This window comes from Tripterygium wilfordii, chromosome 19 (genome assembly GCF_013401445.1).
Source record: "Tripterygium wilfordii isolate XIE 37 chromosome 19, ASM1340144v1, whole genome shotgun sequence".
In the NCBI taxonomy this organism is placed as follows: domain Eukaryota; kingdom Viridiplantae; phylum Streptophyta; class Magnoliopsida; order Celastrales; family Celastraceae; genus Tripterygium; species Tripterygium wilfordii.
The window spans coordinates 4,230,508-4,289,059 of NC_052250.1; the positions used below are offsets into that span (position 1 = coordinate 4,230,508).

At 36.8% G+C, this 58,552-nt stretch overlaps 3 protein-coding genes across 7 annotated transcripts; 1 reads left to right on the forward strand and 2 right to left on the reverse strand.

The window, feature by feature from the left end:
• Positions 1-18,220: 18,220 nt before the first annotated feature.
• On the reverse strand, positions 18,221-22,387 carry LOC119986239 (protein TRANSPORT INHIBITOR RESPONSE 1-like). Of its 4 annotated transcripts, none has more exons than XM_038830812.1 (4): positions 21,514-22,387; positions 20,672-21,161; positions 19,348-20,120; positions 18,221-18,582 (listed from the first exon to the last, which is right to left on the reverse strand). In XM_038830812.1, exons 1-3 carry the CDS (start codon positions 22,014-22,016, stop codon positions 19,365-19,367), a joined length of 1,749 nt encoding a protein of 582 aa, XP_038686740.1. In that variant the 5' UTR covers positions 22,017-22,387; the 3' UTR covers positions 18,221-18,582; positions 19,348-19,364. The 4 variants fall into 4 exon arrangements, with proteins under 4 accessions (XP_038686740.1, XP_038686739.1, XP_038686738.1 ...); XM_038830811.1 differs by having other exon boundaries at positions 18,221-18,592; XM_038830810.1 differs by having other exon boundaries at positions 18,221-18,659.
• A 14,567-nt stretch (positions 22,388-36,954) lies between these two features.
• On the forward strand, positions 36,955-41,424 carry LOC119985240 (cyclin-B1-2-like). Its single transcript, XM_038829472.1, has 4 exons — positions 36,955-37,162; positions 37,404-37,504; positions 40,378-40,475; positions 41,087-41,424. The coding sequence occupies exons 1-4, from the start codon at positions 37,037-37,039 to the stop codon at positions 41,185-41,187; spliced, it is 426 nt and encodes a 141-aa protein (XP_038685400.1). The 5' UTR covers positions 36,955-37,036; the 3' UTR covers positions 41,188-41,424.
• Positions 41,425-44,826: 3,402 nt separating this feature from the next.
• On the reverse strand, positions 44,827-48,023 carry LOC119985932 (NADH kinase). Of its 2 annotated transcripts, none has more exons than XM_038830412.1 (5): positions 47,851-48,023; positions 46,526-46,771; positions 46,311-46,391; positions 45,494-45,645; positions 44,827-45,331 (listed from the first exon to the last, which is right to left on the reverse strand). In XM_038830412.1, exons 1-5 carry the CDS (start codon positions 47,941-47,943, stop codon positions 44,971-44,973), a joined length of 933 nt encoding a protein of 310 aa, XP_038686340.1. In that variant the 5' UTR covers positions 47,944-48,023; the 3' UTR covers positions 44,827-44,970. The 2 variants fall into 2 exon arrangements, with proteins under 2 accessions (XP_038686340.1, XP_038686339.1); XM_038830411.1 differs by having other exon boundaries at positions 44,827-45,337.
• Between the last annotated feature and the right edge of the window lie 10,529 nt (positions 48,024-58,552).

The following is a 58,552-nucleotide window of genomic DNA, read 5'->3' on the forward strand; positions in this document are numbered from 1 at the left end:
GATCGACTCGGGACTGTAGTAGCATATGCAATAGATCGACATGTGATAGATGAATACCATTGCATGTAGGCATCGAGACCTGTATAAGGGAACCGCTCCTGCACTACTTTATTCTCTCGATCATCCCACTGGTGGACCCACTCCGCGTTCTTGTCAGCCCAATAAACATCCCCGCGTCCCCTTATGGTCGTATCATGTAACTTTTCACTAGTATCCACTGCATCAAGGATATGCTAAGATAGCCCGAATTGTCGCATAACACGATCAGGGCAATGAAGCTTTACCATCTCGAAACAGACTAGGGGAATGACTGATCTCCATACTCGAGCACCTTCAACACAAATAACTGGCGCCATAGTCAATCGCTCTGGTGTATAAGGCATCCCCACTCAACCTGTGATTAAAAGAATGGCATATTATTATGACTACTTAAGTATAATGATATTTTCCACGAATTCAATAACAATTATAATTGCACGTACCTGGTGATGGGATTGTCGATCTAGCTCATCTCATGCGAACAAGAGGACTTTCTTTCAACATTGCCCGCATATACCATCTACAATTTGGCTCATTCTCACATCTTAACTGAACTACACCTCTCTTCGAGCATTCTGTCTTGTACTGGTAGTTGTTTTGTATGTGTCATTCTTAACCGCATGGAGTAATTCTTTTTTATTCTCATATACTTGGTTGACTACAATATCACCATACTCCACTGGACGATTGTAATCCAAATCTTTACACATTGCATCTTCGGGTGCGCCAACGTCTCCAAATTTGGCGATTGGATATGCCATATCAGATTGGTCCACTGCATTTTCTTCATTGATTAACCCCGAATCATCATTGTCACTATCATTGGAATCAACATCATATTCATCTTGTTCACCCTCCGAATTGTTGTTTGCAACTGCTTGATCAAAAATATTGTCGTCTTCTCCATAACACATCTCCGAGATAAATGTCAAATTCACAGACAATGACGGTGGCTCGTCGAGGAACGTACGTGGAGTCGCCGGAGGCACTTAGGTTGTGTAGTCAGTGGAGGAGTGAGCAGTGAGGACGGGTGTATGTGTGGACGGCGAAGGAGGCCGTTTAGATTTAGGGCTTCTGTCCAATTTTGCGAAAATGATGTGAGACCCATCTCTTATTCTTCTACTAATGACGTTGTTCCAAACAGCGTCATCATGTAAACTAAAATGACGCTGTTTTAAATGGCGTTATTTTACATTATCTTAAATGACACTCGTCATAACAGCATCAACAGTATAAAACATTTAATTTTACTTAAGATGCTATTTATAACTGCATCATTAATGGATTGATTTTTAAAACCTTATGACGCTATTCAAGACAGCGTCAATAGTGTAAAAAAATTTTGAAGACGCTGTTGATAACAGCGTCAAAAGCCATTTCGATAAAGAAAAACATGAGAAGGTCATTGTGCTATTTAAAATCTAGTAAAAGCCCTGTACGGAAAAAAACTCCGTGTCATTAAAAAAATTATGGTAAAATGAGTTGATGAGTAGTTTAGTATTTCAATGAACAAAACTGTGGTGAAATAAGAATTTCTGAAATTTATCATAATTTGATTATAAATTCTTATAAATTATTTTGTGAAATTAATTTACTTAATGAATCATTTTTTTCTAAATCAATTGGTTGTAGACCCAAAACGCTTTTTATTGCATCTTAAAATACATATATATTTAACATAATTAAAATATAAATTTCTAAATTCATTGAATAAGGCCATCCGTGGATAATCCAAAACGCTGGTCAAGCTTTGGCACCTAAAAGAGTCTGGCCACGAGCTATCACAAGGAGTGATTGAATCGACGTCACAGTCGAATGGAGCTCGTAGAGTAACAGAGATCAATATGTTAAAGAGCAATTCATCCGTGACCCTTTCCACAAAATAGAGCTCTCAAATTTGCTTGATCCATTGCATCTTCACCATTGGCCTTGGTTGAAGAAGATGGAGGATGATGCCAACTCAGTGGGGCATCCAAGAATACCTCTAACACTACAGATGTGAGCCAACAATCTCCATGCAATATCAAAGGAGTTTCAAAGACAATAAACAACATTCATCAAACATCTTTTAATCATTCAAAGATAACACTATTTAGTAGAGATCAACTAATCCACGGTTGGGAAAATAAACTACAACTACAACAACTAACAAGACAAACCAAACCTACCCAAAAGATTAAGAACTTCAAGGCTCCAAGACTCTTCTTTCAAAAGAAAATCAACACAGAGTCTTAACTTTCACAAGAACATGAACTCTCTACACTAAAGAAACTAAAGAAGTCTCAGGGACTCAAAATATATTCTTCAAAAGCTAACCAAATAAATCTAGAAAGAGATCCATATAAAAACTCTTGCACAAGACCAGCAACCCACCAAGGATTAAATTAGATGTGGCCTTATGGACCCTTTGTCGAATTTTTGAACAACCAAGCATAGATGATCACCAATACATATGAAGAGCGAGCACAACCAAGTTTCATGTTGCAATATTCAACAATAAAATTTGGAATTTCTGGATCAAAGGTTGGTGGTATAAATTTTCCATCTCGCACCCATTATGACAAGCTCAAGCATGTGAATCTGAAAAAATCAGTATCACCAATCATGGAGTAGGAGGAAACTTCCTCGTTAGTATGATCATATGTTGCCTTAGTTTGTTATGGAAGAGTGGCACCAAGCATTTTATGATGACAGCTCGTGTCAACAGCAATGCAAGCGAGGCAAGCAGGCTCACCAGTATGATCAGCTGTCAAGGTGATAGGTATGATAATACCTATTGTTTTTGGTAGAAATATCCCCTCTTAAGCTTTCTTTTGATAAATAATGAGTGTATTTATGTGTTGATTTGTATTTTGATAGGTTGATTGCGGTTTGGATGAAAAGCGACGGAAAAAGGGCTGAATTGAAGAAAATGTCCACCGACCTTCGTGTGTTCAAATAGTCATAAATTTCTGTCACGTTATTGGAATTGAGCGCAACAAAAGGCATTGGAAAGTAGACATCTCAAGCTTTCCGTAGAATCTAAAATCATGCAAATCGGAGGTCATATGGAGAAGTTATGGTCATTTGAATAATGTGCCTAGGGGTAACGCGCCTAGGCGCGCGCCTAGGCGTGGCGCGCCTAGGCGCAAAAATTGTGCACGCCCAGGATCACTTCTGCACGCCCAGTCCAGAGAGTTGGACTTGAATTTTAAGTTGTGCACGCCTAGGATCACGCCTAGGCGTGCGCCTAGGCGTGTGTCTAGGCGTGGTGCGCCTAGGCGTGAAAACAACGCGCCTAGGCGTGAAAAACAATTTTCTGAGGTGTTTTAAGTCGCGATTTGTCCGAGCTACGGGAGTTTTTAGACCTAGAACTGATTTTCTGGGGGGCGAAACCAGAGGGGGAAGGCGATTCTTGGAGCTAGGAGGAGAGATTCTTCAGCTCAACTTGGATTTACTCAACTAATTGGGTTTATTCATGATTTTCTCATCTCTCCTTTTGTGTTTTTCTCTCATTATGTGTAACTAAATCTCTTGTGCCAAGGCTAGGTTGAAGCCTTGGGTTTGATGACTTTGTTTATGACTTGATTTACATACATATGAGTTGATTTGGGTATAAATCTTGTGTTTCTATGTTTGACTGCAATTTATTCATGCTTGTGGTGTTTGGCCAACACTTTAGGTTTTTGGATGAAATTGTTTGGAGAATTTGCTTAGACAATAATATGTCAAGTAGATTATGCTTCTTGAAACACTTGATTATGAATGTGTCTCCCTTTAATTAGGTGACAATTTGTATGAATCCTAATCTCCATAGAACTCCATGAATTCCTATGCATGTTTAGACCAATAAGATGGCTAGAATGTATTTAGGAATATCCGACCTAGACCAATAAGATGGCTAGTAATCGATTTTAGGGAGATTTGGCTTAGGTGCGCTAAAACCGACTTAGGTACGGATTCGTTATGCCCGAATTAGCAAATATGTGTGTAAATTTGTGTCATCGCAAGTTATTTCCCAAGGGGGATTCCGAAGCCTTGGTGTTCATCTCATATTTGTTAAATCATCTCATTTGCATTAGTTGCATCCTAATTCTAAGAAAATACCAAAAACACTTTGCTCTTTGCTTGTTTTAGTTGAATTACCAAACCAAACAATCTTGAGTTGAATTTTACTTTTGATTGCATTGTCCATATATACATGCAAATATACATTTGGATTAAACATAACACCGTCCCTGTGGATTCGACCCTTGCTTATCATTGTGCTGTAGTCGCCGACTAGTACACTTGCTAGTAAGGTTAATTTAGACCCAACAAGTTTATGGCGCCGTTGCCGGGGATGGTAGCTTACGTTTGATCCATTTTTATTATTTGTCCATAATTTTTTTTTTCTTTTCCTTTGTTTGTACATAATACTTGTACATAATATTTGTTAACTAATTTCGCTTTTGTTGGCATATGCTTCGAGATGGAATATCCTCCACCATGTGATTATCAGGGAGCAGGTTTTTATGGTTCGAGCTTATATTTGCAAGGATATAATGCAAGGACAACTCCTCCAAACCATGCCCCATATCCACCATGCAACTCCTTCTCCAACACTTATAACTCTGGATGGTGTGAACGACCTCAATTCCTATGGAACAACTACCAGCATCAATTTGTTCCTACACAAGCAACACCACCACCATTGCTTGAGCAAGCACAAGACTCATCTCTACAAGACATACTAAATGCATTGGTTACGAGTACCCAAAAGTTGCAAGCAAATACTCAAGCTTGTAGAGAGGAGATGTGTCAATGGGCTTCACCACCACCGCTTGAGCAAAGACATGAGTCATCTTTGGATGACATAATTGATTCCTTAAATGCAAGTACCCAAACTTTAGCAGAGGCAACGCATAGGATGGTATCAAACAAAAATCAGCTTTGCCAACCTATGATGAAAACAAGTGAGGGGAAAGATATATGTGAGACAACTCAAGCAGTTACATTAAGCAATGACAAAGAGTTGGAGCTTAGAGGAAAAATTGAGTATAATTATGTGGATGAAGAGGAGTATGAGATAATGCTTCTCACTTCACTTTCGGAGATGGATCCACCAATGAAGGAGGGCATGGATTTAGAAGAATCAGAGAAGTCTCCATCAGCTGCAGAATGTGAGATAGTTTCAATCGAACAAGAAATTAGTGGACCTACATGGGTTGAGCAAGATATAGAAGAGAAAGCTCTTGTCGATTCTGAAAAAAATTTGAAAGCTGAAGATTTGGAGAACAAGTATGATGATAAGGTGGAGGAAGAATGTGATAACTTTGTAGAGAGGCATGAGGATAACACACTCCACAATAAGGTGCTATCACCATTTGAAGCACTATTCATTGACTTTATTGGAGTTGAGGAGCCTAATGTAAATCTCAGTGCTTCCATAATGCAAATCCTGGAGGAAATTTTGCCAACAAAGAAAAAATGGAAGCTTCAACAAAGCATGGAGAGCTACATTGCAAGATCATTGAAGAAGCTTCCCCTCTACTCAAAATATCTCTTCCATTGGCATGGAAAACTACAATTTCAACCAAGAGGGCCAAAGGAATTTAGAGATAGAATGTTTTTGATGGGCACATCAAAGAAGGATGTTTGTGCCCTATTTATTGAGCCACTGCAAAGTGGTGGATCTCGTCTAGCTGAAGACAAGAGGAGGGTGCATATAGACATTGAAGAATTGTGGCCAGGCCAGCACCCCAATCCACTCGATGCATGACTCCAACCCCAGGTTGTATTGTTTCAACTTGTCCTCTTTTTAGTGCATTATTACATTGTTATGTTTTGCATTGAGGACAATGCATTCTTTAAAGTGTGGGGTGGTGGACTGCATATGGATTATCTTGTGCAAAATTTCACATGATTTTGTAGTAGCTGAATTTAAAAAAAAAAAAAAAAAAAATTTTCAGTGCTTGAATCTTGCATATTTATGGGAATTTTGTGTTGAATTGAGTGCTATATTGAAATGCAGCTAATCTTGGTTTGTGGAACCCATCATATCCTTCTATATGCTTGACGTCTACTCTATTGCACAATCACTGTAATTCACCTGCACGAGAATGTGTGCTTGTGGGGTATGACTTGGGTGAATAGATGTTGGATGTGGACTTTCTCTAAGATGATCTAGAACACCGTGTTAGTTATATTCTTGGCACTAGTTAATTACATGCATGTTAAAAAAAATAAATAAATAAATAAATAAATTTGATGATGATTAAAAGCATGTTCCGCTCTTGTGATCTTGCTGAGTAACCGGGGCTCTTGTCTAACCAACTCGAGTTTCGCGTAAAAAGGTAAGACAATCTTGATGAACATACTAGGCTAGCTTAACTTCGAAGCCTTTTCAACTCGAGTGATTGATCCGAGGTGTGCTTTATCACATAATGCCCTAAACCAACTGGTTGGGAGTCATTGGTTGAGAACTCGTTACATGGGTTGACTAGAAAGCTTAAAGGAGTGAGCATTGCACGGGCCTAGTAAGATGAAAATAAAAAAATAAAAAAAAAAAAGAGAAGAAGAAAAAGAAGAGAAGTATGTATATAAATAAAAGTGCCTTGGTATTACTACTTGACTGTTCTTGGAATTCTTGGAATGTGACTATGTTTGGCGCCTATGAACTCTTGGAAGCCAAATAATTATACATTTCTTCTTTGCACGCACTTAATGTAGACGAAGTGATTGAGTAGACGGATAATCTTCATTGAGTATATGTTTGGATGAAGTGTGGGGTCTCCACATCTTTTTGATTGCATGGCATTGATGTATATTGTTTCGATTCTAGTGATTTCCCTCCCATATGTTTGATTTGAGTTATCTTGAAACGTTTGTGGGTGTCGTTCTTGTAAGCCCTCAGGAGACAAAACTCCTCCACTAGGGACACCTAGGGGTTTAACGGCTTGTTGCATATGCTAAATGCAATCGCGATTCCTGCGTTAGTGAGTTAGGATGTTAGTTGGTAGATGTACTTTGTTTAGTTTTACTTGAGGACAAGTAAGGTTTAAGTGTGGGGTGTTTGATAGGTATGATAATACCTATTGTTTTTGGTAGAAATATCCCCTCTTAAGCTTTCTTTTGATAAATAATGAGTGTATTTATGTGTTGATTTGTATTTTGATAGGTTGATTGCGGTTTGGATGAAAAGCGACGGAAAAAGGGCTGAATTGAAGAAAATGTCCACCGACCTTCGTGTGTTCAAATAGTCATAAATTTCTGTCACGTTATTGGAATTGAGCGCAACAAAAGGCATTGGAAAGTAGACATCTCAAGCTTTCCGTAGAATCTAAAATCATGCAAATCGGAGGTCATATGGAGAAGTTATGGTCATTTGAATAATGTGCCTAGGGGTAACGCGCCTAGGCGCGCGCCTAGGCGTGGCGCGCCTAGGCGCAAAAATTGTGCACGCCCAGGATCACTTCTGCACGCCCAGTCCAGAGAGTTGGACTTGAATTTTAAGTTGTGCACGCCTAGGATCACGCCTAGGCGTGCGCCTAGGCGTGTGTCTAGGCGTGGTGCGCCTAGGCGTGAAAACAACGCGCCTAGGCGTGAAAAACAATTTTCTGAGGTGTTTTAAGTCGCGATTTGTCCGAGCTACGGGAGTTTTTAGACCTAGAACTGATTTTCTGGGGGGCGAAACCAGAGGGGGAAGGCGATTCTTGGAGCTAGGAGGAGAGATTCTTCAGCTCAACTTGGATTTACTCAACTAATTGGGTTTATTCATGATTTTCTCATCTCTCCTTTTGTGTTTTTCTCTCATTATGTGTAACTAAATCTCTTGTGCCAAGGCTAGGTTGAAGCCTTGGGTTTGATGACTTTGTTTATGACTTGATTTACATACATATGAGTTGATTTGGGTATAAATCTTGTGTTTCTATGTTTGACTGCAATTTATTCATGCTTGTGGTGTTTGGCCAACACTTTAGGTTTTTGGATGAAATTGTTTGGAGAATTTGCTTAGACAATAATATGTCAAGTAGATTATGCTTCTTGAAACACTTGATTATGAATGTGTCTCCCTTTAATTAGGTGACAATTTGTATGAATCCTAATCTCCATAGAACTCCATGAATTCCTATGCATGTTTAGACCAATAAGATGGCTAGAATGTATTTAGGAATATCCGACCTAGACCAATAAGATGGCTAGTAATCGATTTTAGGGAGATTTGGCTTAGGTGCGCTAAAACCGACTTAGGTACGGATTCGTTATGCCCGAATTAGCAAATATGTGTGTAAATTTATGTCATTCCAAGTCATTTCCCAAGGGGGATTCCGAAGCCTTGGTGTTCATCTCATATTTGTTAAATCATCTCATTTGCATTAGTTGCATCCTAATTCTAAGAAAATACCAAAAACACTTTGCTCTTTGCTTGTTTTAGTTGAATTACCAAACCAAACAATCTTGAGTTGAATTTTACTTTTGATTGCATTGTCCATATATACATGCAAATATACATTTGGATTAAACATAACACCGTCCCTGTGGATTCGACCCTTGCTTATCATTGTGCTGTAGTCGCCGACTAGTACACTTGCTAGTAAGGTTAATTTAGACCCAACACAAGGCCATGAAGGCACAACCTCCAGTAGTGGAGTTCATAATGATAATACCATATTCAGCAATGATCTTGACGAAGTCACAATGCCCCGAGAAGTCAATGGCCAAGTAAGAAGATTTGATTGTCTCACACATCATAAATAGTTTCATCCCTTTAAACACAGCACTCCCACTCAAAAATCTAGTAATATAGGCAAGTTTGCCCATCCAGTAATGATCATATGCATTGCACCTAATCAATAGATTCATGCATGGCTTGGAATTAAGCGGGAAGCAGAGCATATGCTTACTAAAATTCCAACAATCACTTCCATTCGAGTATATTTCGCACATGAAACATCTTTGAGAAGGCTCTCTTGGGACTTCTAGACTGATGCGCATCTTAGAGAACTCAAATACAAAGAACATCTTTTCTTTAACCCCCATATCATAGAAAGTTGTATATGAGGTTGTAAGCTTAAAGGAGCAAGTCCATGTGAGATAAAAATTCCAACAAGATGGAAATAAACAAGGGAATGATACCTCAAAAGAATTGCTTGCTGAATTCATAATATCATTTTCCATTAAAGTGCTCTCAAGAGGGTCAATTGACATCGGTGGCATTAATTTTTCAGCAGCATACTTTAGGATAGAAGATATCATCTTCATTGGCAGATCATTCTCCGGGGATTGAACATGAAATCCTAAGTTGCCAACGTGTATATTAGATTGCTCACAAATAACTTTTGTTCCTTAGTGCGTGTAAAGACTAGGGTTGCACAAATGTTTTGTATATTCTCATTCGTATAAGAGTATAAGAGTACAAATATATAGGGTTTTGGATAAAGACCCATAATGACTAAACTATCCTTATTTACACTAACACTCCCTCTCAAGTTGGAGCATAGATGTTAATCATGCCCAGCTTGTTACAAAGCAGCTTTAGTAAATACATCAGCTACTTGATCACCCGTTCTAACATGGTTAAGAGAAATTAATCCCTGCTCTAGTTTCACACGAATGAAATAGCAATCAACTTCTATATGTTTCGTCCTCTCATAGAACATAGGATTATAGGCAATATGGATGGCAGCTTGATTATCACACCATAAATGCATTATAATGGACTCATTAAGCATCATTTCCTTGAGTAGATGATTGATCCACATAAGCTCACATGTGGACTGAGCCATCGCTCGATATTCAGATTTTGCACTGGACCTTGCCATGACATTTTGTTTCTTGCTCTTCCATGACACCAAATTTCCTCCAACAAACACACAATACCCTATAGTAGATAATCATTTTATAAGAGACCCGACCCAATCTACATCACAAAATCCCTCTATTATACTATGGTCATGATCCCTGTAGACAAGACCACGACCTGCTGCACTCTTCAGATATCTCAGAATATGAACAACAACATCCCAACGAGGCATCCTATGAGAAGACATGAACTGACTAACCATATTGACTGAGAAAGCAATGTCAGGACGTGTCGTGATAAAATACTTCAGTTTGCCAACTAACCGCATATACCACTCAAGGTCAGTAAATAAATCTCCTTCTTCAGCTCTAAGTTTCACGTTAGGTATCATAGGTGTATCGGATGATTGTGCTCCAAAAATACATGTCTCATCAAGTAAATCAAGAACATATATCCTTTGAGATAAAAAGATACATTTTCTACTTCGAGAGACCTCGATTCCCAATAAATACTTGAGAGGTCCAAGATCTTTTGTCTGAAACTTGGTTTGAAGAAAGGATTCAAGATCAGTAATCCCCACACCATCACTCCCTATAATTACTATGTCATCCACATACACCACAAGAAGTATACACCCCATTTCTGATTGCCAATAGAATATCGAATGATCATAAGAACTCCGACGCAACCCAAATTTTATCACCACCTCACTAAGTTGGCCAAACCAAGCATGAGGAGACTGCTTCAAACCATACAATGATTTTCTTAGATAACAGACTTTCCCAGACTCCCCTTAAGCAACAAACCCTGGTGGTTGCTCCATATACACCTCTTCATACAGATCACTATGAAGAAATGCATTCTTAATATCCAACTGGTGAAGAGGCCAGCGATGCGTGGCAACAAGGGAAATAAACAAGCGAACACAAGCAAGTTTAGCAACAGGAGAAAAAGTTTCAGAATAGTCTACACCATATGTATGAGCAAAACCCTTAGCACCCAGCCAAGCTTTCAATCGAATCACTAAACCATCAAGATTCACTTTGATAGTGAAAACCCATTTGCAACCTATAGCACGCCTACCAACTAGAGGTGGGACTAAATGCCAAGTACCATTCTCTTCAAGAGTGACATTTCATCTTCCATAGCTCGTTGCCACCCCGGATGAGAGAGAGCTTCTAAAACTGAGTTAGGAATAGACACAAAATCGAGAGAGGATATGACAGACTTGGAAGCAAGAGATAAGCCATGGTAAGAAATAAAGGAGGAAATAGAATAGGTACAAGAACGTTTACCTTTATGAAGAGTAATAGAAAAGTCTAAATGATAAGATGGTGGACTTGGATCCTGAGATGAAGAAGCCGGTGGAGGTAGAGAGTCCAGGTCTACAGGCTGAGCTGTAGAAGGTGCCACAGTAGGTTGTCGATCATGACGAGAGTACACATAGGTAATAGGGGGTCGAGACTCATCAAGAAGAGCAGGAGGCAAAGACACTCGATAGACAAGAAAGTCATCCGTAGTCTCGAAAGAGGAAGAAGACTTACCAAAGAACGGGGTGGATTCAAAAAATGTAACATTAGTAGAGATCAAATATCAACCCAACTCAGGAGAAAAGCAACAATACCCCTTTTGTTGATGGGAATATCCCAAGAAGACACATTTGAGAGAACGAGGGTCAAGTTTAGTGAGGTGTGGTCTCACATCCTGTACAAAGCACAATCAGCCAAATATACGAGGAGAAAGAGAGAATAAAGGCTGAGAAGGAAACAAAATAGAATAAGGGATACTACCATCAAGAATTGAGAAGGGCATACAATTAATCAAATAACAAGCTGTAGTGACATCATCTGTCAAAAACTCCTTAGACACATTTATATGAAAAAGCAAAGCCCATGCGACTTCCATTAAGTGACAATTTTTTCTTTCAACCACCCCATTTTGTTAGGGGGTAACAATACGGGAAGATTGGTGCAACACACCAATTTGGCTAAGAAAGGAAGAAACAAAAACTGGAGAAATATTTTTTGGCATTATCACTGAGCAAGATGTGAATAGAAACATTGTGTGGGGTCTTAATCTCAACATAGAAAGCACAGAAGATAGAATATAATTCAGCATGACTTTTCATTAAATATAACCATGTTACTTTTGAGAAATCATCAACAAATAACAAAATAATCAAAGCCACTATTAGACATAGTATGGCAAGGACCCCAGACATCATAATGTATTAACTCAAAAAGGGACGTAGCCTACCTATTGACTCTCGGAAGATAAGACACACGTTGGTGTTTGGCAAATTGACAAGCCTCACACTCTAACTTAGACAAAGACCTAAGACTCGGACAAAGTCTTTTCAACACATTTAAAGAAGGGTGACCAAAATGATAATGCAACTGATAGGAGGAAAGATTACTAGTGCAGGCAATCGACTGAGGCACGAATTCTGGAACAGCATTAAGAACGTACAGGTCAACGAATGTATGACATCTATCAATAATCTTCTTCGTCACAAGATTCTGAAACAAACAACGATCAGGAAAGAAGTGAACACTACAATTAAGAGCATGAAGAATTTTACTAACAGAGAGTAAATTAAATGGAAAGTGAGGAAAACACAAAATAGAAGACAAAGATAGGGAGGAAGTGGGAGAGGCCATGCCATGACCAAGAACTGGAATAGTAGGACCATCAGCTAGAGTCACACTAGGTAAGGCAAGGGAGGACTGAAACGAAGAAAGAATACTTGTATTGCTAGTCATGTGATTGGTAGTGCCTAAGTCAATAACCCAGTTATGAGAGGATGAGGTAAGACATGCAGTTGGATTACCTGACTGAACTAGAGTAGCAGTAGTAAGAGATTGTGTCCGTTTGGGAGTGCGATGAGGTGTTGCGAGGTAAAAAGCTGTGATGTTGTGAGGTGAGGTGCGTCTAAATGCAGTGCAAACACACTACCAAACAGGCTCATTGAGTTGCTTGATATTGAACAAAGCGAGCATACTCATCAATAGGAATAAGAATCTGACTAGAAGAAGTAGACATGAATACTGTAGGAGTGGGCAAAAGACCATCCTGAGTGACAACATGAGCAAACTTTTGCGCAATAAGAGGCTTGCCATTCAGCTTCCAGCATGTCCTTTTTACGTGCCTTTTCTCACCGCAATAAAAACAAACCCTCGGTTCTTTATGACCACCACTGCCTCTACCACCACCACGACCACCTCTACTACCGTTCCTTCCTCCTCTAGTACCATCGGAGGGAGGATTCCAGCCTAATAAAGTAATAGTCTCAACAACACCAGTCCCTCCATAAAATTCTTTGCACACCTTGTGCAATTGAAAGAAGGTTTCAGCTAGGGAAGGTAGCTCTAAATCTGTAAGTAACTGAGTACGAGCAACCACACATACTGCGACTCCAACCCAGCAAGAAAGCACTGAACAACAACTTCTTCCTGTTGTGCCTGTATCTTCTTTATATTGGGATACAAGGTCCTCATCTCCTCAAATTTTATCTTGAAGTCCGTGTAATATTCAAGAAATGATAATCCTTTCTGATCAGGACAATAGACTCCAGACAAGAGTTCATGAACATGATGCAAATTCTACTTACTCGAATACAAAGATTCCAAATACTGCCACATTTCCTTGACGATATCACAATGCCCAATCATGTCATCTACTGAAGTCTCCAAAGTATTTTGAATTAAAGTGAAAATCTTATCATCTTCCTTTTACCACTTAACTTTGGCAGTTGACTCCGTATGTACATGCTCAGTTAAATGTTTCTCCATATCAATATTGGAAAGATATCTTCTGATGACGCGTTTCCATTGACCATAATTCGTACCAGTCAATTTCTTGTCCATAATTCGGTAGGACATTGGAATGATCTCAGTAATAGCCTTCTTGTCACTTGTTTCAGTCATGAGTTACAAAGAATCAACCAAATTTAACAAATCAAAAAATTGTAATCAGATTGCCAATTGAGCAACCACCAGAGAACAATACACCAAATTACAGCCTCTGTGGTGATAGAACACCAATAGTAGCCCACACACACTCCAAACACGGTTCGGCTGCTCCACAAACCAGGAAATTGATATTAAAATACTTCGAATCACATAGAACATCAAAGAGAGAGATGTAGCGCCAGAAAGGCAAAGAAGAACCTTCGGTAGATCATAACTAGAGTCGCAATCACCAAAGAAACAAAGAAAAAACCTTCGACAAAAAAGAAAAAAAAATACCTAGAACTTCTGACAGATTCAGATGCCTCTAAAGTCGACGACAACAACAAGGTGACAACAACAGGAATCGTGAATCCAACCAGAATAGAGACCTATCATGAATCAAGGACCAATAGACTTGTCGGCCGTCGCTTTTAACCAAAGCTCTGATACCATGTTACTTAGTACGTGTAAAGACTAGGGCTACACAATTGTTTTGTATATTTTCATTCGTATAAGAGTACAAATATATAGGGTTTTGGATAAAGAACCATAATGACTAAACTACCTTTATTTACACTAAAAGCTTTGTCTTCAACAAGTAAATAAGCTTTATTTTCCTTTGCGATAACTAATGAACTTGGAAGTTCATCAACAAGAATTTTTTGAACTGGCTCAGGTAAGTTGACATCTCATGCATCTAGTGCCTTCCCAAGCATGTCCAATTTTTGATCCATTGTTCTCAACTGCTCACTCATCCCCCTCTCGAGGTCTTTGAATACCCCTATCAGCAATTCTTGAGGATCTTGCCTCTAAAGCTGATTGTTCGCATCACTTGAATTGCCACTATGGGACCGTTGAGACTGATTGGTTCCAAAATCACCATACCAAAGTTCATACTTGCTAGTTCCATAGTCATACTAATTAGTTCGATCGTCTCGAGACCAATTGCCCGTGTCATATATATGGGTCCTGCCATCAATCCGACCAAGGTGATCTTCATGGTGACCACACGAATCTCCTGAATGTGTGTCGATTTGGATAGCCAAACCTGAGTCAGACATTTTCTGAAACACCTGAAAGGGTTCCACCATATATGTTATACTGCTATTTCGAATGAAATCACTGTCATGGAGGGGTTTCTGACACCATTCACATTGCTCATAGTTATACTCGTTAGAGCTCGTTTTGGATGATCTATCACACCAGACATCTTGCTTTTCATTCTGATCAACTCAGTAGGCTATCCAATCCATCGCAGTAAATCTCTCTAATTCAAACTGATGAGGAGAATAGTGTTGTTTGTTTGAATTAGCTCACGCATCAGGTGATAGACCATACCAAAGTTGGTTATGGCGCTGCTCGTACCACTCGGTTCCCTCATCGCGAAAGTGATCGTTCCTAAAGATTCGATGATCTAGTCAATCAGGAACCTCCAGTCCATGCCAATCTCTCGGGTCGTGAGCATGGGTGTCCTACATGCTCATTGCTCTGATACCAAAATGATGTCGACTCAGTGAGGTATTTTATCAAACACCTATTATGCATCCAAGAATACCTCTAACACTACATATGTGACCCAACAATCTCCAAGCAATATCAATGGAGTTTCAAAGACAATAAACAACATTCATCAAACATTTTTAATCATTCAAAGATAACAAAATTTAGTAGAGATCAACTAACCCATGGTTGGGAAAATAAACTACAACTAAAACAACTAACTAGACGAACCAAACCTGCCCAAAAGACTAAGAACTTCAAGGCTCCAAGACTCTTCTTTCAAAAGAAAACCAACACAGAGTCTTAACCTTCACAATAACAGGAACTCTCTACACTAAAGAAACTAAAGAAGTCTCAGGGACTCCAGATATATTCTTCAAAAGCTAACCAAATAAATCTAGAAAGAGGTCTTTATAAAAGCTCTTACACGAGACCAACAACCCACCAAGGCTCAAATTAGATATGGCCTTCATGGACCTACTTGACTGACAGGCCCAAGCCCAACTGCTGCATCAACGGAGGATGGAGATGATATGTAGCCTACTACTTATGCCTTTGGAGTGCACAACTAGGTGGAATTCAATTTATCTGATATTAGAGGCAGCGTTGAAGGTTCAAAGGGCCTTGAGAGATTGGAGGAGGAGTCCACTAATTCTGTGCGTTACTTTGATAGTAATGATAATGATGATGAGAATCAACTTAGTAAGAGAAGAAGGGTTGATGATGTAAGGAGGGAAACACATGCTCTTAATGCCTCAGATTGGTCTTATGCTTGGGCTTTTGTCAAGTTTCTAAAAAAATTCTATGATGTAACTTTGAAACTTAGTTCCTACAAAACGGTGACAGCAAATGTGCCTTTCCATGAGATTTGTATGATGGATGATACATTGAAAAAACTAATGAAAAGTGAAGATGAATTCTTAAAGAATGTAGCAACTTTAATGAAAGCAAAGTTTGACAAGTATTGGGGTAATATCAAAGATGTCAACCAAGTTGTGGTTTTGGTGATAGTCCTTGATCCTCGTTACAAAATGGACCTAGTCCAAAGGAGATTTGAATTCTTGGAAGATGAATCGACAATGGTTGAAGGGTTGGTGTTTAGAGTGAAAACTCTCTTATTCAACATGTTTGAAGATTATAAAAAGAATACTCTACCGGAAGCATTGTAAAATTCTGGAGGTATTTCTACTGCCACTGCCCCTATCTCTGCAAGTTCAAAGTGAGATATAATTTTACATTAAAATTTTATAGTTTTGTTTTGAGCTTATTCGCTGAATTGTTACTAAATTGTCTAATGTTGCTTACAGCTTGAGCCTACTGCCCACTGCTAGACTTTGCTACTGCCCATGCCAACTGCCTACTGCTAAGGCCTGAGTGCCGCTGTGCTACCTAGTGCCTACTGTTGTTTAGTGTTTACTTGTTTTGTTTGATTTGTCACTTTTAGAATATGGTTAACTGTAATGTAATACAATTTGATTGATGGTTTGATACTTAACTTCATGTTTCGATACTTTGATACTTGGGCTTAGTTGGATGATTGTAATAGGATAAATCAATGACATTTGATTATTTTCTATTTACTTTGCCACTACCACTAGTTTGCAAATGCATTACAGGGTTTTGATTTTCCATTTTGGAATTTGGATATTGCATTACTATGTAGTGTGTACATATTGGCTGCACTTTGAATATTACTGTGTACATATTGCATTTGCATATTACAAGGTTTGAACTTTGAAGATACATATCGTGGAATTTGGGCTTGTTGAATACACTATGCAGAATTGGAAATCATATCCGGACCGAAACCGAACTGTTTATTCGGTTAACCGACTGTATCGATTTTGACGGTTTTGGACTAGTGTTGGTTTCAGAAAATGCAAAACCATAATTTCCGGATTGGTCATGGTTTGGCCTTTAACCGGACAAAAGTTGTGAAGTAAAATAATATTTAAATTTATAATAATATATCTTAAATTTTATAATAATTTTTTAAAAAAATAGTCTAATAAGTATAATTTATTATTAAAATTAATTTTATTATTAATTATAAATTAAAAAAATGGAAAAAATGTTTAACCTTCGCATAATTTTTATAAAATACTCATTATAAAATGTAAAAAGCTTTTTTATAAAAAATATTCGATATAAAATGATTTTTTAAAATGATAAGTGTTATAGAGGTGGGCCCACGTTATTTAAAAAAACAAAAAAAAAACATTTATAATAATAAAGTGGGCCCATGTCGTTTTTATTTTTTTTAAAAAGGCAAAAGCCTTAAAACACCCAAAAAGAAAAGCTCCAAGCCAACGGATGCTGGCGGTAGTTTTGGTGCAGCAAAGCCGCTAACAACAGACAGAAGTGTTTGTGTGTGTTTTGTAGAGCGATTACGTTGATTTTCAACGTTAGCTATTAAGCTATGAAAAAAACTGAACTTAAAACTCTGAAATAAGTTGTGAGGTATTTGATAAAGCTGTTAACTGTTGTTAGCAATTAAGTTGTGTAAAATATATTTTGTTTGTATTATTATTAACTTATAAGTATAATTTATCATGTAAAAATTATAACTACTTTAATTTAATATTTAAATAGTAATTTAATAAGAATAATTATTAACTTATTATTAATTTATAAGTATAATTATTAATTTTACGCATAATTATTGATTATTATTAACTTATAAGTATAATTATTCATTTATTATTAACTTATAAGTATAATTACTAATTTATTATTAATTTATAAATATAATTATTAATTTATTATAATTCTATTGTTAATTTGGGTAAAATATAAAATTAATTTATTAATTTTATGTTGTTTGGTGAGGCGGTCCCGCAAAGCGGTACTGCTATGGTAACTGCCTCACCAAACACACTCAATTAATAATGTCTCGCAATATGTCAAATGTCATTTGCATTGTACAGGGAGGAATCTTTAGCCATAGAATGAGAGATTTAGTGGGAAATAATCAAAATTATAGGCTAACGAGTCATTTTTATTCAAATGTCAAAACGTGAAAAGCACATGGACATGTATCTTCAGTGTGACAAGTACAAGTACATGTACTGTAACAACACAAGTACGTACGTAAGTTAGGATAAAGAGAGAAACAAAGGATGGAATTGAATGAGAGAATTCTGAAAAAGTGAAAATGCTCGTAGAATTGTTTTCTTAATACCACACAGATGTGCTCCATTCCTCATGCTTTGGTGGTACGTTCTGCCTCTGGATATGTGATTTTCAAAGGCAATGTCATCAGAATGGCAAGGCTCATAGGTACCTATTTTGGTTTGTCTCTGCCCCCTGCCATGGCTGCTTCATCAACTTCTGCATTAATCTTAAAATCAAGCACTTCAAAATGCTGAACTCAGATGAACAGTTCATTCCATCCTTGGAGACCATAACTGAATAAGCATTAAATCAACAGTAGTTAAAGACACTAAAGCTTTGTCGTTCCTTAGTCTGTTATTTTCAATCAACAATTTCTGAATTTCTGTCGTTCGATATTTATCAGCTGCCATGCCTGCATATGAGTAACCTGTTCTCTCAAAACTTTGCTGAATAAATTGATTTTTTTGTCAAGCACATAAAAAGCATATAGCCAGAGATTTAGCTTATGATGTAGCATTCAGATGAGCTTATAAACTCAAGCAGAAAATATAGAACTCATGTAACTCACAGCATGAAGACAAATAATAGCACAGTTGAACAACAAGAGGCATCTGTAGGCCCGGCAAAGGGTCCATGGTCTAAGTTGTGTAATGTCAGCAAAAAAAACGCAACCTAAACTATGGTTAAGCAGGACTTCAGCCACAATTTTGGGTAGATAGTTCTTTGCCGACAAGACATTATTATCGGGGGTAGGTCAAAACACAAAACAATCCCACCAATTTGTCACTTACTCTCTTAAAGATCACATGAACTATATGGAGATTACACTCCAAATATCCCCTTTGAAGGGAGACCCATCACAACAAAGGTTCTCTCCGCATACATTTTCACAACAACCCACGCTTTGTGTGTGTGTGTGTGTGTGTGTGAGAGAGAGAGAGAGAGAGAGAGAGAGAGAGAGAGAGAGAGAGAGAGTATTACCAAACATTTTATAAACTTTAGAGGGTGAGAACAAAAGGAGGAGCATCCCTTCTTGGACCTGCAACAGATCGATAAATATAAACTTTATCAGCTAGACCTTCATCCCTCTCATCCTCCTTGATTACCTCCACATTAAGCCTTGGCATCTCCCTTGCCAATTTCCTACAGCCATCCATTGTCACATTGCAGGAAGACATCCATAAGGACCTCATAGATTCATACATCTCCACACCAGAGAGAAGTGCGGCATCCCCAAAAGGACAGTCCCTAATCTCAAGTTTCCTCAACTTTGGACATCCTCCCAGGACACACTGCATGCCCCAATCACTGCTGCCAGCAAAAGCCACTGAAAGGATTTCCAGGTTTTTCGCATACTTCCCAATGTATTCAAATGCCAAGTCAGTTAAGAGACCTGAAACTGAAAGCCTCCGTAGCTTTGGACAAGTCTTCACTACCGCACCAAAAGCCTCATCCATAGGTTCATTTGTTATGTAATCTGGCTGGCCTGGAGCAATTATGCAGAGACGGAAGTGGGTGAAATCAGGGCAATTCTTCACGACTGTTGCAACGGCAGCATTAGTCATCTGTCGGCAAAAGTAGAGGACATAGTGAAGTCTTGGGCAGCCATAAGACACAGCTATAAACCCTGCTTCAGTCACCCCATGGATAGCTTTATCATCAAATGGATCTGCAGGAAAAACACGGAGTTCCTCGAGCAAAGGACAGCTGGAGCCAACAGCCTCTAGCCCTTCATCTTCTACTGTGTCCAGAACCTGTATCAACTCATAAGTCAAACTAGGAAAGTCCAATGCATGCAAGGATATGTTTTTGACAATTATTTGTAAATACTTACCGATAGAATTAACTATCCCTCAAAAAAAAATTCACATGAAGTTCATCTACCCAAATTTATCCAGGATTACAAGTCAATGTTACACTGCTTACCAAAAATCTTACTATGTTAGGTATCTGTGCGAATAGTTCAGCATTAACAACAGAAGAGCATAATAAACCGTTCATATTAGACTATTACAGTTAGCAAGTAAGAAATCAGATTAGCCAAATCTCCCAAGTAATATTCATCAACTGAAAGTGCTATTTGATTGCTGCATCATAATGCTTCCATTATTGACTAAAATATTAAATATAACTGTCTCCTCATGTATATATCCAAAACTGCTATTACTTATGGCACATGAAAATCAAATATAAAAAAGAATAATAATTTATCTTCCACTCTACCTTATTATATTAACCACCAGAGACTAATCAGCTTCCATGAAAAGAAATTAACAAAACGATATTGGAGGTAATGGTTTCTTACCCAAAGACGCCGAAGATGTGGACACTGAGCAAGAAGCTCAGCAATGTCACCACCTTGTAAAGCTGCATAGCTCAAATTTAGGAAAGTCAAATTTGCACAGGCAGGGAACATAACTGGGAGATTCAGTGCAGTTGCTTCCCATAAACCAGAGAGGCTATGCAGATTTTCACAATTGCCAAATGCTGTTTCAATATCAGTGTACTGGACTGTTATCTCTTGTGAGAATGAACCAGTGCCAAGCTCCGTCAATTGGGGAGCACAAACTAGCAGCTCTTCTAATTGTTCCAATGAAATACTTCCATTAACCTTCAAAACCTTCAATGATTTGCACCGACCAACAAGTCTCTGGAGTGCATCAAAATCAACTTCCCTATTCAGATTAGCAAAGTTCAGGACTTCCAATGATGTTAAGTTTTCAGGAAAGCAGCTCAACCAATCTCCACTTCTGTCATCAATAATGTTCTCCTGTATGTCGAGCTCAATCAAATTCCTGTTAAAAGAGCATAATCAGAAATTCTTTCCAAAGAGCTATACAATGGATGGGAAACAAGCAACTCTAAATTCAACAGTCAGTTAGATTTAATTCGCAAAATCCCTAGATAGTTCTACTGAACAAGAAACTTTATGCTTGAATAAAAAAGAGAAAAAGGACGGATAAGAGGATATTGAGGCCTCATGGTTAGTTCTGAAACAAATATCACTCTTTCAGACAAAAACCGCTTAATCAAAACCCAAAAAAAACGACCGTGCCCACAAGTACCCAAAAACAGAATGAAAATGATGCATAAAAGCAAGCAACCAACAATAATCTAACAATTAACAATGACAGAATAAATTCGTACTTGCAATCTGTGGCAATGGCTGCAAGCCCGTCAGTGCTGAACCCATCACAGCTTGAGAGTGAGAGCTTCTTAAAATCAGGAAAGTTGAAAGCCAAAAACTCCAGACTCTCATCACTGATAACCATTCTCTTCAGCCTGAGCTCCTCAAGAAACGGGTACTTGGAAGCAAACATGACAAGCCAAGCGTGGACATCGGCGCCCCAACCTTCCGGCACCAGATTGAAGTCGGAGAATCGAGGCTTCCCCTTTAGAGTCACACTTCGGATATTGGGGAACCTCCTGACAACAATTTCAGGGGAGACTGAGTAACAGTTGCCGATAAACAGACGGGAACGCGACAAGCGCTCGGAATTGTAGCAGTCCTTGCAAACCAGAGAGACAGAGTTACGGTCTTTGTGGGTTTCGATCAGAGGAAGCACTAGCTTCAACACCTTGTCTGGAAACGAAGACGGCCCAGTCGACTCGGGCGAGGCAGACGATTCGGTTTCTCTACTTGTATCCATGAGAAAAGACCCAAATCAACAAAAGGGGACTGAAGTGAAATGTTGAAGATAAGGAAAATGGGTTGGAAGAGCAGATTCTTGTACGGGCTATTAACCATGGATTCATGGTGGGTGTTGCTGGACCAGGGAACAATGCCATGTGAGAGATTTGGTTTCTGCTTCCGATGTGGATGACCAACAGTGAATAGCCATGTGAATTGGGTTGTCGGTGGTTGATGACAAGTGAGTATGTCATGTGGTTCTTAATTTCTTATTCTTGTTCTTTAGCATCTTCCATGGAATTGGATGCTGTGATTGGCACTGATGAGGATGGTGATTGGAAGGGGAATTGGAAGCGTTGCGAGTGGAGGATTGACACGCAACACTCGTCTATTTGTCGTCTCCCAAACATTGCGAGGGAGAATATATTCATCTTTAAATTATTTATTAGGTCTTAAATGTTTTCTAAAGGAGTTGGATTTATTTTGGATTTGCAATAAATGAACTTTGGAATATTTTCATAGAGTTTATGTGTTTGGGACATTTTAGTAATTCCGTGGATCCCCTAGGACGAGTTGTTACATATCTATTGTGACGTAAGCTTCTAATCAAAATTTCATTATTTCAAAATTTTACGGGGCTCATAATCATGTACAGACAATACCAATAAAAGTTCATATTTGTTATGGTCTCACTATTCCATGTGTTCTACCAAGAAGGTCTTGACACAACAACTTAGTGCGATAAAATGTGTGAATTCATCAAAAAATTAGTATTTTGGAGTTAAAAGCATGAAGTATAGAAAATATTGGATATATAGAAAAATGAATTTTACAATGCTCAACCAGATGAGGTGAAAAATGTCTAAAAAGATCAGATATTGTCATGATTGCTAGCTAACAGGGCAATCACATGACAAGAGGAATTGTCCTGCACTTAATAACATTTAGGTACATCATTGGTCATAGTACATTATTGGTCTTGATTAAGTTAGTTAACTAATTTATTTGATTTAGTTTATCTAATAAATCGCACTTGATAATAATGTTTTTTTTTTCATTTTTTGATGCAAGATTGACACAATAGGATGATGTTTATTTTTTACACAATGGAACGACACAATCTATTAATGCTTATTTTTATCATATAATCTGTACACAGAGTTGATGTTGTTGATGGATTATTTGTAATCATATAATTTGTACACAAAGTTGATACTGTTTATAGATTTTTTAATAGGCAAAAGTCATCAACACCTCCTGTGGTTGAGGCCATTCTAAGTGCACCCACTCCAATTTAAATTGAAAAAATTACACTCCATATACTCTGTTTAAGCATCATTGTGGATTCTTCCATGCATTGACCTTTATCAGAGTAACGGAGATCTAAATTTCAACAGACAATCAGCTTATGTGTCATTGATTTAATGACTTAGTAAATGACTTTTACCATTTTTTGATCATGTAATCTGTACACAAAGTTAATAATGTAGATGGATTTTTTTTGTTGGAGCTAATGTTATGCTAATTGATTTTTTTAGTGCTATATTTTCCTTTGATGTTATGATATGGATCATGTTATGACAGTGATGATGTACTATGTAAATCTAGTTGACATGTTGATGTTAAAAACTCCTCACTCGAATTCAATTTTACTCTCTTACTTTCTTTGATGTTGGCTTTTTTTCTCAATCAATCTTGTACATGTTATTAGGGCAATAACATCACAGAGATTATGACTTTAGAGAATACATGTTAAAGGCATAACCTAATGGTCAACAATAGGTATAATGGAATATTACACTACAACTACAATATAAAAAAACTCAACGATCTCGTCTATGTGCAATACAACTACAACAAAGTTAGAACTTTTTACTTCTTTTGAGTTTTAAGTGAAAGGACCCAAACCAAGTTTGGGCCCTTGTACCTTTAATAAATGTTATCCCACTGATATGTAGCCCCACAACTTTAAAATATTAGGTTTTCATCTTATACTAAAAAAAGAGAAGAAGAAAAGAGCGACGTCAAAGATAGTAGGAACGATAGAAGAGTATATGAGGAAGGGACGAGTGCTCTTCATAGGAAGGAAATCGATCTTAGGCATAATCTCATCTCCGTTCAAGTAAGAGTGTAAGTAGACATGCTCCTTTTGTTTTAAAAGTAAAAATAAAGTTAGCTTCAAAATATTTTTGTAAAGAAATTTAGGAAGGCTTTGTTAAATGATTTCAAGAATTTTAGTTATTTCAAAGAATGTTTTGTTGAATGAAATATGAATAGAGTTTTACTATATATTTTTGATATGGACAAAACTTTAATGGTGATTTCGTATCGTTTCGTATGATTTCAAATCATTTCATATTTTGAATCCTTCTTAATAAACTGTCCGAAAGTGTATGTGAATTGACAACAAAATTTAATGCATATTGTTTTAAAGTCTTCTTTCTTTTTGAATTTTCAGGTTTGTCTACTTACGGGCTTGTAGCTCACAATTTTGTTTTCCAAATGTTTTCAAATGAAGAACTTGAGCATAGGATGCATGGGAAGGGATATCGAAGTCATGTTATTTTGTTTTATAAAGAACTTAGTTTATTTTATCTCTTTTTTGTAGGAAGTTTTGAGCTAGACTTCACATGCATGTTATGATTATGCAGTTTTGTGAACGAATCAGGATTCCTGCATGATTGGGGTTTATTTTTCTATGCTTGTGCCATGTAAATGTCTGAGGAAGGATTGGTATTAGGTTTCTTTAATGTGGAACCTTAGAGTCCTTTGTGTTACTATAATTCAATGGGTAAAGATGATTAAATGTCATTATGAACTGTAGACTTGGTAGGTTCACCAGCCATTTTTTTCTTCCCTAGTTGTTCTAGATAGGAGGTGGATTGGTAAGGTGGCTAAGATTTGGGTGCATGCTTTGAAATCATATATTGATGTTTATAAGAGTTCGAATGTTTCTTTTGATTAGAGGACTAAATTGGCCAAAAGAAAGAATTTGTGATTTTTTTTAATAAGGTAAATGGTGTTTGCAATGTCTTGGGTTAATGATAGACCTGCATAAGAGGAGTGATCTTATACAACAAGGTGGGATAGGTGGTTAGCTAAGAGGGTAACACGTTGCTTTTCTATTAGGTAATCATTATAACAGTTTCTGTATTGGTAGTTTAAATGGGGTTGTGGGAGAATAAGGAATAAGGTTTTGTGTAGTGTGAAATATTTGCAAGTTGTTGGCTTCTCTAAAGCCATTGGGAGGCTACTGATTCCTCAAAAAGCAAATTATCATTGTCAATCTTCAGTAGTTTAAGTTCTATTCCATCTTTGTGGTGCTTGTATTTGGGTGTGTTCTTATCAGTAAACTTTTTAAAGATCTTCAAGATGCTTTGTAAGTTTGGAATCTAATTGTTCTATGGTGGTTTTCAAATAGAAGTTAACGGCGTTGTCACGTCAAATAGAAGATCTTCAAGATGTTTTGTAACTTTGTAATCCATTGCTCTTTTGTCAACTGTTTAGTTGCTAGGATGATGGCAAACCTTTCTTCCTCCTATTCTTGTTATTCCTTCTTTTCCACTCATTCCTACTTTTTCATGTCTTGTTACTCTACTTTCTCTTTGCATTTGTCTATCCACTCCATGTGAATTAGCACCATGTGGTTTTAGCTTTTAAGCTTTTTTACTTTAGAGTTTATTTATCATGTTTCTATGTTACATAATTATCTTGATGTTTGAAGTTGGAACTATTGAATTTTGTTATTGTGGTTTATCTTTGTGACATCTATTGTCCCTTATAGGCGGACTATGATGATTGGTTATGAATGTCAAGCATGCTAGAAGTCTGTAGTATTTCAACTATAATAAAAATGAAAATGAGAATGCGTACAAAATCCAACTTGAGAAAGAAGATTGTACAATTGTTAAAGGGTCCTTAATGACAATCTGGATTCAAAAGCTTCCGTCGGTAGCAATAGTTTCAACTAACAATAACTGTTATCAAAGAAAAAAAACATATAAAAATGTACTTGTAACTCATTGAATGTAAAATTTAACAAACTTACAGAAATTTACCATTGACTTCAACGAGTAAACGCCACAAGAAGAATCGAATTGCATTGCTTGAATTGAAAGTTGATAAAGTATTTGATTAAATGATGAATAGAGCTTGACCAAAAGAGAATAAGAAATTGAATTCAATGTAGGCTTGACAAGTTTTGAAATTGGCAAGAATTGAAAAGAATAATACTTAGCAGACAGAGGCTTTGAAAGTAAAATTGAACAATTGGTTGTCTATGAACTGACAAAATTTTAATTTGACACTAAGATTGATTTTGTATTAATGTGCGAGAGCTTCTTCTTCCGTGTCTTTTGCAATTTATTTTTGTTGTCTTGATAACTATCAACAATTATCACAATGTTCACTGTCTCCATCATTCAATGTTAATGTTGAATAACATTGACAGAAGTATAGGCATATTGTTTCACCTAGTAGTATAGCAATATTCTTTTTGTTAGTGACATTAATGAAATAATTTAGGGTCTCTTACCAATTACATATGTCCTCCTTCTTTGGAACTCAAAAGTTGTTAGTCTTGTTCTTCACATTGTTGATGCCTATTTCCTTTTGGTGGTGTTTCTTGCATCTACTTTTTTTTTTCCTTCTTTTTGCAGGTTGTTTACTCCATGGAATGTGTAACAGCTTAGTTAAACCTTGATGTTTTGAGCTCTCATGGTGTTACTCCAAAAGGATAATGGGCGCCTTTAAACTATAGTGATTTTGTACTGTGCATTTGAGTTTTAATGTCTATTAATCTTGACCTTTCATTTTGCATTGGATTTAGTAAAATGGTGTTCGGTGCTTTCTTTCTAGTGGTTGTGATCATCTATGAGGTACTTATTATTAGATATTTTTTATTACTTGCAACAACCAAATTTAACGTGTGTTTATGTTTAGTTTGGATTCAGTTGATATAAGTGTTACATAGTTTTATCATATCAGTTAGCTGAACATCGTTATATAACATTGATTCCAACGCCTCATCATCAATGTAACTAAAGTAATTTAATAGAATTGTAAGATCAGGATCACATAATCTACATTGAACTTCAACTCTTTCTCTATCTCTCTCGATGACTCCCGGCATGTTTTTGTCTATCCTGGGCCACTTGAAGGTTATTCTTAACCATATTTATCTTTTTCAAGGTCCATTCTATAATCTTCTTGTTGGCCTATTATTGAACTCTTTCCTCATCCCAACATACAAGAGTTTGACATTTTCTTGCATACAACGCTTCAAAAGGTGCCATGTCAATGCTTGCTTGATAGTTATTGTTGTAGCCGAATTCAACCAACTGTATATATATATATATCTCATCCTCCTTTAAAATCCAAGACACATACTCATAGCATGTTCTCTATTGTTTGTGTTGTATAATTTGACTAACTGTCTGTTTGAGGATGATGTATCATACTTAAAATTTATTCGTATCCCTAACATCTTCTGAAGTTGTCCTCAAAACTTATATGTGAATCGTGTCCCTATCTGAGATTATTAACCGGGGTACTCCATGTAATTTCCCTCATATATATCTCCGACAGCTGTCCTTTGCCTCTGTGGTGATAACAGGCAAGAAATAACCCGATTTTGTAATGTGTCAACAATTTTCCTTTTTTGATATCTCATTTTATTTGCACTCCTATCCTCTACAATTCGTATTCAAATTTCATCTTTGTTACACCATACCTTCTCTTTCTAGGTTCAGAGTCCACTTTTATACTCAATGCATCTACAACAACACTAACATTTTTGGGATTATATTTTATCGTGAAGTCATAGTCCTTGAAGAGTTTCAACCACCGTCTTTGGCACAAATTCAATTCTCATTGATCGAGTAGATACTTCAAGCTCTTGTGATAAGTGAAGATGCAAATTTTGCTCCATAGAGATAGTGTAAATGTTTTAAACTTTGGAATAATGTAGTATGCATCATGAATTTGATAAGATTTTGTAATGGAATTGTGGATTGAATAAATGATTGACATAATCGGTAACTCATGCCTAACTGAGCTGAGCTCTAGGAATAGTCTAAGGAACCAAAATCGCGAGGGCTTAGGATTGAGCAAAGCTCTCGACTCGGGATTCGTGGGGGTCTAAGATTGAGCAACGCTCTCGACCCAAAATTCTTTAGCAAGAAGTAGGCTATTGGAATTGTATACTCCAATACCTAAGATAAGGCTCTGGATGTCCTGCTAGGCAAACTTATAACCTAGTTAAGTAATAACTAGTGATCGATTTTCAATGAAAGACAGATAGAGAATCATGGTAGGACTAAAGAATAGTTTAAAGTCGATATTTGGGATACTCAGTAATTTGTTTAAATGTATTGAATCATTACATTAGGTTGAGCATACTCTTGATAAATATTATATCATTGTTTGCATGGGCATTATATATGGATCATTATATCCGGTTTATCCTTTTCGTCTTCAATTTATATTTTAGTTTCCTTTTCGACGCAGTTAAATTTCTATTTTATTTTCTTTGTTTATCTCTATTCTCAGGTGAGCAGGAGGATGAGCAGCTGTAGGACGTGTGATGCGGACATAGTCCATGTTGCTCCTTTTTGTTCCATTTGTTCTACTTACACTCTGATTATCTAGTGGAAATGTAGAATTACTTTGTTTATTAGGATATTGGCCTATTTTGTTTTTAAAAATTTTACGATGTTTGACATGTATTTCTTGACATGTCTCGATTATGTTGATGTTATTTGGGTGCTCAGACACCAAATGAGATGTTTCCATATTTGGATGTCCGAATGCGTATTATGTATGGATTATGCAGGTTGCATGGATTGCATTTTAATTATGCTTTTGAGAAAAAATTTCTTGACCACTTTTGGTAATTTTTCATGTTAGGGATTGCTTCAACATGTTGGTGTCATTGTTAAGCAATGTTACGCCACATCGGTCGTTTGATCCCGGGGCATTTTTGTGATTTCCTCACATTGCCTTTCTATATGGAAATCAGGGCGTGACAAGGGCATTGATATTGGCTTAGTTCCTAGTAGCAGGTTTATTGTAAAATCTATTTCACGTACAAGGGGTAGTCTAGATAACTCCTCGGGAAAGTGGGAAACACATCCGGGTGTTCTCTTACTATTGGTATGTTCTCTAACTGTGAACCCTCAATCATATCATTTATGACATAGGTTAAATAAGTCTGGCACCCCCTTTTAATCATCTTATCAGCTACACGTGCAGTAATAATACACTTTGGTAGGATTCTTCTTTCTCCAATAAATGTTATCCACTATGCCCCTTCGATAGGTATATAAACATCCTTACTTAAGAAATCCATCTAATGAACCCAACCTTGAGATGCCTCTCCAACTTATTTTTTATCACCAATGCAACTTCATTTGACATCCTTCTAAGAGGTTGTTTGTGCGATTTGTAACCTTCTTTGATTGGTAGACGATGTTCTACGATCTCTCTGGAAAGGCCTGGAATCTTCTTGTACACCCAAGCAAAATAATCCTAAAATTCTTCAAGGAGCTGAATCATTTCCTCTTTGATGGCTCAAGGCCTTGACCTACTCAACTTATATAAGTGGTCTTGATATTATTGACTTTTTTGTATGATTGAGATAATCAACCTATAAATTCTAGTCATTAGCGAGTCGAAAATCTAAGTGTAGATAGTTTTTACCTCTTCTAAAGAGGAATCATTGTTAAAGGTAATTGATTTAGGTCTATCATGTTTGTTCGGGCCTGTCACTCTAAGATTTCAATGTCTTCATCATATAGCTTAGCTTCTATAAAGTTTGCTAACGCAAAAAATGGATTCTTGTTTGTCTTACTCACTTTTATATCATTTTCATTCTATAACACCACGCGTTGATGTAATGAGAATGGAACTACCATATATCTAGTCTCTCATCAATAAGAGATTATATGTGGAATGTGAGTTGATTACAAAAAACAGAGTGGTTTTATAGTCTTGTTGTCAATAGTAAGATTTACATCAAGGATACCTTGAGTTATAGATCTCTGCTATAAGTCTAATATAGTAGCATTAAAACCAAATTAGACTCTTACCTACAAATTTTGTGCATGGTAGATCAAGGCATCTAGTTTGCTACTGATTTGTTGTCCACTTGGAGCCTACTGACCAACATTCCATCCACATGACCTGAAAGGTAGAGTGATCGTAGATGCTGAATCATGTTGAGTGTTGGCTTCTCAAACATAACACATGATATTGGCTCATCTTCTGTATTTGTAGAAGCTTATTCTTGGATGAACACAATCGATTGATGTCCCCGAGTTGCCTCTTAAGGAGATGTTTAAGCTACGTCTTTGTTTGGTTCCTAAACTTTGTTTCCTAAATAGTTCTTCCAAAATGTCAACAACTGCTGGCTGTTCCATGATAGACACATTTGTGTTTGGGATAGCTTCAATATTCCCTATATCTCTTGGAATGGCTGTTGGGGAAGTTTGGCAGCATCATGCTCTTTTTGTCGCTTCTTTTGTAACCTCCTTTTCTAGGTTTTAGTGGGGATGTGCTTCTTCTTCAGATGCTAGATCTTTATCCAAACTGGAGGCTTGAACATCCTGGATTTGGGTCGTGGGGAATGGTGATGGACTGACCTACGCACTATTCTTCTGAATTTATATACCTTCAAGGCATTGAACTTGCTCCCCGAGCTTGAACTTCAGTTTAAAACTTCTATCTAAAAAAGGAGTCTTTAGTCCCTTCCATAGAGTTGGGATGAATCTTCCTTCTTTAGGTAGCATGTGTTTCTGATTGAGTAGTATGAACCCACATTCTAAACAAACCTTGGTCTTCCAAAAGATTTTACTTGTTGCTTCTTCTAAAAGCTGACGGTCACAATAAAATTCCTTAGGATTTGGTGTCTGTAGATGAGGTCATTGCTCTCTGTTTGGAAGTCTGGATTTCCGAACGTCTTCAAAAATCACCTTCTGTCTTGGTGTGGATCTAGGCATTTGGCCTATGTTAATTGATACCATACGTGTTCCCATCTCTAGCGGGAATATATTGGCATCAACTCCCATTGCTGGTTCAGAAACAATGAAATCCCCTATATCTATCATGGCCTGGATTCCATTTATGAAAGCAACTGATATTCATATTTTATACCACATTTTATGTGTATTTCTATGAGAGTTCTTGATGATTTATGGTGAAATTGAGTTGATCCTATTTGAATTTCGTGTGTGTTAATGTAGGAGAGCCCTAGCAACTTTATGGATCCAAGAAGGGTTAAATCAGCCTTAGAAAGACCCTAAAGGCCGCTGCAGCACTCCCAGGCACTTAAGCTTGCCAAAAAGAGCTTATTGGATCAGGGGTTATCCGGTGCCCAGGATTGCTCCAGTGTGCACAATTGAGCCAGAGAAAATAGGAGCTACCATATGAGTTGCAAGTGGGCCCGACATTGAAAGTGCAGTTTTTGATTTTTTTTCCTAGGTTTCCTAATTGTCTAACCCTAACATATAAATAGGAGAACCATGAAAATTAGATAGACATTCTTTTTTTAGGTTTTTGCAGCAATCCTTCTTCTCTCTAATCTTAGGCAAGGGTTTCAAGAATTCAAGACTTTCCCTAAAGACTCAATTCCATCATTAAATAGTGCTTTCTTCAATCTTCTTTCTATGTATTCTTATTTGAAAGTTGTTTTTATTTCTTGGATGATGGTTTGTAACTAAACCTCTAAGTTATTTAATTTGATGAGTACATGATTATAGTTGAATGATTGCTTCATCACCAAATATGCATATAGAGGCACCTCCTTTTGGCTAAACAAGGTTGGCGCCTACTAACAAATGAGTCTTCTCTTCGCAGCCAGGTTATGAAGGCTAGATACTGTCCTCACACTTCCTTTCTAAAAGCTTCCCGAGGATCTAATCCCTCTTTTGTGTGGTCCAGTCTTCTCTCCGCCAAGAATCTTGTTTCTCGTGGGGTTCGTTGGAGAATTGGGAATGGGGAATCAATTAATGTTTGGAATGATCCCTGGATCCCTGACATACACTCTGACATTCCTACCCCTCTAGCCTCGATATCAGAAGGTTTGAAAGTCTCTGACATATTTGATTCAACTTCCACCACCTAAGATTGCAGCCTGCTCTCTTCTCTCTTCGATCCACACACTGTTGCGGCAATACAAAAGATTCCTCTCCTTCAAAGGAGATTTTGGGACAGCTACATGTGGACTCATAATCGGGATGGCCACTTCACAGTGAAATCTGCTTATAGACTTGCTCTTGGCAACTCTCCTCTTTTTGAGCAAGCTCAGACTTCCTCTCTGGAGGTACCATGGTCCAAGCTTAACAAGCTATCTCTTCCCCCACGTTCTTAATTTTGTGTGGAGGTTGGCTCATAATGCACTACCAACAAAAGACAATCTAATCAAGAGAGACATTGAGATCAATGGTAGATGCATTTGCTGTAATACTGCTAATGAATCTAGCTTCCACCTTTTATGGAATTGCCCATGGACTGTTCCAATTTGGAGGCCAAAAATTGCTAGAGTTTGTTCTCTAATTGGCTCTGTTCTCTCCCCCCAATCTTGGATGGCACAATTGGTTGCTTCTCTTCCAAAGGAATTACTAGAAGATTGCTTCAGGTTATTCTTTTTCATTTGGTTTGGAAGGAACATATTACTTCATGAGAACCATTTAATGCCCATCCAAGATATCATCATTAAGGCATCCTTTCTCAAGTCTAACTTCTCCAGTTCCATCCTCCAATTAGGAGAGTGAAAATCAATGTTGATGCAGGTTGGTCGGTTGTCAATCCTTATGCGAGTGTAGGGGTGTTTGTGAGAGATTCTAATGGGAAAATATTAGAGTGCATTTGATTTGTTTTCTGTTTTCTATTTTCTATTTTCTATTTACTGTTTTTATTTTCCATCCCTATTTTCTATTTCTATTTTCTAAAACCAGAAAACATGTTTGGTTTGAATCGAAAAATTATTTTCTATTTTCCATTGTGGCATATGCATCTCAGTTCTCAATTTATTTGCAACAAGAACAAGCAGTTTGAAGTAACATTGTAAAAAGGTTAAGAAAGGGTGAGACTATACTTTGAAAATGAAGAAACTCATCCTTGCCGATGATCACCAAACTGCCCAGCTTCAAAATCTTCCTAGGGAAAATAGTAATGGAGTCCGTTAAAAATCAGCCCAATAACCCATTAATCGTATGGTGTCTGTCTTCTTCTTAGCACTTTTGTCTACTCCTCTCTTGGCCTCCCTATTGTATTTTGAATATCTGCTGCTTAAATTTTTGCAGTTTTCTTTCATACATGAACACCAGCCTTAATAAGTTGTAAATGCTCAAACCACCTTTAGTGGTTTTTCCTCATGTTATCTTTGATCAGAGATACCCTTCGCATCAATTTCATATTCTTGTTTTTGTTATTCCATTTAAAAAACTCTTAACCAAAATAATTGATACAAACAATAGATGGGGAATTTCAACAAACACTTTGAGTGCAACTCTGTTAACAGCATTGATACCTCTCAATTGATCAATGAAAGCACCACAAAGGTTACAACATAAAGCCAAACCAACCAAGAGACAACTTACAGTAAAAAAAATAGAGAACCAGGATGGAGACTTTCTTTTATAACATCTCTTCCCGAAACAATTCAAATAACTAGTCTCATTGACATCTGAGTGGTGTCCTCTCCTCTAAACTACTGACTTCGACTCGATTCTCCTCCCATACCAAAAAATAGTCTCATTGACATCGTGACCCTCCTCATCAACAGCACGCTTGAACCCAGTCAGATCACCTGAGGCGAACAACTCACGAAAATAGAGAAATTTCACTCCATGAAATCTCTCAAAGAAGATTATGGCATGTGCTCGTAGATCTACAAATCAACTATCAAGGAGACCTGGATCTAAAATTTCGAGTCGATTGGAATCTTGAGGTGGAAGAGAGTGAAAGGGGAAGATGGCAAGATTAGATGAGGAGAATACTTAATACAAAAACAAGGGAAATACGAAGTCGAAGACGGAGCAGATAGAATTCCGTGTTTTCTATTTTAGAAAACGACTTTTTATTGTTTTCTATTTTCCAGTCATTTTTTATTTCTATGTTTTCTAAAACAGCTAACCAAACATGTTTTCTAAGGTATTTTCTGTTTTCTAGAAAATGAAACTAGAAAACACTTAAACCAAATGCACTCTTAGCTTCCAGCTTCAAACGCATTCCATCAACAGGGGGAGTCTCTATGCAGAAGTTACAACCTTTCTTTTCGAAGTTGAGTTAACCGTGGCCATGAATCTTACGAACTTTATTCTTGAGGGAGATGCGCTTATTATTGTCTCTGACCTGCAATCCAATAGAACCGTGCTTGCGCCCTATGGTTCTTACGTGGATTTTATTCTTCTCCTTCTAAAGGATTCTCAATGTGAAATAGTTCATACTCCTAGAAGCAACAACCAGTTGGTTGACTCTTTGGCGCGTCATGAAATGAATTGTTTAGATTCTGTTATGCTCTCCATTGTTGTAATACCTTTGCAATTTCTTACTCTTCTATATAATAATGAATATTTTTTCCCTCAAAAAAAAAAGAGGCACCTGTAATTCCCCGACCCGGAATGCGTTACTTTTGGTACCATATAAATCAAACTATAATAAATTCAATCATCACACCACCCGAAATTTTGACAGCACCTCCCCATAATACGGAGGATGCCAACCTGAAGTAAACACGCAGCAAAATCACTAATATAACCACAACCTAGGCAGGGCCTTCGGCCATCTAACAATTCATATCACAGTTAAATTCTCAATTCTAAGCAGTGCCTCAGGCCACCTAACAATCACACATAATTTCTCCACGCACAATAACATGTGAAATCAACAATCAACACAAGTAGCAATCCAGCAGACATAAGATATCGTCAGGACACAAAGTCTAGAAACCCAGTCTGGGAGTCCTGATCACACGGAGTACCCTCCCTACCGTCCATTCCTCAGTCAAGAATATGGATATCACACGACGTCTCAACTAAGAAATATAGATACGACCAAAATAGTAATAACATAAATCAAGTTTAGAACTATCTAGTCCTATCACTCTCCATGGGTCCATCCATGTCACGCACCCTCCTCCTGATCCGAGACCCTGGTACCGGAACTAGACTCACCTGCGAGGAGGGAATGGGAGAAAGAAAAGGGTGAGCGAAAGGCCCAGTAGGGAATAATAAAGAGTAAGTGAATAACATAAGGCTGAAATATAAAAGAAAGACACAAAATGCAACAATATGATAGCTAACATCATGTACACCAAACACAAATAGATAACCACGCCATACGAGATCCTAACTTGGCCCACTGGCATCCCTACACATATCAGGACCCTGAACAGCTCAACGACATCATCGCATGGTGTTTCGAGCACATATGGAATCCTAATCCGGTCCACTGGCATTCCCGTACTCATGGGAACCCTAAACGGCCCAACGACATTCCACATTTCACATCAATCACAACTAGGAGATATACGGGTCCATACCCGACATCTTCCATGCAATTACAATGCATGTCCAACATGGTTATGCAATAGGGTATACATACAACCTAAGTACATATATATACTACTACTACATGATGCATGTTCAAGAGTAATTCATGCTCAATGGAAGATTGAACAAGTAGGGTATGTAATATAATTCAAATCATACAATAAGGATATCACAGAGTAGGGTTGTTCTCCCGTAGGTGCAATTAAGGCGAGAACCAATTTTAATGAACATTGAGAAAGAGAAACATTCGTAATAGGATAACATATTCAAGAGAACAAAGGTGGAATTTCCCTACCTCACACTTCAAAAATTAGCTATGTAAATTAATACTCAACCTTGACCTTTCCCGGCCTCAACCAACCTATTATTCGGTAAACCCATCCTCCAAATCAATATACAAACAACTTCAATTACACATATCTAACACAAATTAATCCAATAAATCAAGAACCCATTACCTTCTCTTACCCAAAACTTTCCAAGTTCTTGAACTTCACCTACTCAAGTTTGCTACTTCAACCAACAATAGAATCTAGCAATACAACCATAAACAAGTCTAAATCAACCTATTAAATCACTAATTTCATCTAATTTAAAGATTTTCCCCCAAATCTACAAAACCCTAGAATCCCAAATCACCCAATCTCTAAATACTAGCTTTTAGGTTTAAGAAACTTACCAAGGTTATAGAAACAAGTAGAAGGAAGGGATTCAAACTTCCTTTAGGCCTCAAATGATGTAAGAACTCATGGATTTGAGTTTGTGTTCAAACCTTGAAAGATTAGAACAAAGAGAGGAATTTAAGAATATATAAGCTAGATAGAGAAGTCATGAATCCAACTTGAAACAACTTGAAAGAGGACCACCTTACCTTGATTGATATCTTAAGTTGATGGGAGGAAGGAAATTTGAGAGAAAATGGGGTTTAGGGCTTGTTTAGGTCGGGTATGTTAAGAAGATTCGCGAAATGAGTGTTTAAATCAATCCTCGGGGTGCAGATTTTAAGGAGGTGTCCGGACATCTCTATAAGTGTCCGAACACCTATGCCTAAAATCACCCTGTTCCAGTTTCTTCTATAACTGTCTGGACGGCTTTTAAAAACTATCCGGACGGTTACCTCTGTAGTAAAAAATTTTAGTTTTAAAACCATTTGTACTCCCTCAAATCACTCGGTATTAATTTTTAATGATTTTATACATATATATATATACTTAACATATGTTGATCCTACTTAATTTCTAAAAGAAAAGGAAGTTTGGGTATTACACTTCCCCTTTTATAAATCAAAAAGTAGTTTGTGAATTTCACCCTTAAATTTTAAGGGTCCAGATTAAATCACGAAATCTAACGAAAAACTGATGCGTTCATATCTGACAAGGCATAGAGACCCCGTCCTCTAATAATCGATTGCCTTCCTTGTTCACAAAGCCACTCTGAAAGAGCTTGGCAAAGAAACATCAACAGAAGAAGACGTAGTAGACTCTAGATAATGGAAGCTTCAAAGACCGTAGCACACGAAATCGGTGGGATCCAAAACGATGCGCTTCGGTTCGGCCTTAACGGAGTGAAGAGCGACATCGTCGGATGTCATCCTCTCGAAGTCGCATATGGAACTGTAAACTCTCTTTGATTCTCTCTTATATTTTGTTTGGTTCCCGAGAAAGTGAGAAAAAATCGAGTGGAGAATACTTTGATATTGGGGGTTCCCAAGTTAATTTTGTTATCTATTTACTTGTATGAAAAACATACCTAAATGGAATGCGAAAATTATACTGGATATTTGTATGAGTTTTGATTCAAGTTTTGGGTTGAACTCTCTAATTTCTCTGGCTTTTATTTATTTATTGTGGTTTTAGATACTGAAAAATAAAGAAGACGTGAAGAGACAAATCCTTGCAAATACCTATGGGTCAGCTCTCCCATTGAAGATGGATCTGGACAAGCAAGTTCTTTCAAAGTATGGATTTGAAGCCTTTTATTTGATTTAATTTCTATGATTTTGAACATTTGACTCCATATGACTTGATGATTTTTTTGAACAATGCTTGATGAAGTTGTGGGTTAGAGTTACAAGAAAAATAGATTCTAGGCTTGAATAAATCTTCACTTTTGAACAACTGCTGCTCTTTCAAAGAAAAAGATGAACAATTGCTTTCAGTCAGGTCTAGCTTGGCAAAATTTTTGATGTGGATGAGAGAAAGCATATTTCTTAGACATCCTCACAATTAGAGCTAGTAGAAGATAAGAGATTTCGTGTCATGGAACATGTCCAGGTCTACAAGAAAATTTTTTCTCGTGCATTCCAAAATGCGGCATAGCGGGAATATTGAAACTGTCCTTTCCAGTAATATTGCTGCTGTCTTTTAACCGGTTTTTGTTGTTGCTGGAACTATGTGGTATGGTTCAGCAACTACTTGATCCCAATCGTTATCATTCACATCAACTCACTCTAGAGTCTAGACAAAGATAAAATGATTTGGTGATTTGAAAGCCATATTTGACTTGACTCTATCTATTCTGGAACTAGTCTGATGGAATAGATAATTTCCTTGTTCAAAAGAATAGGTAAGAACTCCTTCCCCAAACTTAAAGCACTTCCATACCTGTGGTGGCCTGCTTCTTATCCTTTTCACTAGGTACGAGGATCTATTCTCCCCTTCTCCCATTGAGATAACACTATGACTGATAAAAAAAAAGCACTTCCATACTAGAGCTATAGCAGCTCTCTGGTTGTGTCTGTCAATTATTATGGATAATCTTTAGTAATCTTAGTAATCCAAACTTGTTGAAGTTACTCCCCAGTCATATGATTACTTTAATAACAATAATGTGAAAAGAAAAGAAATCTGAAACCACTCTAAAATAGAGTGAGGGAAGGAAAGAAAAGGGTTGAAAGTCATTAAGATAAGAAGACGGTTCTCGTGTCTATGCTACTGCTCTTGGGTGACAAAAGTTTGGAGTACAGTGTGGAATCTAATGGGTGTAAGTTGGGCTCCCTGTAGTAATTTGAGATCGGAAGTTGAAGCTTGGCACCTCCTAACCTCTTGTTAATCGAAGGCTAAATTTCTGCTTCTGGCATGTCAATGCACCTGTTGATTGATCTGGAAAGAGTGTAACTCTAGAATTTTCCGCGATAAGGAGTGTTCGATTGGGGTTTTCCTGGATAATTGGCTTTCAAAACTCAAGATCTGGTCGATTGGAACTTGTTCTAATATTTTCGATTATATCAAAATTATGTAATCTAGTTTTTCTTTCTGTTAAAAAAAATTGTATATTACTGATGTTTGCCTCAGGAACTATTGAACCGTGCAGGGTACAATTTTCTTCTTTGCTGTATAACTTTAAAGTCTATGGTATGGGACTTTGTATGTTATAGACTTATTATGTTTATTACAACTGCTGTATTTTCAGTGGAATTTTGTGTATTTGATTGACTAGCAACTGCCAGTAGGGAAATATATAAATTTTTTATTCATCCAGGGCTTTAGTCTATTGGAAATTTATACATCAAATTTTTTGTGACAAAATAGAAAAATAGAAGGGCCATCATAAATGAGATAGTGGTTAACCCTTCAACTACTAAATTAGTAAATTCTCATCATTTTTTAACTTTTGGAGAATTAGGCTGCCCTAAACCCTAACTCTTGGATTTTTTGGTGTATTGTTGATTGTGTAGGCAAGGGAGAAGATTGTACTTGGATTGCCATTTTTAGAAATATTCCCTTTGTTGGAAAGCTGAAATGTCTGTGAATTTTTATCCAAGGGTGTTAGAACTTGACAATCACATCCTGTTATCTACTAAGAAATGGTGTGAGGAGAAGGAAAGTTAAATCACAAAGGTCACTCTCTTTCATGTCTTGTATGTTTCGGCAATAAAGAGCTGGAATAGTGATCTAGGTCATTTACAAATTACAAAGACAGCCCATGCTAATTTGCTAGGAAAATGTGCAGGATAAGTAGAGACAAGATTTACTCAAATTCTAATTTATAGGTGGAGTCAGATTAGTAGGGACGAAACAAATGTTTTGCCTGTCTAAGTTCTCCTTGAACTCGATTTACTATGGCAACACCAAGTACCCTTGGATGTATATTATAAGCACAAATAAGTCCCTTTGTTTTCAAATATAACATTGATTTTGCTACAGTTATTGGGGTCCCTGTTAAAATTTTCATATAGTCATGAAAATTTAAAAATAAAGCAAACTACTGTCGGAATTTCCATTAATATAAAATTAACTAGAATCCCGAAGCATGAAATCTATTTATTCATTCAGAATTCATAAAATAATTATATATATTAAAAGTAAATTGTACCCTTGTCATAGTCTCAGCAATTATAGTTAATCATGGGTCTTATTTTCTTTTACAGTATGTTTTATTGACTCTGATAGTTGGGGATATTGCTAAATTTTTAAAAAGTGGTGGTTTGTGTATTTTTTACCTATAACCAGGAGCGCTTGTGTTATATTCGTGATAAATTTATATTATATCTTGGTTTGAAGGTGCTAATATGGCTTTGGGGAGTCCTTTACAATCAACTTTTCTGAAGACTTTTAATGGCAATTCTATCATTTTAATTTCAAAACTATTACCTTGTGTTCTCTGCAAATTTGCTACTCAACATTCGTGTAAGTTAAACCATTCATGGAGGAGAGGGCTATTTTGTTTCGCTCCTGCCTTTTTTTTTTGGAAATTCATTTGGATATGTTATCCTTTTGTTCCAATTTTTCTGTGAAATTTTTGCTTGTTTTTCTACCATTTGTAGTTGACATTTGTGCGAATGCCATACTAATTATTTGATCTAATTTATCTTTTTTAATCTATTTGCAGATTCAGAAGGCCACCAGGGGCTATCCCATCTTCCTTCCTAGGTTTGGAGGCTGCTACTGGGGATATGGAGGATTTTGGTTTCGAGCATTATCTGAACGGTAACAAGATCACTTTTATGTTGTAGCCAACATCTCTCTACAGTTCCATTTCCTTAGAAACATCTTCCTAACTGCATTAGTCAGGATTGTTGAATGACTTTCACATTTTCAAGCCATTATTTTTGGAGCCTTCATCCTTACGGATTAATGAGCCATGAGGAAGGTTATAATTTTCGCAAGATTTTAGAGAGTTACAGATTAAGTTCACAACATTCTGAAACCATTTATAACCAAAACAAGTGTCTTGGCTGAATATACTTGCTAGTTTCCTTGCACCTTGGTGGTTTAGGTATTGAATAAAGGGGTTTGGTTTTGTTTTTATATATTGAATATAAATGATAGATTTGATTTCTTTTGCAATCATATGGCCACCGGTAGCTAGGCTCAGAATTTTCTCTAATTTCTTTCCTTATTGGTAGAACATTTACTGAGTTGAATTTCTTTTTTTGGATAAATGTGAGCATGCTGTAATGTGATATTTGCTTGTAGCCATTAGTGCTTCCGAGTCCTTTCAAAAAAGTCATGTTAAATGAACAAGTATGAACAATTTATTATATTTTGTTTTTGCTGGCTTTGTTGAGAATTTATTGTTCTATTCTTCTTATTTTCAGATCCTCGGGAATCTGAAACTTTCGTGCCGGTAGACATGCATCATGGGATGGAAGTTCGCCTTGATCTTTCCAAGGGACCTGCCTGCAAAAGCTTCATGTAATGTAGGCATCTCATGTAACGGATTTAAGTGTTAAATAATTGTCATTTGACGATGTTTAATGGATTTCATGCTTTTTCGAAATCGAGATAGTTAGAAGTATATGTTTTCTGAACATCATAGAAGAGTCTGACTTTAAAGTTTGCATGGCCATGTTGTTCGTTAGCGTGTATGAATGGCGATGTTGCGACTTTGAAAAACTTATTTGGTATCTTGTTAGTTGTTACTCCGATTTTCCTTTTTTTTATTAGCAGGAAGTAGGAACCACCGGGGATGACTGCATGAAATTTACTTTTTCTCTTGGTGTTCATGTCAATTTTTCTTGATTCTCATTCCTCGCAGGGTGACTTGCAGTCTTAAAATATTATTTATCCGATGCTACATGGCCACAGGCTATCTCATGCTTTTGTAAGTTAATTCTTGTAAGCTAACTATTGTTTAGGGATGATAATGGGGTGGATTCGGGTAGAGTAACCTCTTATTCTCACCCTTAATAGCCCTCGCACTTCCCATACTCTCGTGGATATGGAAACTTTTCACCCTCACCTGTTAAAGTATTTTTCAGACCCTAACCCTCACTTCCAAAATTCAAAGTATTTTTCAGACCCTCACCTCCTCATACCCTTGAGGGTATGGAAACTTTTCACCTTGAGACCCTCGCCCTCATCCGCTGATGCGGATTCTCTCATTTTGCCTATCTTTTTACATGCAAATTTTATTTTTCTCATTGTAAATATTTTTCAATTAAAAAAGAGCGGGTAAACAGACAATTGGAAATGAAAGGTCTTAGAGCGGCGTTCCCCAAAATGAGGAAAATCTCATTTTGGGGACTCTTTTCCAAAAAAGACCGCTCCAACCGATCCCTCAAATCATCCCCGAAAATGATCAACCAACCCCACCGTCCCCCATATTTGGAGAGTTTCCACCATCCTCCAAAACATTAAAATCAATATTTTATACAAACTATTTTTCTCTCTGTTCTCTCTATGATGTCAAGATCATCTCTGTGGAACCCCAAATCAAAAAAAAAAAAAAAAGGTCTATAAAACCCAAAATCAAAAACAAAACCACATCCTGCAACCGCGAGTCATGTAGATCTGTGAGTCATGTAACTCATCGAAAGAGTGATCGATTGAGGGGTATTGACTAAGAAAGTTTGAGGTTACCGTTCGCAGGTAACCTCATAAAGATTATATGATTGTCATCTCTAATAGACTAATATTGTTTCATAGAATAGGCTTGTAATTTTGAAAAGACAATGTTGCAAAAGTAAAATTCAAACAATAGAGAAAACAAGGGTGTTGCAAAAGAAACCCACTCTGGCACCTATGATGGATACCTAAATTAGCATTGATTTGATTTTTACTGCTACACTGCAGCTCTTTCTTCCATGTCTTTTCTCCCTGTCTCACCTAAAGTAGTAGCATCAAATGTTTTCCACTATTCCACTAACAGTAAGTCACACCTCTTCAAAATTGTTAGAAAAATGGTAGTCAATTTAATGACTAATTAATGAGAGTCATAGAATAATAATTGATGAGTATTAATCCGAACACCGTCAGCGTGTGTTTACATCCACTCATTCGATTACACTGCCCGAGTCGTACTTGTCGGCTCTACATTAAATTGGAGAGGAATAAACTTAAAATACAAAAAGGACATAGTTGTCATTTAAAAAGGACGTAGCCGGTACTTTAGTAATTGTTGACGAGCTCTATTTCGGGCGAGCCATACCTTGTTGAAAGCGGAACGATGAGAGAAATCATCAGGGCCGGCTCCAAGGGGAGGCCAGACAGGCAATTGCCTAGGGCCTCTCATGGGAGGGGCCTCACTTTTTATTAAGTTGTATGGTTTTATAAGAAGAAAATATCCTAATCTTTAGCAAATTAAGAAAACAAGCCCATTAGGCTAAACACAGAATGACAAGGTCATAATTGTAAAATAAGAATTAAAGAATTGAAAGAACACTAATAAAGACCAAAGACTAAGAGAACCTGTTCTGCACTTTTGCTGTTTGTCGTCTACAGTCTACTCATGTTATTGAAAAAAGGTTTTGAGAGTTTTGAGATAGAGTCAGAGATTGAAAGAGAAGGGAAGCCACCGGTAAATCACCTATCATATATTTCTATTGCTTTGGCCTTTTTTGGCACACTTAATTAGAAATTGTAAATTGTTATTTGTTTCTCTAAACCCTAATTTCCTTTTTCTTTTCTTTTTTCTGTTAGGTTTGCATGTGATTGGGAAATCATGACAGGTAAAAGAAAATTTGAATCGGGAAGTTCGAAGAGGAAGAATAAAGAAAGACAAGATAAACTCACACAATCTCTCACGGGATCTATGAATAGGTATGTAAAACCTACAAATATGCTGCCAAAAGGCTAAACTTGATCACAACGATTTAATTGACAATTTTGCACACCAAAAGGCTAGAAGAGTATCAATCCTTTCTTCTTAGATTTAGTTTAGCGTTATTTGGTTTCATTTGATGTAATACATTTATAAGTTTGAGTTGCTTAATTTCTTGGATATTGGTGATAATTTATGTGTATTCAAAAACTAATTATATTGTATTTTGGATTTATTAGATATGTTGGATTTCAGATTTATAAAAAAAAAATATTTTGGGGGATGAGGGCCTCATTTTCTTAACTTGTCTAGGGCCTCCAAAATGTTAGAGACGGCCCTGGAAATCATACGCCATGCTTGGCATAAATGTTCGAAGGATTTTGGCCATTTGAGTTCGTTTAGGGCCTCATATTTGCAGTCAAAGCTCGGAGTTGACTTTTTCGCATGTTTTATTTTAATTCTGTTTTAATTTAGTAATTAGTTTTTTAGTTGGATTAAGGTTTCCAAAACATATTTAAGCCTTTAGTTCCATCAACAGCTCACTGAACTTCTTTGCATTAGATAGAGGAGCATTGATTGAGCATTGGATGAATATGTCAGATATGGGTCTTTTGATTGCTTCAAAGTTCAATGTGATATTACACGTTTTAGGAGACGTTGTTAGCTTGACTTTTTGTGTAATAGAGGTGGGACCGAGCCAATATTTTTGTTGCCCCAGCAAATGGGACACCATTACAATTGCCCTAAGAAGGGAAAAATCCAAGACAATGAGTAGGAGAGAGATGGTTAGACTTGCTGATAAAATTTAAAAAAAAAAACACTCTAATTATCATTCAATCGGACGATTGCAATTAAGAACCTTATTAATCCCACAATTTGACCAATGATTACTTACACTAATAATGTGGTGAATGGCCATCAATCAATCACGCTTGTCATAAACCTTTATGTCTAAGTGATGAGTACCATAGCTATACCCTTACACGTGACAAAAACTTAGGCCTAAAATCATTTGGTTGGCCGGTCCGCTACCCAAGGAAAGTTGTTGCTGTGAGATAACTTTTGTCAATCATATGATGGGTTTATATAGTAAATAGGGTGGGTGTTTTTAGAAAAACCCAGAAAACAATCACACGAAAGGTGACCCCCGAGACAAACTGATAACTCATCATATAATCGAATGCCAACATTTCCAAAAACTGGCATTAGCCGCATTCACACTCACACTCAATCGAGTGTTTATAAATGCATTTTTTCTAGTTGTCATAGATGTTCAGTCTAAGGGTTTCCCAAAAGAAAACAAAATTTATCATGTAATTATAGAATCTACATCTATATATCCATTTGCTATTTACAACATCCACCGAGATAAACTCCTACCTAAATCCCGTTGCATTTTAGCACCGGGAGAACCTAGCAGAAAAAGCTCCCGATACTTCATTACAGCAGCAAATGGTCTGGCAAGAAAACTTGCAGAACTGGAGCTTTTGAAGACACTTCAATGCTATCCTCATCTTGGATCGCATGGAAGACATGAGAACCATCAATATATATTCTACCCTCTTCAGAGAACCATGTAGTATCCATGTACTGGTTGTATTTTATTAGGCCATGCGTTAAGCTTGAGTTCCTCATACCAGGTGAAATTGGCTCCCTCACCATATATTGTAGATCCTGAGATAAAATAGGCATTGCAAATCCACCTGCTGAGATCATTGCAGCTGTTGATCCAGCAGCAGTGCAGACTCGAAGACCACTTGATCGGCAGTTCACCAATGGAGAGCAAGGCTGTCTATCCCCTCTAATTCTGACAATAAACCGACAATAATTGAAATGCACTTTAAAATTCTACATGGCGAGTTGCTTGTAATTCAGCCAACATGCAGAATCAAGACTAAAAGCATGTAAAATTGTAAATAGAACCTGCATGGCTATTGGCCATGCCCTGCAGTGAATTCCTTACTTGAATGATAGCCGAGAAACTGCTGCTGGACACGGGTGAGCTATCAAAATGTCATTGAGAGCATATGTGGACAAACGCTGTGAATTTATGCATATTGATATTCTTGTCAATTTGGAAGGAAAAGCTCGGTCCTCCAAGACATCATCTAGTACCTGAAATAGTTTCCAAGATAAAAGGAAACAAGCGATGAAGTTTTCACTTTAAAAGAAATGTGCCTTTTTGCAAATATAACAACATAAAGGCCAGTCTCGATCTTGGATTCAAAGAGAAGACTAAGACAAAATAGAGGTGTAACTTAATAATTTGGAAGCAATGACTTGACTTCGAGGAGCTCCCTCCAATGGCAAGTAGAAAATGATCTAATTGATTAGCATGCTTCCTTAATGCAAAATGTTCGTGTGTTAAAGGCAACTCTCGTGCACAAGCTCTCACAGTGGGCTGGGTCGGGGACATGCAAGATGTACGCAGACATTACCCCCACGTAATATATGAAGAGGCTATTTCCAGGAATTGAACCTGTGACCTCTAAGTTGCACCTGCAACTCTATCACTGAACCACATGTTTATTTGTTATATTGAGCTTGAGCATGTTGAAAAAAGGGGAATAATGTTTAACTACATGATCAAGTAGGCAACAATAACTCCTCATTCTATAACTATAACATCATTGTGTGTCCTTTCAAAATTTTAAAATGACACATGATATAATCTGACATTTAGGCTTTAGCAACCCATGAACTTGTTGTGAATTACTTCTTTATGCACGATTGCATCTACGGATATAAATTTCTTTCTCGACTGTATCAAATCAGCTTACTTGTTCAAAGTTTCTGATGGTTGCTGCACACAAATAACCAGTGCTTCTAGTAGCATTAAACTCGCTACCAATTTCTCCGACCTAAACAAAAGCAAATGAAGTAAACTATTCCAATCAAGATAAGTTACAAATTAAAAGATGGTAGGTAAGAAGAATGCAAAGAAAATTTGTATTTTTCATATGAATTCCAAAAGTCTACAGCTTTGCCTGAAAACCTCTTCAATTTGTGTTGGGTCAGAATTCACGCCTAGAACTGGAACTGAATCATCCATAAAGTGGCTAGCCTGTAAAAGAGTGCCATCACCACCAACAGTCACCACCAAATCTACATCGTGAATCGATTTTGTTAAATTATTACGAAATACAGGTTCCCAATCAACTGATTTTTGTCGCAAAATCCTCTGGCAGAAGTCTATAGCATCCTTGTGAACCTTGCGCCTGTTATCCAGATGATGTATAATCTGTAGATTTTGAGTGGAAAAAAATTACAAGTTTGTGAGAGAGAGAGAGGAAGGGAGGGAGGGAGGGAGCAGTGCTAACGAAGGCTTAAGAAGTATACAAGGCTTAAAGGGTACAAGGTTAAGCAGTGCTAACGAAGAGCTGGAGTAAGATTCAACCTATACAAAATTTTAACCCTCATAAGTGTGTGGGCATCGAAGTTTATGTGTGTCCACATATATAATCAGACACTTCGAAAACGTATGTACTTGAAAGCTAAAACAAACCCATTATGAAGAAGATGGAGAAGGTTTAAATTCACTATATAAGCAGGAAAGACTCATACTTGCAAGCCCAACTATAGTCGTCCTACGTAGTTGTTCCTCCCACCCGAAACCATTTTTTCAATGAATGTATTAATGTTTGAAGTCTGTGGCAACTAATAATTGGTTGAGAGTTCTTTTTCTTACCCACCCCCCTCAACCCCCCCACTTCATGTTAAACAGATCGACACAAGGGACATGAGCCCCAACTGCAATACAAAGAATTTATCATAGACACATAACATAGGCAACAATTACAATATTACATTGCACGCAAGAGCATACACATAATGCAATCAACGCCTGATTTGCATGATTTCCAGGAAACTCTTCCACCTAAGTACAAGGAATTTAATTTCAACTTTGAAAAAAGAACATGAAAATGTTAATACATTCGAGGTTCCTCCATTTATCATTTTTCAAGAATTCAAACGATCATTAATGACGGCTCAAAACAACAATTTAAAAGTCTCTTTCTTGGGCATTTTATCAGGCAGGACATGCTTATGGACTTTGAGGTAAGTTCTAAAGTATCCGCCACATTGCACACATACAAATCATTACCAAATAGACAAAGTACCCCATATCAAGTGAAACACGATTAAACCACCAAGTATTTGAACTATGTATTAATATATTTTGTTTTTCCCAGTGTTTTTAAGGCAAATATTCAAAGAAATCAGGTTTAGCATGACAGACCATCGAGACAGACATTTCAACAAACAGTTTGAATGCAAACGCTACAAAGAAGTAAAAAAGAAGGAGAATAATTGGGATACCCGAGGGTTCGTGAAGCGAGAAAGGCCGTTCGATCTTCGAACGGGGTAGACGTCTAATGGTTTCAGCAGCAACAGCAGCCTCTTCCTTACCATCTCTCTTTGCCCCTCCAAACTTTGCTGTACCAGTCGGCAGTCGGCAGTCGGTACTATAGCGAAGCTGTTGTTGCATTTGCCGTTCCCTTGTGCAGCCATTTAAAATTAAAAAAAAAAAAAAATTTAAAAGAATGATGAATTTTGAGTAAACCAGGCCTGGGCTGGGAATTAAAATTTCGCCATAATTTACGATTGTCCAATTCAAAACCAGGCCCGGCCCATTTTTGTTGTTTACTTTTACGGGGTAGTAGAGGCCCTAGCCCTCAAAGTTTTTCTAAAAAAAAAATTAAAAATAGATAAAGATATGTATTCAATTTCTTTTTCTTTTTCTTTTTTCAAATCTACAAGTTTTTGCAACAATTTTATTTATTTAATTTCATTCAACTATCCCGATTTATCTTTCAATATATAAATAAAGGCAAAATTATTGAGAATTGCACTATAAAACTTCTTTTAATCTACCCCTAAACAAATTTTTATTCCCATAGGTACATTCTAATTTTTTCCAACAGGTTCAAATAAAATTTATTTCATTAAAAACAAATTATTTAAAATAATTTTTTCCCCAACCCTCAACCATTATTTTACTTCTAAATTTCAACAATCAAATATATTTTTCTAACATCAGTTTGATCGGACAATCAAAACTCATTTGTTTGAGCTCCGATTAAAACAATTTTTATGGCGTTCGAAAGAAAATTCGAAGACCCAAAGAATTGTATCTAATATATTTTTAGAGATTCGAACATTTTAAAGTTAAATTGAGATTCAAAGTTTGCGCATTGGGGTTGTGTTTTTGAAATTAGTGTGTTTGACGTCAATGTGTTCGGACAGTCATAACTCACTCGTTTGAGCTTCAATTGAGACAAGAGAAATTTTATTTACATACCACAAAAACACTATCTTTACACCACTTTTTGAGCATGATAAATTAACATCAAAAAATTATAAGTCTACACATAAAATTGTAGTGAAAAAACCAAATTATCCTTGATTTGTAAAATATTAGAAATACTATTGTTAAGTTTACACAAACATTGTCTCTCTAACCCCAAATTCAACCTCACACTCTCTTACCGATTTCACCATTGCCCAGACGATTGCTGCCACTGATTCTGCACACCATATTCGACGTCCATTTTTGACCAAGATGAAGCCAATACCAAGGTGAAATAGTTTGACTTATAAGGAGGTAAGCCCTTGATTTGTAAATCTCTTAAATTACATAAATATCTTATGAAATCGAACAAATCGAACAAAATGGGTAAAATAATTGTTACATAGCATGAGTGTGTGTGATTTATTGTAACATTGTGTGCAATTTTGTCTAGAATCTGTGGAGATAAAAATCAGCACACTAGGTTCAACATTTTGTACAGAAAACGATAGTATCATGTCGTTTTTATTCGTGGGAAACGATAGTGTCTCGTTTTTCTTAAACTTAAACAGCACAATGTCGTTTGTTAAGATAAAAAATGAAACATTGTGTCATTTTTTATGAATGAACACATCACATGTATGTCGTTTTATTTCCATTAAAAATGACACAGCCTGTCGATTTATTTTATCTGCCAACACAATTTATGCATTTTTTTCTCTGTATTTTTTTCCCATTCAGTAATGGAAGTGTACACGCGTAAACATGATAGACCTATAGCCTCTGCTTGGAGAGCACGTTCTTAACAAATTCAAGAAGAGACAGTGGATCTCAAGATGATAATAATCCACCATTAGCGGATGTTTCTGAGTAGACTACTTTTCATAACGGTCCTCAAATATTGGATGCCATTTCAAATTTTAGTCATCACATTACATGCAGAATATCATAAGGAAATGTAAGTAACTTTTTTTAGTATAGAAAATATTTCATTATTTATATATTACTGTTTCATTAACTTACTCAACTATTTTAGGAACGTGATTCTATTCATATGCATTCTCGCGAATCTAAGCTATTGGAGTGAAAAATCCTTATGGCAGCCACCTGATTCAGATCGCTTATTGATAGCAGTAGTTTGAGTGTCATTGCATCTTGCACATTTGCACAGTGTGATCGATGGTAGATATCTACACTTTTGGAGCGTTGGTACTCAGATACCAACACATTCCACTTCCCATTTGGTGAGATGACTGTGACTTTAGATGACGTGTCTTCTATATTGCATATTTCTATTAAGGGACACACAATCGTTGCGCCTAGATTGACTACTGGGACTGCCGTTGCACTAGTTAGTGATGCATTAGGAGTGTCCACTGTAGAGGCCGTATCTATACTTGAAGGCTTGATTGACTTCAAGTCTAGTTTAGTGTTGTCGATGACAATTGCTCACAGAAGCAGATAGTTTCATGTGCACGTGCATACTTATTGCATCTGCTAGGTTGCACTCTATTCATAGGTAAGAGTGGCACTCGAGTCCATGCACACTATCTGCACTTGCTTATGGACATTTCTACAGTGAGAGATTATGCTTAGGGTGCGGTCGCACTTTGTCATCTATATTTGTAACTTGGGGATGCCACTAAAGAAGACACTAGACAGGTTGTTGGGTATCTCACCTTTTTAGAGGTATGGGTTTGTGAGCATTTTCCATGAGTCTATCATGTTCGATGCCCATCAGTTATATGTTACTTTGAGGATCTACTCAGAGCTTCTCGTTGGCTAGATAGGGGCGTTCTTGGAGGTGGTGCAGATTTAGAAAAAGTCACATGGTTGATTTTTGATACGATGTCATCACACGAGGTTAGTAAAAAATTTTACAAGTTTATTTATTTATTTGTAACTAACAAAATATTATAATCAATCATGAATTACAGGTTGTGTGGGAGCCATATCTAGATGCCATACATTTTCACTCCTGTGATATCTTTCTTCACTGGTTATAACCCATTCATAGATGTTATTGAGCCTTATAGTCCACAGCACGTCCTCCGTCAGTTCAGACGTGTGGAGATTATTCCACCCCTTCCTCTGGCTCCTACCTCCAATCGCGAGATCATTCGTCATAGGAAGTGCAAGACTGACGTGATCCATGTTCAACCATATGAGAGATAAAGGAGTCATCTATTGGATGACAGTTTACGGAGTGTCCCTGTTGGGATGGATGGGAGAGATTGTGTTGATGGATTCATGGAGTGGTATGTGTCTCGTACTCATTTAAATGTTCATCCTGAATAGTTTGCTAGGCTATACCTTTACCTTAGCCATGTCCATGGGGTGTTGCTGACATTGTAGCGTATGATAGACTACATCACACTGTACAGGAGGCTGTTGATATTGGGCATACAGTGGTTAGTAGGGGTCGTGGATAATATATGGACAATGCTGTTGATGAATTAGTGGATCGATTTGAGAGGATTGCGCATATATTCGATGACATTGGATTACTTCGTCAGCTCTGACATTCTTGGATGACTATTGTATATGAACTATCTTATGTGTAACTTCCCAAACTTTATTATGCAAGTAGACTAAAATGTAAAATTCCATTAATCAATGTTTAAATAAAATATATCATCATAACAACATAAAAAGGTCATCCTAGTCACTATCTATATTGTATACCTCTCTAGTGGCAACATTTGAACTAATTAATTCGGAGAACTAAGTAATACGATCTTGATAAGCTGCATCCCACCCATCAGCTTCGAAAGTATGATAGTGATGTCAATACAAAGCCACTAGTGGCATCGGACACTCATCAATAAGGCTTTCCTATATATGCATACACATTAGTAGAAAAAATAGTAATTACATGAATAAATATAGAATACTTAATTTTATCTTACCTGCACAAAATGATTTCCGTTGATAAAACCCAGTGCTGCTATCATGTTATTAACATAATAAGGTTTCGGGTGACTTCTAAGTGGTAAGAACGTCAAACATTAATGTTGTGATAACAATACAAACACAACATTATAGATAGTTCTAAGTGTGGTTGCATTTGATGGAAAGTGATTTTTATGGTACAAAAAATTTTCTTTGGCCGCATCAAATTCTTAGATATGTCTACCAACATCTCCGTTTTCTCATGAGTCAATCTCCTAGCATAACTATGCCCTTCACAATACTCAACAGAAGGATGATTGTGTGTTCCATTTAGATCTTCCAAAACCCAATTATCCCCTATTTTATTTTTCTTTCCCAAGTAAGAATGGATAACCACACTTTTTGGTACCAATAGACAGACGTTTCCTGACATTCTTTGAGTCACCACTAACCGTGGGCCTATATGAACCAAATCTTTCACAAGTAAGCAATACTCGTGACTTCATACCATTTCCACCACTAGGGGTCGGCATTGAGCTGACCTGGCCCTGTCCTGCCCATGCCTAAGTCGGGTCGGACCTGACTTTTGACTATATAATATTTATATATGTATATGTATTATGTGTATATATATACGCAGACATTGCACATATATAAACACACAGACAGTGCACAAAAATATATAAATGTATATGTATATACATATTTAATGAATTGAAAATGAATCTTTTTTTCCATAGCCAATGTATGGATGCCTTCATGATTAACTTGGAAGGGTTTGATTAAATCAAGAAACGGTGTCCCTAAAATAATGTTTTTGGTGATATCCTTGATACCAAGAAAATCAGTTGTAAAACCAATTCCAGAATTTTGAATAGTAACATTGGATAATTTAAATTTGATTTTTAAATCATCACCATTGGCAGATTTCATTCCTTCAATAGTAGTTTCCCAGTATTCACGAGGAACTAGATCTGCTTGAATACAGTTTAATTCTGCTCCAGAATCAACCAGAGCAATGGTATTAAAAGAATAAGAAGTTTTTATTTTGATTGTTATTTTGATAAACCATTTTTGACTAATAATAAGATGAGATAGAAGATCGAGAAATGGTTTTCTCCTGTCCTTGATAGGAATTATCAGCGATAATTCCTTCAGTCTCAATTTGATTTGTTCTTTCAATTTCTCCCAACCCACTAGGAGTTTCGGATTGAAGCAGACTTTTGCCTTTGTCAATAATTTGAACTAATTCATTGATTTGCCAGCGATCCTTAATTTGTTTATTTTTAAGAATTTTGATTTCATTTTTTATTTCAAAAATCTCAAATTGTAACTCCGAAAGACTATCACTATTTTTTAGGGGTTTTTTGTCATGTTTAGACAAGATGTCTCTTAGATTGCATGTGGCAACTGGTGCTCTTAAGTCTTTGTCTGGTCTATCTAGATTTTGTTTTAATTTTTCTAAATAGGTTAATTTAATTTCAGGGTCCTCAATGTGGTTGACCACATCAAGAAAGAAACCCTGGTCTCGAGAAAGCATGTTGCATTCAGGAGAAAAGGAACTAAAATCTTTAATTTGAAGTTCACTATCAGGATTACTACTGTCTGAAGATGTTTCATCATCAGTTTTTAAGAGTAGTAATTCTAATTTTTCTAAGATTGGAGCATCGAGTTCGAGCTCATGAATTCTTTTGTTAAGACGACAATATGTAGCCGTGTGTCCTGGTTTGTTACATTTAAAACAAACAATGGAGGACTGTGAATTTAATTTGGGTTTCTCTGTCCTAGGTGTAGTATTTTCCCGAAATTTAGGTTTTTTGTAATAATCAAGTCGCCTAAATCTAGAAGTCCTAGATTGATAATTTGACCTATAATTATCATGTTTTTCTTTTTTGATTTCTTTGCTTTTTGGATAGTTGTCCTCGAATCCAAATTGTTTACAAAAGGATCCTAATTCATTTTTGAATTTTTGTTGTTCGAATTTTAATTGTTTTTGTAACTTAATGTCAGAACATAATTGTAGTCCTACCTTTTGGATATGACTAACTAAATCACCATATGTCAATTGATCATACGGTATTTGATCATTGTTTAGAGATTTAATTTTGTCTCTAACCTTATCGCCTAAAAGAATCGGAAGTCCTGCTAAGAACTTCTCTTTCCAAAAGGGTTGATTGTTGTCAGGACGCATCATGACACGGGTTAGGAAAGTATCTTTGTATTGTCGAAAATCATGAAGTTTTTTGCATCTTAGATTTGCTAAAAGCTCAGAAGACCTATCTCTAATACTAGAGGGATCTCCTAAGAAATGTTTTGAAATGGAGAAGATTAAGGTTGCAACAGCATCCTGTATATCTTCACCAAACTCACTTTTGATAATAGTACCATCGAAAGCAGTTTTAATAGCACTAAGGATTTCATTTTGTTGAGAACGGGTTAGATGGTAATCCCACCAACCTTTTAATTGACCAGTGAAACCAGCGACTATCAAATTAGCAATCGCTTGGTCAGTGGTATCCATTTTGGTTTTGTAAGCATTGCTTACCATGGTCATTTGTTGTAACAGGTTAAGGATATTGTAATCAGACATGCCATCTATGTTCCATTCATAAATCGTATCGGCATTGTATTTCATCTGATTTGTTTGTTTTTCTTCTAAGAGAAGATATGGTGCAGTTGTCTTTGAATAATAAAGTTTTTGTGGCGACTGCCATGTCATTTTGTTAATCTCGAAGTCTGAGCTGTCAATGTGACAATCAGTTTTTTCAAGATTGTGCAGTGCAGGTTTGGAAGATGGTTCCGGAGTATCCGGAATTTGGAGAGAAGGGAAATGAGAGATCTCATTTCTCAACATATTTAATTTGTTATCTAAAGCTTCTATGAAATCATTGTTTTCTGGTTTTAAGGTTTTGACTAATTTTTGAGGGATTTCATAGGGTTTAAAAACTGGTTTATCCAGAGTAGGATGAAGAATTGGTTTTTGTACGTAGTCCTTAATCCTATTCAACTGTTGTCCTATTGTGGATAAATGTTGGTTTGTGAAATTGTTTTGTTCAACTAGGTTTTTGAATTCCTTGTCGGTTTTTGCTAACTTAAAAGGGGTAGCAACGATAGGGGTATTTTTGTATTCTAACTTGAGTTGGGTTAAAGGCGGATGTTCAGACTCCACGATAATATCGCAAGTCAGATCATGCCATGTTTGGGTTCTTTCGGTAATATTAACCGAAGGTAAAGATAAAGGGTGATTTGTGCTATCTAGATCACTACTGGTTGTTGTTTCAGTGTCTAGAAGCAGTGAATCCCACCACTCTATGTTTAAAGAGGGATCATCCTCAGTCAACGAAGGATTTGGTTGGATTGGAATATTTTCGTTAATTATCACCGAGGATAAGGTTTGAGAGGTTTCGGTGTTGATGACCTCCGATAGGTCTTCAGAATAATTATTACCTCTATCTGGGAATGTTATTTCAAACCATTCAAAGAATAATATTTGAAACCTCATGTCTGTCATGAAGGTATAATATTGGTTTTGAATTGTATCTCGTTTTTTACCTTTGTACTTGGAAAGGAACCAATCACGTTTTAAGGTGTTTTCTTTTGAGTAAAATTCTTTTTGAACGTATTTTTTGTCTATGACGAACTCAGAGGTACACTCTAAGACATTTAACTCAAGAATGGTAGAATCATCCACCATTTGAGAATAAGTTGATGACATTGGGGGTGAGTCTTTTTGTTATGTTTGGGAATCCAATGAGGATTCGGTTTGTTGATAAGAGTTGCTTGGTGGAGGTCTAGTTTTTGACGAGACATTTGATGTAGAAAAAGATTTTCCACTCTGTTGACTAAGAGGTGTTTTAAAGGAACTTGAAGAAGATCCTATGTGAAGATTTTGAAGATCTATTGAATGACGTCGAGAGCCGAAAATGATTTCGACCTTTCCGTCGGAGGATTGAGTAATGTACTCAATATTTGTATTTTGTATTTTTGTAGGAAGTAGAGCATCCTTTAGCTCCCATGTTTTGGGTAATGTAACCTCGTTCCATTTAATGGACTTTGGTATTGTCATATTGGATCTACCAATATCGGTTTTAATTGTATAATCTATCCTATTTAAAATTGATAATTTAGATTCTTTTTTATAGATTTTGTTAATTTCTACTCAGGGAATATCCCAAGTATCAATTGATCTATCTAAATTTTCAAGATTAATCTCCTCAGTGTTGACGATGCCATCGCCAGCAACTGAGCTGGAGGTAGACATTGATCTAAAGAGTGATCTAATGTCTGAACTCGGGTACGGTGACTTACGAGTTGTTTTCTATAGGGTTTGAACAATGCATGTTGTGGTATACTTTCAAAGGACTCAGGTCTTACCGGCCTATCCGTCGGCCCTTACTGCCATATACCTCACCCATCAACCTTGGCATGAACGGCCCTATATCTGACAACTACCGGCCAAACACCAACCCAGACCGTAAGCGACACAGACTCACTATTTTAGATAATGCCTTGCCTCTGGCGTCGATACCACAACGACAGAGACCGGAGGCAAGCGGAGAGGAGACTAAGGGAGAGAACTAAGACAGGCAATTGAGGCCCGTGATATGTCCTAGAGTGGACCTAGACAAAACCATAAATTTAAGAAACTAAAATTGATCAATTAATTAAACAGTTTAACGACAGATAATTTAAACAAATAATTTAATTGAAATGCATTCAAATAAAATGCATAAAATTAATAAAATTGAATAAATAAAAATTGGATAAAACCATCCATTGGTGGTTAAACCATCCGGTGGAGGTCGCAGCAGTTTGATATTGGAAGCATAAATAATTTAAAGCTTTAGGCGGTAGAACCAGCCAAGCAATTGATAAGAATTGATAAAAGATATCAAATGATATCTGTATTGAATTGATAAACAGATATCTGTATGGATATCCGTGTATTGAGGTACAAAAAGTAACCTACAGACTACTTGGGATATCCATGATATCAGTCTGTAAGGATCTATTTAAAGCATATAACTTATGATAAACATATATGTATGCAAGCATATATGAAGCTTATTGAAGACTAACCTACTGCGGAGGAACTCCGAGAGACTATCAACTTGAGAGTTTTAAGAGAGAGATTTGTTCTAAGGTTTGAACCCCCCTCTAAACTAAGATGTCTTCTCCTTATATAGATGGAGAGAGCATCACAATTGAATTGAGAAAGTGAAAACTATTGGAATCTTTTTGGCTTCTTTTTACTTTTGCGCCGAATCCCTGTAGCTTTCACTTTTGTCACTGTTGCTTTTGTTTTGTCCTGTAGCGTTGCCGAGTTCCTGTGGTTTTGACGACTGGAGTGACTTTAATTCTTTTGTCGTCCGTTGTTTTTGACAGGAACATGCAGACTTTGCAGGTGCTTTGTGCCAGAATGCTAGGAGACTGGTCTTCGGACTTTTTTACCCAATGGGATTTTTGGATTTTTTAGCAAAATCTCCAGCTTGTAACGGATTTGATAATTTCTTTAGCACCGACCGTTTGAGGTGGAATAGCCAAATCTTTAACCTAGATTTGAAGAGGTACCACATTGGATTTTTGGACTTTTTAGTAAAGTCTCCAACTATCAACGGATTTGAGATTTTCTTTACCACCGACCGTTTGCAGTGGAATAGCCAAACCAATAACTGGGTTTGAACAGTTTTGATCCTCTAGAATATCATCCGATTCAAAACTTTCAGAAGATTTTTTAGATGATCTAACAGAGGACTGGCTGGTTTTGGTTTTTAATTCAGAAAGAGTTTTTTGAAGAAATTCTGTTAATTCATTTTCTGAATTGGCTGAAACCAGTTTTGAACTAATAAAGGATTTGATCCCCTGGAAGTTTTGATGTTCTTTTTCCGGGGTTTTTAAGTTAGTTTTGTTTGATGAAAGCCATTCCTGGACATTGTCGGGATAGGCTCTCCAAGGATTAAACTTGTCCCACCATTCGCATTTAAAAACACGAATAAGGAATTTTTGTGAACTGGGTTCAGTATGGAAATCATAAACCCAGTTAGAGATCCATGAGATTCCAAATAGTGAGAAAAAATATAATAATGGTGGTAAGGACGTGTCCTTGGGTTTATATTTAGTCCTAAAGAGATCATACCCTTCGAGGACTGGTTTTGGAAGGATTTGTGGAACGGGTCCATGGTACCACCACCATTCAATGAACCAATAAGGAAACTCATAATTTTGTCCTGGTTTAAAATAGAAAAACCAAGAATGTTTTTACTCTTGATTTTGAAAGAGGAAAGCATTTATCCAAGCCTCTTGATAATCCCAATAATTGTATCCTAAAGGATCAAAATTCTGAGAAAACTTTTTGTATTTACTTAAATCCTGTCCCCAAGAAGAGGGAGTAATTACTTGAAGAATTTGGACAGTACAATGAGTGATCATTGTTTGGTCACTATTGTGATATTTTTTTATGGAAATGGAATCAGAGTCTACCAGTATAAACTCATAGAAATTTTGGTTTTTCCTTAAATCTTGTGGCATGAAATGCCAGTTTGGAGGGAAAATTTTGGAAACCACCCGGTTCGGGTTTTTGCAATGGTATTCCTTTTCCATAAGGATAACCTTTTGAAAAGTAGGTTTTTCAAAATATTGAGATTTTGGTTCAGAGGCAGAAGCTCTATTTTTTGTTAAGGCAGTTTCTGCTGCAGAAACGAGATCTACCGAGGATCCTTTTGAAAATGATTTTGAATCACAAATTGTTAAATTAGTTGTGGGTTTGACTATTGACTCGATAGTCGGTTGTTTTTGGGCCAAAATGCCTAAAGCAGTTTCTAGTGTTTTTTGTAAAGAGGA

What these genes read in the sequence shown, in the direction of transcription:
- LOC119985240 (XM_038829472.1), top strand. Translation starts at nt 37,037, where the DNA reads ATGGAAGCTTCAAAGACCGTAGCACACGAAATCGGTGGGATCCAAAAC. An exon ending in TCGAAGTCGCATATGGAACT is followed by an intron (nt 37,163 to 37,403) that starts GTAAACTCTCTT and finishes TTGTGGTTTTAG; the next exon opens with ATACTGAAAAATAAAGAAGA. An exon ending in TTTCGAGCATTATCTGAACG is followed by an intron (nt 40,476 to 41,086) that starts GTAACAAGATCA and finishes TCTTATTTTCAG; the next exon opens with ATCCTCGGGAATCTGAAACT.
- LOC119985932 (XM_038830411.1), bottom strand. Translation starts at nt 47,943, where the DNA reads ATGGTAAGGAAGAGGCTGCTGTTGCTGCTGAAACCATTAGACGTCTAC. An exon ending in ACCCAACACAAATTGAAGAG is followed by an intron (nt 46,392 to 46,525) that starts GTTTTCAGGCAA and finishes GCTTTTGTTTAG; the next exon opens with GTCGGAGAAATTGGTAGCGA. An exon ending in GTTTCTCGGCTATCATTCAA is followed by an intron (nt 45,338 to 45,493) that starts GTAAGGAATTCA and finishes GTTTATTGTCAG; the next exon opens with AATTAGAGGGGATAGACAGC.
- LOC119986239 (XM_038830812.1), bottom strand. Translation starts at nt 22,016, where the DNA reads ATGGATACAAGTAGAGAAACCGAATCGTCTGCCTCGCCCGAGTCGACT. An exon ending in GCCATTGCCACAGATTGCAA is followed by an intron (nt 21,162 to 21,513) that starts GTACGAATTTAT and finishes CTCTTTTAACAG; the next exon opens with GAATTTGATTGAGCTCGACA. An exon ending in CACATCTTCGGCGTCTTTGG is followed by an intron (nt 20,121 to 20,671) that starts GTAAGAAACCAT and finishes GAGTTGATACAG; the next exon opens with GTTCTGGACACAGTAGAAGA.